The sequence below is a fragment of the Leptonotus elevatus genome, chromosome 1 (genome assembly GCF_054856555.1).
Source record: "Leptonotus elevatus isolate MCC_2025b chromosome 1, RoL_Lele_1.0, whole genome shotgun sequence".
NCBI lineage: Eukaryota > Metazoa > Chordata > Actinopteri > Syngnathiformes > Syngnathidae > Leptonotus > Leptonotus elevatus.
The window spans coordinates 53,386,566-53,458,654 of NC_141239.1; the positions used below are offsets into that span (position 1 = coordinate 53,386,566).

Below are 72,089 nucleotides of genomic sequence, written 5' to 3' on the forward strand. Positions count from 1 at the left end.
TTATTTTTTATTTTTATATATATATATTTTTTAATACATATATATATATATATATATATTTTTATTTTATTTTGTATGTGGGTGAGAATGTGTATGTGCGTGCGTGCGTGCGTGTATTTGTTAGCTCACCAAAAACATATTAGAAAAAATCCCATACCGTTCACCTAAACCGAACACCGCCGTCAGGAGACCCGAGGGGACCAAAGAAAACCAAGGAAGGTGAAATCCATCACCGACCAGACATCACCCACCGGGCCACCCACCAGAATTCTTCCCCAACCCCAGAAACATCTAAATTCCAACAAATCAAAAAAAAAAAAAAAATCAGGGAGACCTCAAGAGACCGAAGGAGTGACTGAGGAAAGGAAGGAAGGACAGACGAAGCCGAGTGAGATCCACAGACACCAGCCTCCACCGATTCAATGACCTGAGGAGGAAGCAGATTATGTCTGAGTTTCGATAGATGCTGGTGTGGTGGATCTGGCATGCATGAAAATCTCCACCAAAGAGGGGAGCCGTCGACCCCTGCCAGGACAGAGCAAGCGCAACACCTCAGGGCCCCCCAGGCCGGAGAGCAAACCCAGGAGTAGGAGCACCCCCCACCCCAACACGGCCCGCGCCCCCGACCCAACGCAGCAGGACGGGGCATTGCAGGCCCGCCAGGCACCCCACCGGCCCCCAACCCCCGCACCCTCCACGATATGGAGCTGTGACGAAACCAGGAAGCACGGACGCCGGGGGAACAAACAAACCTAACATGGACGAATGGACGCTGTTCTTACAGAATTAGTCACCGTTTCCTTGTTGAATGTTGAACAGCGAGAGGCGCTTCGTGTATTTTTATCTGGTAAAGATGTTTGTGCTTGTTTCCCCCCGTTTGACGAGAATGAAGACGACATTTGTATTTGTGGCCGTGATTGGTAAAAAAAAAACATGCACAATGCCACATTGTCCAATCAGACCAGTAATAATAATAATAATGATAATGATAATAATAATGCATCGGATTAATATAGCGCTTTTCTAGACACTTAAAGACGCTTTACAGAGGAATGGCTACATTATTCATGCACTCACACATTCACACTGGTGGCGGTAAACTACTTAAGTTGCCACAGCTGCCCTGGGGCAGGCTGATGGAAGCATGGCTGCCAGTGTGCGCCTACGGCCCCTCCGACCACCACCAAACATTCGCACCTTCCATACACCAGTGTGAGTAGCAATGGAGGCAAAAGGCCGACCTTCTGGTTGCTGAATGACTGTCTCTACACCCTGAGCCACGGCCGCCACCAGTGGCAAGTGGTGACCTTTGTGTGAGTGGGCATGATGGAGTGATAAACATGCAAGTGCCCGCTAGGGCGTGAGCTGAAAAATGTTGGGGTATTTTTATAATTAATTTTAATATTAGATATTATTTAACTATTATTTTAAACCACTGTGTAGGTATAAAATGTAAGTGGAAATATTCAGGACTGATGCAGGTTGATGCACACACACTGTAATGTAACCAGCCGTGGTGAGTGAAATGCCCACAAATTTGCCAATACGTTGGAATTTACAATATATACGGAACTGGCTCGTGCCCACAACCCGGAGGAGGAAAAAATTACATTGTAGCGGAGCCACAAGCGATTTCAACCAACAATCAACAGTTTGCTAACATGTGAACAGCCAGTTAGCCATTTATGTTTCTCGTACGTCCTGGCTTGAAAGTGACAGTGAAAGTCGAAATTCTTCCCCATTTTCGTGATGACTACCGGTACTTCAGGAGTAGGACGACCACTTGAAATGACATTCTTCTTTTCCTCAAAACTTCTCTGGGAAAACAGCACTCATTGTGACTTGGCGATGAACTGAAGCACTGACTGTTTGCCGCAGAACAAGTCAAGTAAGCCAATTATGCGCATGCACGTTGTCAGATAGGCTGCTTTACTGCCAGCTTTTTTGCATGGCAAATGGCGCACGTACAGAAACAACCTCTCGGAACTAACACAACCTGATTTGTCATTGCGCATGCACGAAACAAGCTGTCGGCTTTTCAGCTCTCCGCAAGGAAAACAGGACAAATTACACAGGAATTTAAGACCAAAACAATAGAACTAAGGTATTTAATAATAGAGGACACTGACAGATAAATATTTTCAATGATTTCGTGGCGGCTGTGGATCAGGGTGTAGAGATGGTCGTTCAGTAACCAGAAGGTCGGCTGTTCGATCTCCACTCTCCCCAAGTCATGTGTTGTTGGGTCATTGGGCAAGGCACTTCACACACATTACCTCCAGTGCTACTCACACTGGTGTATGGAAGGTGCGAATGTTCGGTGGTGGTCAGAGGGGCCGTAGGGGTACACTGGCAGCCATGCTTGCGTCAGCCTGCCCCAGGGCAGCTGTGGCTACTTAAGTAGTTTACCGCCACCACAGTGTGAATGTGTGAGTGCATGAATAATGTATCCATTCCATTGTAAAGCGTCTTTAAGTGTCTAGAAAAGCGCTATTTAAATCTGATGCATTATTATGATTTTAATGAAGGGCTTGGGCATGCATTGCATTAATAGCTTATTATGACCGCTTTCCACTGGTACAGAGAGTCCCGCCTTTCCCGAGCAAATCACAGTGGAGCAGTCCCAGATTGATATTGGGGAGAACTCCCTTGATTGAATCACAATATCAATCTGGTTATTGCCAGGTCACTCCAGGCACTCTTTTGTCGTGACTCACTGACTTCCCTGGCTTCCGTGAGAGGAGGACTGGAATTACCGTAATGACTGTACTTTTTCTGTAAAGTACAGGGGCTTAACTTTCAAACACCATTGGATTTTTTCAGATAGCATAAACTGTGCCAGAATTACGGTAATCCAAAGTGCACCTACGGAAATGTTCTGCCGGCGGCACGCTTGGTAACAAAGAGTTCCACAGTAGCGCAGGGGACATTCTTAGACTACAGAATTAGGGAAATCAAATTAGTTTTTGGCATTCTTCCTAAAAAACGGGACAAATTATGTCCTGGGAGAGATTTTCCTTTTCCCAGGACAGCTGGTAAAAAAAAAAAGAGAGAACAATTCTGGGAAAAACGGGACGGGTGGCAACTCTACGATATACCCCATTGGCCTTTTTCGGGAGGAAGGTGTTTTGTTTAATTCATGCCAAACTGGGAACCCAGTCACCATTGTGGCACACTTGCTAGAATGTGAAGTGGTTACATTGTAAAACAGCGATGGATGGTGCTCAGAGGATTATTAAATTTGGGTTCACGGAAGATGTTGTTGAAGCTGGCCTGGTAACGCCTTGGGATCCCGCTGGAGGAGTTGGATGAAGTGGCTGAGGAGAGGGAAGTCTGAGTTTCCCTGCTAAAGCTGCTGCCCCCGCGGCCCAGGTAGAAAATAGATGGATGTTCTTTATTATTTTTGTATGTTTCACGGTCCGTACTGTTTTACTTATTTTCTTTTTTCTTTTTCTTTTTCTTTTTCTTTTTCTTTTTCTTTTTCTTTTTCTTTTTCTTTTTCTTTTTTCTTTTCTTTTAAAGAGCTCAGTATTGTTCATTCGGTAATGTCATCATCATTGCTCTTTTTTTTCTCTTTTTTTTGTATGTATGTGAGTATGTGTGCGTGTATGTGTATGTGCGTGTGTGTGTGTATTCGTTAGTTCACCAAAAACCTATTAAAAAAAATCCCATATCGTTCACCTAAACCGAACACCGCCGTCAGGAGACCCGAGGACGGACCAAAGAAAACAAAGGAAAGTGAAATCCAGCACCGACCAGACACCATCCACCGGGCCACCAACCAGAGTTCTTCACCAACCCCAGAAACATCTAAATTTCAACAAATCAAGCAAGCGCAACACCTGGCCCCACCCCCACCAACCGGCAGCCCCCCAGCCCCCGACCTCCAGAACCCAGGGATCCCCCGCACTCAGACATCGCCGCCGAAGAGGGGCCGGACAGCGGAGCGGAGAGGGCAGCCGCGCCCACCCCACCCCCCGCCGCGTGGAGGGACGGAACACCGGGGGCAGAAGGGGAGATGGGGCCACCGGAGGACGGGCGGCATCCCCGAACCCCAGGCCCAGCGGGGAAAGGCCCCGGTCATCACTCCAGCGTTCTTAGTGAAAACTAACCCTGTTACTGAGTTTGCCAGCTCGCCGACTGGCGAACTCTACCCCTAAACCTTGAATGTGACCCCACCCAGTGTATATACAAGCGTGTGTGTGTGGTGGATTAAAATTGGGAGCGGGTGAACCGGAGCAGAGGGAAATTATATCCCCACGCTCCGATCCACCCGCCTCCTAGGCATGTCAGTGAGTGTATGCGGTGCATTAAAAAAAAAAAAATAGGGGGGGGGGGGCCGGCGGTTCGGGGACACGGACAGGGGACCGCAGCACTGCTCTATACTGCGGTCTGCTCCAACCGATGCCCCCCCCCCCCCTCCACACACACAGTTGTGTGGTGCATTAAAATTGGAGTGGAGTTGTAGGGCGAAGATGGTGTTTCCACCGTACCCCCCCCCCCCCAAATTGTGTTATGTGCCCTATATGTCTATAAAAGTGTATTGTGTATAAGTGTATAAGTTCCAGCCAACAGTTAGTATCTCTGTTGGGTTGTGCCCATAAAATGATATATTGTAGCTGGTTAGCTATATAGTAGTGCATACAATTTGGTGCCTCTAGACCTCCTTTGGATTTACTTTTCTGAAGAGTAGATAGACTAATCTTTGCTTTTTTTTTATTCCAGTAAAATTTTGTAACGGCTGAGTCCAACAACTGGAACCAATTAGCCGTAGGTTTAAATGGAATCATTGAGAAAAAATACTTTATTTTGGGTAAAACTTTCATTTTAATGGTGGCTATTCGTCCTATTAGAGAAATAGGAAGATTATTCCAGCGCTCCAAGTCACTATAAATGCTATCCATAAGTGGAGTAAAGTTTAAATGAATTAAATCAGTTAATTTAGGTGAGATTTTTATGACTAAGTATTTTAAATTACCTATAGGAAATTAGTAGTGTGGGTCCTGGCTTGCAGGGTTTCATGAATTTTCTGTAATAGGTGATTTTGTCCAGTTAATAGAATAATCTGATAAATGTGAGAATTTAGTTATTAAGCTAAATACTTCCCCTAACGAAATAGCAAGACTTTTCTAAATAAAGTAAGATATCATCGGCATATAGATAAATTTTGTGTTCTGTTACCCCAGAGTTAATTCCTTGAATCCTTCTTTCCTGGCGTATGGCTAATGCAAGCGGTTCAATAAATATTGCAAATAATAAAGGGGACAGTGGGCATCCCTGTCTTGTGCCTCTCTGTAGAGTAAAACTCTGAGATATAATCCCATTAGTAGTAACTGTAGCTTTAGAAGAATCATATAATACTGACACCCAGTGAATAAATGACTTCCCAAAGCCAAATTTATTTAAAACAGCAAAGAGGAAGGACCAGTTAACTTTGTCTGCATCCAATGATATAATAACTGCCTTTTTATCATGCCGCTGTGACATGCTAATAAGGTTAAAGAGCCTCCTAATATTATTAGTAGAGTGACGACCTTTAATAAAGCCTGCTTGGTCGCTATGAATGATTGTCGAGATTGCTGTTCCTCGTCTAGATTCGAAAGCCTTAGTGATAATTTTAATAGTGTTAATTAGTGAGCTCGGACGGTAACTTGATGGAAGGGTGGGGTCTTTTTCTGGCTTAAATAAAAGTTTAATTGCTGCTGTATTCATGTGTGGGCGTATGTAACCATTAGTTTTAATTTCTGTTACTACTTTTAAGAATAGTGGAGCAAGCATTAACCAGAAGTGCTTAAAAAATATAGCCGGATAACCATCCGGGCCAGGTGCTTTGCCATTAGGCATACTATCTAGAGCACTGTACAACTCGTTTATAGTAAGTGGCGCATCTAACATATCTTTATATTCAGTAGTTAACTGAGGTATATTTAAGCTACTGAGGAATGCCTCAATATGCTCTGGGTTAGGCTTGTTAGTTTCTGAGTATAGGTTGCGATAATAGTTATAAATGTTTTTATTAATTTCTTCTGGTGATTGTGTGCATTCACCAGTTGTCCCTTTAATAGCCGTTATAAGAGATTTTTCCCGATTGCGTTGAAGTTGGTTTGCAAGAAATTTACCTGATTTGTTAGTATATTCAAAGTTGTTGTATCTCAATTGTTGTATTATAAACTCTGTCTTTTTAGTTAGCATATCGTCTAACCGTATTTTGTAAATCAGTCCATATTTGGTTATTTGGGTTTTTTGCGTACTCATCCGTCAGTTGTTTAATTTTATCTTCCAAGTCTTTTTCTAATTTTTGATCCTGTTTCTTTTTATAAGATGAATATGATATAATTTTACCTCTAATTACTGCTTTCCCAGCTTCCCAGAGAAGAGATGGAGATATGTCTGGCGAGTCATTTATTTCCAAAAAGTCTGCCCACTCTTTTCTTATAATTTTGTCAAACTCTGCGTCGTTTAGCAGTGAGATGTTAAAACGCCATGTCGGTGGTGATTTAAAGGTATAATTAACTTGTAGGGAAAGGGAGACTGGTGCATGGTCGCTAATAATAATAGGATGTATTTTTGTAACAGTTTTATCAGCAATAGAGTTATTTATAAGAAAAAAATAAATTGTTGAAAAAGACCGGTGCACAGCGGAAAATAAGGTAAATTCCTTCTTATTTGGGTTTATAAGTCTCCAGCTGTCAACGAGGCCAAAATCATCCATATATTCCCCTATTACTTTATTAGATTGCAATCGCCTTATACATGTTGTATTATTAGAACGATCTATTAATGGGTTTAAGACTGTGTTATTTTTGCAATAACTATAGACTACATTTCCATTTCGTAACTATTAATAATCTTGCATTAATACATGTATTTGAAATTCTTAATTGAGTTACAGTTTCAATTCACAATCAAAATTATTCCACAAGTTGACTCCTTTCACTGACATACATCTCTGTTTCACATTTGTTCTGGTTTTTATTTTTCTAAACATCGATGTTCCTCTCAGCTCATAATTGCTAACTCTTTGTTGGAAGAACTTCTGAATACAGCAAGGAAACATTTTGTTATTTATTTTAAACATAAATTGAGCGGTTTTAAAGTCCACCAGATCGAGACAAATTTAAGTATATGTGATTTTATAAATAGATTATTAGTAGGTGCACGATAATCAGCAAGGTTAATTATTCTAATTGCTCTCTTCTTTAAAATCAAGACTGTGTATGTTATTGATTTATATGGCTGTCACCAAACCTCCACACAATAACTCATGTATGGAACTAAGAAAGAACTAAACAACAAGTGTAGAGCATTTTGCTTAAAGATTTTCTTTACTTTATGTAGTATTCCTATAGCTTTGGATAATTTGGTTTGAATATATTGAACATGCGACTTCCAGCACAGTTTATGATCAACAACAACGGCTAAAAAAATATATTTTCATATACTTTTTTAACTCAACATTATTGATCGTAATTTGTACTGGATTATTGGTCTGACGGTATCCAAATAATATAGATTTTGTTTTATCTACATTTAATGATAACTGTCATGTTTTGGGTTCTGTTTTCCTTGTGTGTCTCCCTTGGTCTTGTTTAAGTGTGATCCTGCCCTTCCTCGTGTGATCCAATCAGTGCCCTCAGCCACTTGTGTCTTGCCCCAGGTGTGTCTTGTTGTGTCGTTAGTCTGTGTATTTAGTCTGCTGTCTCCCCTCTGTCTGGGTCGGGTCATTGTTGTATTTCCCCCTGTGATGCTGCCCGTTTTTGCCTTGAATTTTCCCCCCATGTCTTGCTGCCCGTTTTGCCTTGTTTTCTCCATGTTATGTTTTTCCGTGCAATTTAGATCTCGCCTTTTGTTTAGTAAAAATTAAAATCCCCTTTTTGATTGAGCCTCTGCCTCCTCGCCCTGTCTTCCCGCCTTTGGGTCCTCAAGCTCCCCCTTCTTGACAATAACTTATTACTGTCAAACCATTGTTTCAAAGTATTTAATTCCACTGTGTTCAGAAGCTCTGTTAGGTCTTTCCCAGAGCAAAGCAAAGTTGTGTCCTCCGCAAATAGTACATATTTAAATGATTCTGATACTGTACATATATCATTTATATATAAAATAAATAATATGGGCCCAAGGATTGACCCCTGGGGAACTCCACATATTACTTTCATAAATTCCGATTTTACTTCATGTAACTGCACATATTGTTTTCTATTTGCAAGATAATCAGTTATCCATGACAAGGCTTTCCCTCTAATTCCATATCTTTCCAATTTTCTTATAAGCAATTTATGGTCAATGAAGGTCAATGAAGACTCCAATTATATAATCTTTATTATCAATAGCATTTGCAATTTGCTCTGTCAGATTAATCAATGCCATGGTAGTTGACCTATTGCGTTTGAATCCATATTGTTGTTCATTAAAATGAATTAATCTAGTCACAAAAAGTTGTTCAAGATATTTTGAGGCAGAAGTGATATTGGTCTATAATTTGATATAGATATCTCCACTCTTGGGTATTGGAATAACATTGGCTATTTTCATTGCATTGTTAGGAATGACTGATGAATATATGTAAGTGGTTTAGCTATATACATTCAAGCTATATATATATATATATATATATATATATATATATATATATATATATATATATATATTTTACTAGTACCATATCAATATCACAACAATCACTGGACCTTTTACTATTAAACTTGCAAACCAAATCTACCAATTCTTTCTCACTGACTTTGGTTAAAAAAAATGGCGTGAGGATTTTTCTTGATATTATCTGTCAACTCCATCTCTTTGTAGAGGATCAATCTTTGCCAAGTCAGATCCAACATTTACAAAATATTCATAGAATTAATTTGCAGTTTTTCTAGATATGGTTAGAATATGTTATTTTTGATAAAATGGTTAGGGTACTCTGGTTTTCCCATCCGCTTTTTAATAACCAAATTACTCACTTTCCACATGCCCTGAATATGATTTTTTTAATGTTTCCAATAGATGATTATAATAATTATTTTTAGTGGCTAATTATGTTTATCAATTTATTCTTATATTTCTTATATTTAGTTTCAGCTTCTTTTGTTCTCATTTTTAAATACGTTCCATGTAAGAGATTTTTTTTTTTACAGGCATTTTCAAGCCCTCTAGTCATCCAGGGCTTATATTCATGTCTATTATTTGCACGATATGTTCTTACAGGGCAGTCGAAGTCATAGAGGGTATTAAAGATTTTCAAAAATTCCTGATATGATTCATTGGGATCATATTTGGAATACACTTCCCACCAGCGTTGCTTTTTTAAGTCATCTTTAAGACCCTCTATGGCTACAGGTGTTTTAAGCCTTATATATTATTTATTATATTTATAACTACCAGTATTAATAATTAGTTTATCCCTAAATAAATTCTGAAAAATTGCAAATACTGGGAGATGGTCACTTATGTCAGTTAGGATTATTCCACTGACAATTTTAGTCCCTAATTCATGAGTGAAAATGTTATCAATTAATGTTGCACTATTTCTCGCTATCCTTGTTGGTTTTAAAATAGTAGGGTATAAACCGAGACTATACATTGTATCAATACATTTCATGTTACCTTTTAGTTCATTGGGGTTCAATATATCCACATTGAAATCTCCACAAATAAAGACTTTTTTCATGTAATTGATTTGCTCATACATATCTACCATCATATCATTAAATATATCAAGACAGGAACCAGTTTTCTATACATGCAGCTAGCAATCATATTTCTAGAATTATCCATTACAATTTCTACAGTAACTGATTAAAAATAGCGACTCCTCCTCCCATTTTCTGTTCTCTATTGGTTGTAAACAAAGCATATCCATCCAATTAAATTTCTCCTTCTTCTTCATCGTCAAGCCAAGTCTCTAAGAAAGCAATAATATTAAATTGTGTATGTTTACCCAGATAAACCTTTAATTGCTATAAAGTTATTGTGGAGATTTCTACTGTTGAAATGTATAATTGATAATGAGTTGTCACGCCTAGTTTGTTTTACAGGCTGAGTAGTAGGTGACATCACAGCCGGGGCGAGGCTGTCAGGATTCCCTACCAGTCTGCGGCAGACATGAGACAGAGAAAGGCAGAGCACACAAGCCAGGATGAAGAAGGCTGACAAGGTGGACGAAGGCAGCGGTCGTGGAAAGTCAGAAATTAAGAAAGAGAAAGTTCAGGTATGTGACCTGACCACCTCAACAAATCACTGTCACTTAATTATTTTTCTGTAGTGTTATAAAGTGATGTTTGACAGTCATTTAGCCAGCATTGTGATGACGACGTCATTTCAGTTAAATTTTTAGATTAAGGATTTTGCCACGTCAACATTGAGCATTGTTACACATTGCTTGAAAGCAGCAAGATTTCAATAGCTTTTCGAAGTAGAGCAGTAGTCTTATTCCAGTAGTAAACATACACAAGAGAGGTCAACTTTCCATCATGTCACTTTCCCATCAGATAGCATGTGCAACATTACATTAACTCATAAAATATAATACATATTCTCCATAACACTAATTATGCTTAGGAAAAATAAAAATCCACATTTTTGTGTGTGTAGCGATTTACCACATCTACTTGACCTTCAACCTTGTGCAGGTGGAGGATTTTTCAATGTTATTTTTGGCATCCTCCGTTTTTTATAAGAGCACAAAATATTCATGCCTATTATACTTTTTAAACGATACATTTATAAATGTATTTTATTTAAATTTTGTAGTGATCAATATTCTATCAGATTATTATTATATTTAAAAAAATTCAAAACCTGAAACTAATCAATTGCAGTACACAATTAACAGAAATAGGGTAAGAAAATTAAGAACAATTCTTTCCCCCATGCATTTTTGGGGGTCATTTTTTTCTATAACAAGTAGTAAGTAGCATTATCTCAAATCAATGTATGATTTATTTTGGAGTTTTATACAATACAACATATTTTATTCCCACGAATGTAAAAGTGATATGGAGTTCCAGCCTGAAATAAATACAGTTTGGAAAAGCAAAAGGAGCACAGCAAAAGTGGGTGGGCAAACAGGTTGAACCAGTCCTCAATGAGAGTCCCAATGACTTACTTCTGCTTCACAACTTCTTTATTAATCACACTCGCAGGCACTTTGGTTGGGTTGCACTCATGCCTCAACTTGAATGGCATTGAACTTTTTTCCTGCTTGTCCTGACGTCCACTAAACTCTTTTCTTTTTAACAGCTTGAACTTGAACAGCTGATAACTCATCTTACGACTTACTTCCCTTTCTTGCCTGTTTGTTTGTGCAATGTGCCCTCCCCTCACTTATTTTATTATGTTTGTCTGGTCTCGGGGTCTCCAATTTCATGTTAGACAATCATGTGAAATACTGTCTACATCAGTGGAATTCCAATACAGACCACTCAACTGGCCTTTAGCAATGAATTACAATGTATTGAATTATTATCATGGACTCAAAATTTAATTTCACACACGGTATATATTGTCAAGTCAAAAAATGAAACCATTGAATTATACACTCACTACACAGTGAAATATTTCATTTAAAAAAGAAGATCAAAGCTTACTGCTAACAAAAACTTTGGACATTTGGACATTACATAAGCAACACTCAAACCAATTTTTAGTCTCATGTGTTTAATGACTCTATAAAAAATAAGTTTTACTTTTTGAATTAAACTGATATAACTCAACCTGTTATGATGTCATTTAATTAATTTAATTTCTAATATGTTCTGTTGATGATGTGGAATTAATTGTACAGTAGTTGTAGTTTGTTGTCTTCGTCAATGGCACAACTCCTTTGCCAATGCTGATTAAACCGAAAAACAAACAAACAAACAAAAACTATTAATGTACTAATCATGCAGTTTCCATCATGGTCGATCAAGGAAATTTCGTTAAATGCTTGTAGCGATTGCACGTTGTGAGAACAACAACAACAACTATAGTAAAGTATGCTAACTGTATGCAATAAGGTGGCCGTTAATAACGTGGAAATTATTTGCTATATGACTAGGATCTAGCAGAATGATTTGATCCTGATTTATTTGGCGGTGAATGACTCGTTTTTTATTTGGATTGCATTGCGTCTTTCCAGGAAACCAGTCCATATGTACATTGCAGAATTTCACATTCATGACCCTCATGACCTGATCTTTTGTTCATGGGTGTGTCTCTTGAAAAACAAAATTAACCTTCAATCAAATTACAGTGGGCAACTGTCACAGTCTCTTTGCAGTGTTTGTTGTTTTTGCTTGCTTGATGTTTATTTATGATCCTCTGTGCGTCAGCCATAAAATTATTTGTGCCTTTTCTCCTTTATTTATTGGTTTCATCTGATCTTATCAATGCTGCCCTTCTTTTCCCGTGTGTAATCACTCCCGTCCTGCCTTTGTGTTCCACCCATTTGTGCTATCGATGTGGTTCATTTGTTGTGTATTCTACACGGTGTTTTAAGTGGGAAAAAAGTGCCGGTGTCAATATATATATATGTATATATAAAATTCTTCATCGTTTGACCAGTAGTGCATTTATTGTTGACAACAAGTGAATCAGAAGCACCAACATTATACCTGGCTGCTCTTCACTTGTAAGACTGAGTCGTACTGTGTGATCATCAGTATCAGTCATGTGTAATTTTGGAAAAAAATAGCATTGTTCCGATACCAGTTTTTGGGCCCCGATACCGATTCCGATACCCAGCTTTGCCATATCGGCCGATGCCCATACCATACCAAATAAAATAAAACAAAATTCAACATGGAAAAGCTGTCCTGCCATTGGTTCAGAGCATTCAAGAGCCAATAGGATATGTTAGCTCGGCATGCAGTGAACATGTTCCACATCAGTGCAAAACACAAGCTGCTGCATCCAAAATCCTATATTAGCGTCAGAATTAATTGTATCGACATGTTACTTGTTAGTACTCACCGATAACACTGTTTTAATGCAGTATCGGAGCCTCTGCCGATACCAGTATCGGTATCGGAACAACACTAGAAAAAATACAGGACTATTGCTTGGGATCAATTCTGGCCACTCATGTTCAGTAACTACGTTGTTACTGACAAATTATGTTATTATTTTTGTTGAAAACACTTAACAGTGCGCGTTTTACCCTACGATCCGTGTATGGGGTAATGAGAGCCTAGCAAAGAAAGAACTTCACATCAATCATTCGGAGTATATTATCCAAGAATCGTGCCTTGCAGAAGTTAGGCTTACATTTGACAGCATTTTTTTTTTTGATGGGCTTTAACTTTCATATTGTTGATGATTCTGACAACATGATGCAGACGAATCTTTTGAGTAGCACTCGGGAAGAATTGAAAATGTATATTCACATTTTTACCAATGAAATGTGTATTTAGAGCTTCTCCCACATTTATTGGTCATTTTTGCAGTAGAAGCAGAACATTCGTGAAAACGCAGTAGAAAAATCAATGTATTAAACTTACTGTAGGTGCAAAAAGTGCACTGTAGGCAACACAAGATTTGCTTTGGCCGTTCAGGTTTCATATATATATATATATATATATATATATATATATATATATTCCGTATAATGGCATCCCTACGGGGGTGCAATTGTTTACTGTATACAGTGCTGCTCAAAAGTTTGTGAACCTCTTGAGCAATTTGGACTTTCCAATTGTTTCAACCTGATTTTGTTGCTTAATCTGAACCATTACATTTTATATGAAATAACAGGTGTAGGTTTAGCATTTCAATGCATTGTTCTTTTTTTTTGTAATCGTGTAGTCAAAACTTAATTAAAAATAGTTTTTCGTTAATTCATGTAGGTACAAAAGTAAGTGAACCCTGAGCTGCATTGCTTAAAACAAGCAGTCAAGTAAGATCAGGTAGGACAAATTGGTAGCTCAACTAACCACTGAAATGGACCAATAAAATGAGAGGTTTAGCAAAGAAATTGTGCATCACTGACTGAAACGGAGACAAAACCACATCACTTTGTTTTGTTTTATTCATTTTTTCCTTTTGGACACATTATTACAGGTTACATCGATCACATAATATAATTTGCAACATTGACATCCGAAAGAAGGGCTGACGGGTAGAAGCAATGGCTTATTAGTATCCCGTCCCCATCAATTCTTACTATACTCATCATATACATTGATTATGATAGTCATTGATTCATATTGTTATCAATCCCAGACTTAAGTCTGCACACTCCTCGCTGAGTTCATCTTGAGTAATGTCCGTGTATAAATTGCAGCTAGTACCAATCATTTGGAGCCGATTTACGGTTCCCGGACGCCACCAATAGGCCCACCAGGCGAGCAGCCAAGGCGACCGCATGCTTCTTCACCAGTAGCGCCTTCGCCGACCTTGGATCAGCTTTCACACATGTTGTGGCTTCCAGAAGAGTAGATTGGCTGCCATTCTGCCCATTGCGTCCACAGCAACGTTCACTCCTTACAGGAACAGCAATACATGTTATCAATGCAGGTGTATAAACAAAAGTTAAGCTTGGCAGTGTCAGCAAGTAATCATATGCTATACTTGCATTATTCAAATCGTAACAGCTCCAGTTTTGGGTTGATTAGTAATATGTTACAATAATTGTATTTGGGTAAAACATAATCCACAATTTAATGATGTGAGTTACTGATAGCAGTTATTGTCTCTCAAACTCCGCCAATTCTTCCACTCTTTTCACAATCCGCATTTTCTTCTTAGAAGATGAGTCTTCTTTTGTTTGGATGAAGATCCGAAAGTCTTTTGTTCATGTGTTGTCGATAAATCCATTCCTTATCAATTGTCACGCCCTTCTGACAATGTTAGCATTTAGTTTTGTGAGATATTCATTGACGTAGACATGTTTACCTTTAAGCTTGTAGGTGTCTCTCAAAAAAGCAATCTTTTTCTTTCTGTCAACAAACCTGATCAGAACTGCCGGTGGTCGTGTCCCCCAAGCTGGAAGCGAAAAGCACATCTGAATGTGCGCTGGATCCACAATTAATCCCAAATCTCTAAATTGAGTTGTTACTTGCTGTTCCACAGGCTCGTTCGCTGAAGCTTGGTCAGAATCAACTGCACTTGTGCCGGCCGCAGCTCTTGCCCGAGGGCCACGGCACGGTTTAATTTTTATAACTGTAACTATCACATTGTTGATTCGAAGATTATTTTCCAAATCATCCACTTTTTGTTCCAAAGTGACAATGCGTCGATCTTTTTCTTGTGTCTCTTTTGACTGCTGAATTTCCTGCAGAAGTTGCTCGATGCTCTTTTTCATTTCAAGTATTTCGTTGACCATTTCTTTGAGTTTTGCAAGAGAAGATTTTATCTCTTCAATTTCGTCAGCTCTTTTTCCGCCAGGCATATTACAACAATGTAATAAAAAATCCCAATGTCAACAAAATAGTTGGAAGTCACGAGCGAGTTCAGGAGCAAGTACAGATGCGTCCTTCCTTGACAGATGCATCCTTGATTCTCCCTGCTTTAGTCTTACCTAGGTAAACCCATACAGGTCAGTCATGCTGAGAGGAAGAGAAATCTCAGGGGACCTCAGGAAGTGAGTAGTGACAGCACATCTGTCTGGGGAAAGCTATAAAATCATCAAAAAAAAATTGCTTCATCATTCCACTGTGAAGCAGATCATCTGCAACTAGAGAACACTGAAAATTACTACAATCCAGCCTAGAAGTGGACAACCTTCTAAAATATCAGCAAGAACCACAAGTAAAATGATAATTTAGGTAAAAAGCAAACTCGAACATCACATTGAGGGATTTGCAGACCTATTTTGCTGCATCTGGGACACATGTGCATGCTTCAACAATCAGAAGAAAAGTCAATTGACAAGACTTTCATGGAAGAATTGCTAGGTAGAAGCCTCTGCTCACAAAAAAGATCAAAGCTGGACATCTCAACTTTACCAGAGAGTACCTGGACAAACCTGAAGCTTTTTTGGAAGTCCTTTCTGTGGACAGATGAGTCCAAAATTGAACTGTTTGGTCACAACTAAAACTGTCATGTTTGGTGAAAAGTCAACACTACATACCAGAAAAAGAACCTTCAGCTACAGTGAAGCAGGTTGGTGAGAATGTTAAATTCTGGGCTGATTTTTCATCCTCAGGAGCTGGACAACTCCACATAATCCAGGGAATCATGAATTCTGAGTAATATTGTAAAATCCTGGAACATAACCTGAAGCTGTCTTTTGTGAAGTTACAGCCTGGTAGAAGATGGATCATGCAACATGACAATAATCCAAAGCATTCCAGCAATACAACCAAGGAATGTCCGAAGAACAACAAGATTCATGTTCTGGATGTGCCCAGTCAAAATCCTGCCTTAAATTCTTTCAAAATACTGTGGCAGGACCTGAAGCGGGCACTTTATGCTAGATGCCCATTTAACCTCTCCCAATTGGCTGTATTTTGCAAGGATGAGTGGCAAAAATTCTCCAAAGTAGATATGAAAGACTGATAAGTCACTAAATAAAGTGTTTGGATGAAGTTATCATTGCAAAAGGAGATGCAATGTCTGATTAAGTGAGAGGTTCACATAATTTTGCACCCATGAAATCTGAGTTTTGCTTAGACTTAACTTTTGTTCAAAAATGAATGACAATTTTATATTTATTTTTGTTCAAGTCCATTATTTTCAATGTCAGCATCGTAGATTTGGGTAAGACTAAACATTTAATAAGTTTATTTTAATATTTTATACAAAAAGTCTGACCATGCCTGCAGGTTTCACAAACTTTGCAAGCACATCTATCAGTTGAATTTGGAACTACTACTACTACTACTATTAATATCAAATTCAAATAAAACAAAAATCTTTTACCCTGTTTTTTTAATGGGAAAATACAAGATGATAGGCACAGTTGGAGTAAATTTTTTTATAAATAATAAAAACTCAGGGCACTTTGTACTCATTTGGGCATTGGTGGAGCATGCATGATGTAGAAAACGCTTTAATATTACCTTTGTGAACGGCACAATGCACCTTCAAGGATATTTTATATCGTAACCCTATGTTTTAAGCTACTTATGGGGCTTTTAAAGAACATATACAGGTGCCCTTCATTATTAGCTAATAATGAAAGATGTTTGACTGTAAACATGCTTGTTTTGTCCCCACAACACACAATGTTAAACCAATGTAGCCTACGGCATCTGAAAAATTAGCTGCCAAGACAAGATGAAGGTCTAGGTATATTTCATGTCTTCATTTTGGCTACAACATGGATATACTTTCCAGATGATGATTATGGAAATAGCTAATGTATACATTATTATTACATACCCTTTTTGCATTTTGTGAATTTCACTGGTACACATTCATAAATATTAATATTCATAAGTTGTAAGTTGATAATATACAAATATGCATGTCCGTAAAGCTTTTACTGTGTTTATACTCATAAATGTATCTTGAACAAGATTTATTATTATTTATCATTATTTTGGACTTGCTCCTTGATCAAGATCATTCTTCTGCTCAGAGTTGGATCCCCAAGCTCATCAAGAAGCGAGAGTGCACCACCTTTGTTGAAGATGTTACCAGGTAAATATCTGTTGCTATAAATGCATCGGGCCAAAATGTTGTACCTCCAAAATCATAATTTTTCAAGAGACCCCAAAGACATGTTTTTTTTTCAACAATGAACGTTGCAACAAAAAGAAAAACCCATTTTTCAACACTTAACATTGGTAAATTTTTCGTAAAAATGTCATTGACCAAAAGTATCTATCTATCTATCTATCTATCTATATATTTATTTTGCAAATTGTGACTTATGAGGTTTTGGCCTGATGCCAGCGATTACAGTACACACGCACGCACATAAATAAAAGTTTAAAAAATATATATCTCTAAAAATACGAGAGGAAAAAAATCAGCAAACATGCAAATCCGTATGTGACGAACTGCAAGTATGCGGCAGTGAACTTGTATTTTTTTCTGAAAATATGTGGTCTGACAAATCAGTTTGAAGTCAAGTTAATTGTATTTGTACAGTATAGCCCTGAAATCGCAAACATGTCTGAAAGAGCTTCACAAGCCCACAGTTGACAAAAATTAGCAACAACCTCTGATCTAAACCCCCAATTAAGCAAGAAAACAAAAAAAAGGAGGGAATCCGCTTTCCAGGATGATCCTGCTGCAATGACAAGAGGGCAACATTTAACAGATACTAAGATGCTAAACAATGATAACTAAAACAGCATTAGAGTCCATTAAATTAAATGAAGCGTCGCAGGTAGATGCCTCCCAGGACCTAGGCCAGTCAAGTCAGTCAGTGCAGAATCCTTCATGGCAACTAGTTCGAATAAGAGGTTCATGTCAAATTTGGTCACAGTCGGCTAGTGCAGAATCCATACAGCAAGAGCCTCAGATTCAGTCAGCGCTTCAGAAGGAGAGGAAGAGGGAAGAGAAGAGAAGTGAAGTACAGGCCTATGAGTAGTTAAACTAAATGCCAGAATGTAAAAATAAGTGTTAAATCGGGATTTAAACATAACATAATGATCAATACAGTTTCAATGTGATGGTGTTATGTTTGGTGTGGTTGGTGACCCAAGTGCAGGGAAGCAGTGGTGAGGAGGCAGAAGTTCTTTTAATTAAACAAAAAAAAGGTGGAAAACCCAGTACTGACCAGCAAACAAAACAACAAAGTTTAAAACTACAAGGCATGACATCAAAATACACAGTGGCATCAATAATAGACTGAGGAGGACTGAACAAAAGACAGGAGACTACGGCCATGTCGTCCACACGAAAGCCAGTTTAAATGTATCCTCACAAGCTTCTTACCGTTTTAGGCCGTTTGTCCACACGATGGCTCGGTTTCGGAGCTTGAAACCGATCACTTTTGAAACTGGGCTCCAGAGTGGATAGATTTCAAAACGCGCCCCCTACGCGTCCGCCTGGACACCATATGCAGGATACTCCTCCAGTGATGACGTAATGGTCGCAGCTCAACGACGACGTAGACGACCGATTCGATGAACGAATCTTTTGAGCGGTCCTTTTTAATGAACTGATTCTAAAGATTCAGTTTGCTTAAAAGAACTGTCATGCCCATCGCTAATAAATGCAAAGTCATGTTTGTTCTGTAGATTGCAATAGGTTAGAAAAAAAAGTGTTCGTCTTCATCGCTGAATCTTCTTCTATGCTTCGTCACTTTCCGTTAACTCCCTGTGGCTGCGCTACAGCGCCACTCCAGACTTGGCATATACATTACAGTTGTTAATTGTCCTCAACGTCTTCTTTTAGACACACGCAAGTCTTGAAATGCTTCTGTGTGTGGGAGATTTGTTTGAGGAACGAACGGCTTTACTTTTGTCTGGACGGAGCCTCAATACACCAACACTAATTGACATGATTAGACACACCTGGGCAAGGTACAAGTGGTTGAGGACACTGATTGGATGACACACGAAGAAGGGCAAGCAAACACAGGTGGACCACATAAACCTTGATGAGACAAGGGAAGGATACAGGGACAACATAACAAAACACAGATCACACAGACAAAAAATCAACAAGAACACTCAAAACCAAACAAAAATTCAACCCCACAGAACCTAAACATGACAGATAGGAATAATTCTTTCCTCGTGGTCACTTTTCATAGACGCACCTGTGAATAGTTTATAGAACAAACTCAATAGATAGACAAAATGTGTGTTTTTGTGAGTTTTTTTTTTAACAATTATGTTTGGCACTATCATAACATTTTGGAATGCGATTATTAATGGCCAACCCTAATTCTGATTGTCAGTCAAATTATATAATTTAGTTTTATTTATTTATTTAGTTTTAATGCTATAATATACATGATGTACGTTTAAACATAATATATGATTTAATGTCATGAGCATGATGACCAGAAATATGACATGACAACATGACCAGACATATGACACTTGCATCCATCCATTTTTTATGTCACTTATCCTCTGTGGGGTCTCACGATAAGACATAAGGACAATTTAGAATTTCCACAACTTGCATGTTTTTTAGAATGTGGTTGGAAACTGGGGTACCTGGAGAAAACCCACACAACACAGAACATGTAAACTCCTCGTAGGAAGGCTTTGACCACTGGTGTATGAGTGTGTGTGTGTGTGTGTGTGTGGGGGGGGGGGGGTGTGTGCGTGCGTGTGAATGGGTGAATGTGAGACTTTGCAAAGCGCTTTGAGCACTATATGGTGAAGATAAAGCGCTATAAAAAGCAGTCCATTTACCAAGGCTTCAAACCAATGTGTTGTGATAAGAAGATAAGAGTCATTCACTGTGCTGCATTATATTATGTTATATTATATTGTGTGTCAAAATTAGTGTGTTAACTTTAAATTAATTTAAAGTTTGAAACGCCTCTAATTTTTATTTATTTATTTTTCTCTTTCTTTTTTTGAGAGAGCTCAGTATTGTTCAATCGGTAATTTTACCGATTCTGCATGTCATCATCATTGCTCTCTCTCTCTTTTTTATTTATTTATTTTATTTATTTTGTATGTGCGTGAGTTTGTATTTTTGGAGCAAATATGATATAAACATATTACCTGAGAAAAGATGGTGGAGATGTGAAATTCCTTTCTGCTCCCACACACCTAAATAAAACGATTGGTTAAGTTGAAAGTCGGGGTTATGCCATAGGAGAGAAAGCCCGCAGGGCTCCACTTGGGCTTTTATAATTTCTAGTGCCACCAGGCAGTGAGGGTGGCAGAAATCATTGGGTTTTTAAAACAATTGTGTCGCTTAATCGATGTTGTAATAAAGAGTAAATCTAGAAGTCTGAAGTTATTACAATCCTTCTGTTCTAGTTCCAGCCAACAGTTAGTATCTCTGTTGGGATGTGCCCATAGAATGATATATTGTAGCTGATTAGCTATATAGTAGTGCATACAATTTGGTGCCTCTAGACCTCCTTTGGATTTACTTTTCTGAAGAGTAGATAGACTAATCTTTGCTTTTTTTAAATTCCAGTAAAATTTTGTAACAGCTGAGTCCAACAACTGGAACCAATTAGACGGTTTAAATGGAATCATTGAGAAAAATGTGTTTATTTTGGGTAAAACTTTCATTTTAATGGTGGCTATTCGTCCTATTAGAGAAATAGGGAAATTATTCCAGCGCTCCAAGTCACTATAAATGCTATCCAGAAGTGGAGTAAAGTTTAAATTAATTAAATTAATTTAGGTGAGATTTTTATGCCTAAGTATTTTAAATTACCCATAGGAAATGAGTAGTGTGGGTCCTTGCTTGCAGGGTTCCATGAATTTTCTGTAATAGGTAGTAGTGTTGATTTTGTCCAGTTAATAGAATAATCTGATGAATGTGAGAATTTAGTTATTATGTTAAATACTTCCCCTAACAAAATAGCAGGCTTTTCTAAATAAAGTAAAATATCATCGGCATATAGATAAATTTTGTGTTCTGTTAGAGTGAATTCCTTGAATCCTTCTATCCTGGCGTATAGCTAATGCAAGCGGCTCAATAAATATTGCAAATAATAAAGGGGACAGTGGGCATCCCTGTCTTGTGCCTCTCTGTAGAGTAAAACTCTGAGATATAATCCCATTAGTAGTAACTGTAGCTTTAGGAGAATCATATAATACTGACACCCAGTGAATAAATGACTTCACAAAGCCAAATTTATTTAAAACAGCAAAGAGGAAGGACCAGTTAACTTTGTCGAAAGCTTAATATGCATAATAACTGCCTTTTTATCATGCCGCTGTGACATGCTAATACGGTGAAAGAGCCTCCTAATATTATTAGTAGAGTGACGGCCTTTAATAAAGCCTGTTTGGTCGCTATGAATGATTGTCGAGATGACTGTTTCTAGTCTAAATGCAAAAGCCTTACCGATAATTTTAATATCAGTGTTTATTAGTGAAATCGGATGGTAATTTGATGGAAGGGGGGGGTCTTTTTCTGGCTTTAATAAAAGTTGAATTGCTGCAGTATTCATGTGTGGGCGTATGTAACCATTAGTTTTAATTTATGTTACTACTTTTAAGAATAATGGAGCAATCATTAACCAGAAGTGCTTAAAAAATATAGCCGGATAACCATCCCGGCCAGGTGCTCTGCCATTAGGCATACTATCTAGAGCACTGTACAGCTCGTTTATAGTAAGTGGCGCATCTAACATATATTTATATTCAGTAGTTAACTGAGGTATATTTAAACTACAGAGGAATGCCTCAATATGCTCAGGGTTAGGCTTGTTAGTTTCTGAGTACAGGTTGCGATAATAGTTTTAAAAAATGTGATTAATTTCTTCTGGTGATTGTGTACATTCACCAGTTGTCCCTTTAATAGCCGTTATAAGAGATTTTTCCCGATTGCGTTGAAGTTGGTTTGCAAGAAATTTACCTGATTTGTTATTATATTCAAAGATGTTGTATCTCAATTGTTGTATTATAAACTGTCTTTTTAGATAACATATCGTCTAACTGTATTTTTGTATTTTGTAAGTCAGTCTATATTTGGTTATTTGGGTTTATTGCGTACTCATCCGTCAGTCAATTTTATTTTCCAAGTCGTTTTCAATTTTTTTATCCCGTTTCTTTTTATAAGATGAATATGATATAATTTTACCTCTAATTACCGCTTTCCCAGCTTCCCAGAGAATTGATGGAGATAAGTCACACATTTTTTTAACGTGCAATTAATGACCGCCCCTTACTTGGAAAGCCTGTACTGGGGGAATTCCAGTCACAACAAAGCAGACACATCCATGTCAAAATTTAGCAGTAATACATTTAATAATTATGCATATATTTGTGGAGACTGGGGTCAAATTGTATTTTACAACTTTAAAAATGTGCAGAATTTCACAAGTTACTTCATGTTAAAGGTTAGATAGCTCTTAATATGAAAAGAAAAATGCACTGAGTGGCCCCCAATGTCTTACAAATGCAATTATGCCATCTAGTGGCAGAAAAATAACCTAAACAAATCAATCACACTCGTTTTATACAATACAGCACATCTTTTTAATTTTAACTCAATTTCATGAATTATGAAATTACTGTATCAATGACTAAAAGATGCAGCCATATTTCTATTAGTTTAACATATTTTTCCACCACAATAGTATGAAACTTACAAAAAATATTTTATTGTACATTTAGAACAGTTATAAAATTTGCGATTAATCGTGAGTTAACTATTTAAGTCATGCGATTAATTACGAATAAAAATGTTAATTGCCTGACACCCCTAATTATATTTGGGCCACACAGTGGAGAGTTGTTGGGGTTTCATTGAAGACTATAATTGTCCTTAGGTATGAATGTGCATGCCTTGTCTATATGTGCCCTGAGATTGGCTAGCAGCTATCAAGTGTATCCTACCTCTCGCCCATAATCATCTGTGATAGGCACCAGTTCACCTGCAAAAAAAAATTTAATAAATTTTTTTTGCATTGAAACGTGTGCTTTAACCCTTGGGCAAACATACACACTCACACACACATTCATTAATCTGTAAAACACACTTTAAGAGACATGTTTAATACCTTAGGCTTTGAATATTTTTTTTTGTAAGTTTAAACATGAACCCAATTTGACTTGGTTGGTTGATAAGGTTTTTGCATCATTTGTAATATTAACAACCACAAAATAACAGCCTATTTGTGTTTGTTTGTGTGTGTACTGTGTGACAGTAATAGAGTACTATGTCAGTGCGGTCACGTGCGGAACCTACACAACGTGTTGGACGCAAGGGACTCCGGAGGGGATGGGATTGCCACCGAGTGGGACAGTAAGCAGCACACTACCGAGTGTACCACCGATGCCTTTGGAGAGTTGGAGTTTGCCGGCGCTGGGCGGAGACACAGCTATGTGAGTAGCAGCGACTACAAAGCCAGACTTGCTCTCGCTGATAGACCAGCCCACTGAGTCGGAGACTGGCTGCGTAGGAATGTCAACTCACATGGTTGAGGCTAACCTTTAATAAACAGGAACTATTGTTATTGTTTGCACTATTCACAAGCCAGCAAGCTGGTACTCCAAGTATGTTGCCTCATTCATGCATTTGCACAGTTATGATATGGTGTCAACGTGCAACTATTCACCATTGCCGGCATCACTCATCACTGTGGTGTGACTCGCATTATAAAGGGTGTGGTTGCGTTTGGGAGACACATTTAATGTGGCCTATTATAAATTGCAGTTATTACAAACAGTCACTCGGATTTTTTAAATTTGACATCGGGTGGGCCAGACCAGTGAAATCATGACAATAAATGTAATTAAAAAGTCAGTGTTTTTCCCTTTGTTTTAGTGTAAAGCAACACAATTATAAATAAAATCTTCATATTTTATGAACTATCCTTTTACAATACATATGTTGTGCATTATAATTGATCACAGTGATTGTGTGTAAAGGCACAAATTTTTAAGTCATAGGTATTTGGAACTACCAAAAATATAAAATTGCACTTTAAAAATCAACTAATAACATTTTTTTCCACTACGTTTTCTATACATGCATAGTAATTCTCAAAACCTAAACGGTTATTTTGGGGTGTTGGCTGAGTGCAGGGAGGCAGAGGAATGAAGTCAAAATGTTTTTAATTAAATCAAAACTCGGGGTAGAACCCGGAACAGGCGGCAAACAAGAAAACAACAAAGTCCATAATCCAAAATAAAGCAAAATTAGGCAAGAGGATGACAAGACAAGGATGACAAGGATGACAAGACAAGGATGACAAGACAAGGATGACAAGACAAGGATGACAAGACAAGGATGACAAGACAAGGATGACAAGACAAGGCGTAACAACAAGACGTCACAACTGTGTTCATCAGACAACGGACTGACAGGAAACAGGAGGCTAAATACACAAACACTGATTAACATAATGAGAACACACCTGGGCAAGACACAAGTGGCCGAGGGCACTGATTGGTTGACACACGAGGAAAACAGAACACTGAACAGATCATGACAGAAACTAAAGTAACTTGAGGACAAAATCAAACAAAAAACTAACTAAACCCAACCCATGACAAAAACAAACAACAAAACTAAGGATGCACGATAATGCTATTTTCAACCGATACCGATAAACCAATAATTTAGAAAGTGCTGATGTGGATAACCGATAAATAAGCCAATAATTGTTTGCAAAATTAACTTGAATACAAATATACTTTTGAGTCCTACTATAAGGCTAACATGTACAAATACATTGAAACATTGTGCAAAGCACCATAAAGCTGAATGTTATTGATATCTCTGCTTCAAAGACAACCAGTAACTCATCTTGAGTTTGCCAAAACAAAACAGCCATGTTTTAAAAATGCAACACAAAATTGCAAGGGTAACATTTTGGGGAGACACAGTTAAGAAAGTCCACACTGGCGACTGCCATGTTGCCATGATGCATCTTCTGTCACACACAAGGTCCGTTGTGCGCATTATGACGTCACAAATATACAACACTACCATAGGAGAAGGGGAGGGGTTGAGGAGTTAAGCGCAACTTGAGCCACAACCACAACAGATGGACCAACTGTTTCTTCGGACTTCTGTATTATCGGGTCTATCTGTGTGATGACAAATTGATTGATAATTGCCGATAATTATCTGCAGATTTCTTTATTATCTGTTTGACGTCAAATTGGTTGATAATTGCCGATATTTATCGGCCACCGATATTATCGTGCATCCCTAAACAAAACTAACCATAACCCAACCCAAACCATGACATAAACAGACTCCAGAGCTGTACAAACTATAGTGCGAACCATTTTAGAAGTATGAGAAAGAAAATAATCCCCAACCCTTTAAATGTATGAACTTTTTTGGATTAAATGTAGATAAAAACACTAACCCTAATGGCTGGCGACCAGTCTTCGGTGTACCCTGCCTCTCGCCAGAAGTCAGCTGGGTTAGGCTACATCACACACGTGAGCCTCATAACGGATGGATAAAAACTACAAAGACGTATATTTTATTGAATTTGCATTAACAATAGGATTTCACCTATTCAGTCTCTTCTGTCATGAAATTGTTGACAAATATTTAGTGTATAGTACTCTCCCTGCAGTTTTCATCTTGACTAGTCTAAAGGAGTCCAAATACTTTTATATTTGAGTACAGCTGATGTTGAGGCAGACTCCTCAAAAATGGTCTTGAGACTCAATTTCAAGGACAGTGAGTCATGTTTATTCTTACTCAGGATTGTTGAGGCCCATTTTGATAGCAATTTACTACTTTTTATTACGGCTTCACTATGATAATCAAATACTCCATGCAGTTTTGACATGAAACCAAAATGAAAAAATGTAACATTTCTAATAGTTATTTGTTCCCATCAAGATATCTTCCAGTCACAGGCCATCACCACAGTTGTTGATCTCTTTTTTCCTGTCTAGTTTCTGCGGCTGTCATGTGACACACAACCTCAGACCATCTACACCCTGATGACAACATACTGGGCTTTGCCCTCACCCAATTTGCTGGTGTCCGTGGTGGGGGGTGAAGGCTGCGAGAACGTTAAAACGTGGGTGAGAGAGGTCCTGAGGAACGGTCTGGTTCGGGCTGCACAGAGCACAGGTAAGAAAAGTTCAGTAGAAACCACTGCGCATGCACAATGCACATGATCTTTTTTGGCATTAACATGATAGTACGCTTGCTTTCTGACTCCAGAATGTCCTCAAAGGTATTATTTATACATCAAATCTATCAACTAAAGAATAGACTCTTCTTTCACCAGGAAAAAAAAAGTTTGAGTACCTTGTCCTGCTTTTAACTAATCATCAGAAGAACATTGTTAAATATTTCAAAGTTCAGCTACTTGTCACATAATCCGGAATTATTATTTTTGTCTCAACAAACATATCAAGCAGAACACTGACTTTGCCGCTAATATTTTTCCTTTTATGACAATTATAACGTCCTCCTTCACCCACTGTAATTAGTAGGCAAACAGCTCAAGTTCAAGAACACCATCAGACCCTTCATCAACCCCTCTCCATGAAAACATGTTAAAAACGAGAAAACTCGTCCTTGGCACAGAACGTTTTGATTCCAAAGAGTGACTATAGACTTTAATGGAATTTAATGAATTAAGCTTGCAAACTATACTGTGGGTGGTCAACAATGAGGTTGGCTGAGCCATGGCCTCCATGATTGTGACCTGAAATGGAACTACAGTATAGCCAGTTAGGAAATGACCTGAAGCTCACGCTGTTGCCGATTGCAGATAGACTCCTAAAATACTCTCTTGTCTAGACAAATAGTCATTAAGTGACACGACTTGTCATTCTGTTGTCACGCCCTCGTAGCACATACATAATGGATGTGTTTGTCAATGATGTGCTGTGCCCTGCTAAGTGCAGTGTGAAAAGGCCTTGACACGCGGCTGTGCCCACACGTGAACATTTTTCATGGCAAATCAAATCAAACCAGGCAGTCTAAAGCCTGAGCCTGAACAAGTAGCAAAAAAGTTTTGCTGGGCTGGCAGCATTTCAGAACTGTAGGCGTGTGAACATAAGCAATGCTGGTTGAGCTAATTAAGTGACTGTGGCTGCCAGGTAGAAAAGGGTAAGCAAATGAAAAAATAGGCATGGTGAAATTGACGGAGAAATGGGTGTGGTAACGTTTTGGAACGTATAAAAACTTGTTCATCACTAATGTGCAACAACATGTATAATGGATACAATTTGACAATGATAAGCAACAAACATGCCTTTAATGAGAGAGGATACGAATAGTTTGGAACCTGTTGGTATTTTCTTTTTTAACATTAACTGACTTCTGGAAGCATTTACACTGGATTTTACTTAGAGGTTTCATCAGCAAATTGTTTTTTTTCTTTTCTGATATTTGTTTGTGAAATAACTTGAAAACTACTATATGTATCGTCTCTCTTCAACTTCAAAATTAAGAGCAGACATAAAATGGGAAAAGGTATAAGGGTAATGGATACTTTTGCAAGCCACTGTACAGTAAGTATATAACAAGTATATAACAATAATCATAGTAATCCCTTGAGATACCATTTGACTGTCTTGTCTTTTTTCATAATTGTAAATTTTAAGATACAGTGGAAGCTCAAGTTACGAACGACCTGTTTTACGAACTTTCCGAGTTACCAGCGAAATTTTGGTGGAAAATATGCCTCTAGTTACAAACAGGTATTGTTTTATGAACCTTCTCAGCATGGGTGAGCGGACGGATCATACTGTGCGTCTTGCGCTATTCAAGTTAGTTTAACCATCATTGGCTCTGTGCATAACTCATTGCCACAGTTGGGCAGATTTTTTTTTTTAACTCTTAATCAGGCTAATTAAAGGCTGTAAACGTCCGAGGTAGTTGTCGTGTTGTGCCGTTAACATTGGGTGTGTGTGTGTGTGTGTGGTCTTTATCACCAAAGCAGTTGCCTAGATTTCTGATGAATGTGGTAAAACCATTTGACGGTATGTATGATACTATGTTATTTACTGTATTGGAGTATCTCTTAAATTGGAAAAGGAAAAAAAGACATAAAACTCTTCCAGTTGAGGAGCTGTTGTTCTCACCTTTTCACGTAAAGTTAAAGCACTATAAGTACTTGTTGGTTCAGTGTGGGATTTCTTCATAGTAATTAAGTATTTTCACTTATTTTTATGTTGTACTGTATTTATTTTCAACCACACTCCAATTAAAATTAGGGGAAAAAATTATATATATATATATATACATTAGGGGTGTGCCAAAAAATCAATTCTCATAAGAATCGCAATTCTCATTTAGTACAATTCAGAATCGATTTTAAATGTCCCAAAATTGATTTTATTTAAATTATTTAATACTGTCTTGCCTTTGACTGTGTGTGCCTTTATTTGGAGCGCTGTTCATGTTGTACCCGGTTTGGCCACTGAGGGGCAGTGTGGTTCCACATGGTCTAATACACTGTTAAGTTGTAGCCACATTAGAGAGTAAAAGGAAAAAGTCACGATCAAGTTATTCCAATAAAAGTTTTTTTTTCCAGGGTGGAGCCGTTCTTTTGAGTGATAAAAGTGCCGCGAGTAGCACGCTAATTAGCATTAGCGAGTCAGACTGGAGTCGATCATTACAATTCCTTGCACATCTATAGATTGAAGCATAAATCATTGTCAATCAAATCATTTTGAATCAAAAATAGTTCCTAATCGAAAATAGATTGTGAATCGAATCGCAGGCCCAAAAATCGGAATCGAATCATGAGAAATTCAAAGATTCCCACCCCTAATATCTATCATAAAATGTAATTTGGGGGCTGGAACGGATTAATTGAATTTCCATTCATTTCAATGTGAAAAGTTACCTCAATTTAAGAACGTTTTGTTATCCAGGGGCCTGGATCTTGACGGGGGGTCTCCGGGAAGGCGTAGCCCGCTGCGTAGGTGAGGCGGTGAGGGACCATGATGCTGCAGCTCCAGCTCTCTCTAAGAAGAAAGTCATAGCCGTGGGCCTTGCACCCTGGGGCGTCGTGCACAACAGGCAGCAGCTTGTAAATGCACAGGTATGCCTTATAATTGTGCAAAATAATGGGCTTGTTCTATCCTGCAGGCACCTGGAGTTCAAATGGTCTCTTCCTTGAAATTATTATAAAAAATATATATTTTGAAAGAAATGTCTCATGTGATTGCACATCAAGTGTGAGACTAAACGTTGACCCTCCAGATTCTAAATATCCTCTCTTGCGTACTTGAAGGGAAGCTTCCCTGCTTGCTACTATGTCCAGAACACATCACATGACACCTGCTGCCTGGACAGCAACTGCCAGGCTTTCCTGCTGGTGGATGATGGCAGCACTGGTAGAAGAGGAGGAGAGACAGCCTTCCGTGGCAATCTGGAGGATTATATTTCACATCAGCGCACTGGCATTTGGGGTAAGGCACCCATTTGAATGAATGGGATTTATGCTGGACTTGTTTGCAAACAAAAAACTCTTAACTTGAGCCAATGATTCCCAACCACTGTGCCATGACAGATTTTCAGGAAATACAGGAAATAATTAAATTACATCAATTGGTACAAACATGATTTATTCACTACAAACAATGTATATTTGTTCATCTATCTATGCCAGCCATGTGGAGTAACAGGCAGTGGATATAAATGTTATTCCACTTGAATGTCAAGTGCCTGGGCTTAACTCAAACATTAGTATCAGTCCATAAAAGACCCACAAAATAATTTACATTTTAACATGTAAAAAGCTATGGTCTACAGCATAAAGCATTTGAATAGGGTTCTCTTCCATTCAAGTAATATAATTGATGAAACAACGAAAATTAGCAAAAACAAAAAAATGCAGACGTTAAAGTCACGCGCCTATTTATAGATGTGATGTGGCAGTGGAAATCCATATTTCCAGAAAAATCATTACGGTTTATATATTTTCATGTGTTGTGTGTTCATGCAGGGGTCCAGTACCACACATGATTAATACAATTGTTCAATAAATACATAAAAACGCTGAAACATTAAAGATGAATTTTTAATTCGGTTATTTTCAGTTTAATCAGCAAATCAATATAAATTAAGAAAAAAAAGTTAACTAAAAAGTTGCGTCCAATATCACTGAATTTAGTATAGTTTTATTTATACACCTTAATGTTTCTCATTGTTAAACAAATAGTCTATTAACATACACATCCATGTACTGTAATAATGTAAACTTCAAATTACAAGGCAATGTAATTGTGAGCAAATCCAATTCACAAATGATGATTAAAGTGGTGATTATTGTTTATTAAAAATAACAAAATTGTCCTATTGAGGAAATTGTCACACTCCTTATGCTGTTCCACTAGCGCCCTGTTGGTGGTCTCAACGTGTATGAAGTTGTGCATGTGAGAATGCCAGAATGTCGCAATTGTCACTTGCAGACATCACAATCCTTATAATGCTCAATGGGAGAAACAGTTCAAATCTCCTGTCCCATTCTATCCTCTCTCTCTCTCTCAACTTCACTTTATCACTGGCTTCCATCTCTCTTGACAGGTAGTGGCAGTATTGAAATCCCGGTGATATGTATGCTCATCTCAGGAGATGCCAGCATGCTAGAGGTGTGAACACCACACGCACGCACACGCACACACCCCCACACACACACGCACACACACACACACACACCAAAATCCAAAGGCTTTTTTAGTATTTGCTCCATAAGCATTGTCGTCATCTCGCTGATCTTAAGGATAGTTTAACAGTCTTTGCATTGTAATTAAAAAAACAAAAAAACAATTCCAAGTTGGGAGGGTGTGTACAACTTAACTGGTTTCAACTGGATAAGTGCGCCAGAGTGCAGATAGATAGGCCAAGCCAGGACAGCTCACAGTGACACAACAATCTAGCTCTAGTCACCTCACTACTCATTAAGAGTTCTAATCTAACATCATCAAAAAATCCAAAGAATCTGGAGAAATTTCTGCACGGAAGCGACAAGGCCGAAAGCCAATATTGAATGCTTGTGACCTTCGACCCTCAGGCAGTACCGACTGGCATAATTGTGTTAACGATCAGCAACACATCAGAAAACCATTGTAAGTTAACACAGTTTTAGCTGAATCTAGAAATTGAACTTAAAACTCTACCGTGCAAAGTGAAAGCAGGGTTCCCACGGGGTCTAAAAAAGTATTTAAAAAATCTAAAATTCTGAAACTTTAATTTTAGGCCTTAAATGTCTTAAAAACACCCATAATTTCATCCCAAGTCTAAAATTATAATGACCAAAGTCTTAAAATTAACATCCGCTCCTATTTGTCCATTCGGAGAAAAGAAACGTGTGCGCTGTCTGCGCTTTTTGACAGGCGAAAATGTCATATGTTAGGGTGACCATATTCCCATTTCCCCCCAAAAAAGAGGACACTTGCCCCGGCCTTGAAATTGTGGTACCAGTCGCAGTTACAGTGTACTTCACCTCCTATTAGTCACGCAATGCCAACCGGACATTTTCATGAATTTATAAAACCCCGGACGCCGGAAACAGGACGTAAGAAAATGCCCTACAAACAATTCAAGTCTTGAAACGTTTTCCAGGAACGTTAGTAACGTTTTCTAAAGGTTATGTTTGGCTGCAATTTGGGCGCTCCATGGTTGCAATGGAAAGTTTTTTTTTACATCTCTGGAACGTTACATGCTGTTCTCTAAGTGTTACTTTTTGGTTTGGTTACACACAAGCTTCTACTAACGTTCTTTTTACATTTGATTTCAGTTATTTTTGGTTCCCCTAATGTTTTCATATTTTTATTTTAAAATGTTTCTTGGTATTACAAATTACTTTGAATAATTGATTACAAATGTATTTATGAGTCTTGACATAAGATGAATAATGAATACACAAGCAACTTTGAAAAATAAAATATTATTAAATAATTTGCTGCCACAATACAAAAAAGAAAAAATGTGGAAGACTTTTGCACACTGCAATAACAGTAGGCGAGAGGAGATGGAGGGAGGTCTGGTCGAGATGGGGTCAGGGCAGAGGTTTTGCCCAGACTGCCCTCATTCGTTCGCAGCTGATCTAAACAGACCAAGAAACAAAAGTTTGAACATAACTAGTATGACAAATCACTCCATTTTTTTTCAGACCACCTCAAACAACTTATCAATACATTGTTCCCTCACTACTTTGCAGTTCAGTTATTGCGGATTCACTCTCACGTTTAATTTGTAACCCGGTTTCTGGTAAGCCACTTTAAGATTAAAAAGAAAAACTTGACCATAATTATTAAGCCAAAGTTTCATTTACTGTCTGTGTATGTCTATTGGTTCGCAGGACATTTTCAACCTCAGGATATGTTACACGTCCATCCACCCAATGTCCTCTCTGTGTACATTTGTCACACCCATTGTATCCTGTGCACAGTTTGGTTGCTTTGACCATTGCTTTGACTGGTGCATCACATAAAACACAACGCATCACAACAGTTTCCCCTTGAATTCAATTTTTAAGAAGATCTTGCATTTCTCTAACCACATCATTGAGAAACTTCAAATCTGTCGGTTTGGAAGGACCAGATGTTAATGTTACAGGGAAAACGTGTTGGAGTGAGGTGAATGGCACACAAGACAGGCCACAGAGTGATATTGCTACTTTTGAATAGTGGAAGGCCGTCAATGTTCAGAGACAACTCCAGTGTGTTCAGATTTCTCAGTGCCTTCTCTGGGTAGTGGCTGAGTTGTTCTTCAACAGCTCTCCTTAACACTAGGTGGACATACTTCATTCCTGATAGTGTAGTTGACCTGATTTTTTGGGGAGTTCATAAAAGTATTCTGGATGTTGAAGGTAATGCTGGATGACCATTCCCCTTTAGTCCTACAAGAAGGTCATCAAGAGCAGAGTGTGGAATATGGTGTTTTATGGCCCACTGTTGTAAAAAGTTACTGAATGAGCATTCAGGGTTGTTGTCCATGTGGCAGGGGTTATTTGTATTATCCACATCTCTAGATCTGATGCAGAACCAACACTGCTGTCCTCTTCAGAGCTGATGACTGAACTTGTTGACACTGCCTGCTCTCTGGTCTCTTCTGTCGGTAGTAGCTGCTCCTGATGCCACCTAACTTGTGCAGCCTCAGCTTGCATCTCTGCTTGTAGTCCCTTTCACTTTTAGGATCACTCGCCGCACGCGCCTCCACCTGTTTGTGTAGGCCTGTCTTGCTAATCTCTGTGAACTCATTGTGAGCAAATACATACCTGTTGCAATGAAAAATCAAAAGAATGTCACGGATTGCAGTAGTTGACCACTTGTGTCTGAGGAAAGTGCTGTCGAATGGCTATGCAGCATTTTCCAGGGATATAATAGTTTAAGATTATTTTTTTTTAATTAGTAGCGCTAGGAAGAATTTTAAGCCACATCTGCAGTCCTTCATTGTAGGGCTGCACAATATATTGAAAAAATAACTACATCTATGCATATCGCAAAGACATGCAATAAGTTTCATATGGAATTTTATGCTTTTATCTGAATTTGACCAGTCGGACAACTAAAATGTGCACCACCAATAGTTATGGAGAAGTATTTACAATTAATTAACTAAGAATACATTGAGTTAGCTTATTTTGCTGCATGAAAAAATGTAATTCTTTCATTAGATAATAAAAATTCTTTAGGTACATGTTAAATATCGCAATAATATCGATATCGCTATATTCAGCAACTATATCGCATGTTTTTCCAATATCATGCAGCCCTACTTCATTATGCCTCGTAAGAAGAAAAGGGGAGAGAAGAGGTTAAAAGCAATCAAGGAACAGTGAAAACAGACTTACATTTGCAGCAAACATTTTTATTATGTCGATTGACCTCATGAAAATACATTTTCTGTTAAGAATGGTAGATTGCCAAGTCGATGTGTGCAGAGTTTGAATTTTGAGTAACATGGGACGAAGCACAGCTGAATTACTGTATAAGGATTGTGCTGCGCCCGTTTGTCACAAGGGACGTCATGGTGAAGTCACGCCGAGTGTGCGAATAGGGCAGACATTTTACATTGCCCTAGTAATGAAATGTACACGTGGCGTTTCTCTCAGACTTAACGATACAACCGTACAACACACAATGTGGCATTTTCGCTGTGGAGACAGATAATGTGAAAATGCCACAGATAAACCAATGTTAGAGGCGTGTAGTGAGTGGACACACGGTTGCTGCCGTTGGCTTTTCTTCTCTCTATGGCGAGTAAGCGGTCACACTGGCGGCCATTTTACATGAACAGAGTGATTTCTACATGGCGTTTTGCCGTTACTTACTGCCTCTACTGACCGTGTAACTGTCACACTGTGTGGCGTACTGTTGTACCAACAAGTCTGGGAAAAGTGCTAAGTATACATATCATTGCTAAGAATGCTACCACGTGGTTTGTCCTAATTGCGACAAACTGCGAGCATGTAAAGAAAGTGTTTTCAGGTCCAAATGACTTTCGTCCGGGTAACCAAAACTCTAAATACATTTAAAAACAACCCCAAATGTAATTGCAAAGGCAAACACAAAGGACATTTTCACTACTGTTTGTATCCAAATTACATAAAAAATACCTCTAAGCCCGACTGCAGTGGAAACACAAATTGCACTTAAAAAAAAGCAGATGGTGTGTTTTTCCTTACCTTTTCGGAAATGTAGACAAGAAAAAGTAATTCCAATGGGAACAACGACGAGCTGTAACTTGTTGAGCTTCTTCTGCTGACAACAAAGACGACTGCTAATGCCGCTGCGGCCGCTTCCCTAATAAGCAGTTGAAATCTGCGTAAGCAGATTTGAGTTAATGAGAAGCGATCGTCCTGCGTTACACACGATGATGACAGGCAAACTGGCCAATCAGTGATGGAGGGTTGAATTTCAAACTGGAGCTGTGAATTCACAGCTAGTCGTTACATTCTCAATTTGAACGAGAATGTTATCTTCCGTATTACTTGAACATTTTTGTAATTTTTAAATGTAGCTAAATGTTTCGTCCACTTACAAAATTTTTTTTGCAAAAAACTACGCATCGCCATGTATAGTAAGGCGTTACAAAGAACAGCAGTGTGGAAAGACATACGGTGTTGACAGTAAAAATAAAATCTACATTTTTTTTTAAGACAAGAACTCTCCTTTCTTTGGGAGCGAAAATGAACAACCCCCTTTTTTTTTTTACACTGCTCGTCACGTCGTCCCAACCGCGGGATACGAATGGTTGAGGGTGAGGGCAGTACACTCATCGGCTGATTAGCACAGTTGGTTAGATGCTTGTCTCTGACCAAAGCTACCCCGGTTTGATACTTGTCTACTCCAATTGCATTTATATTTAGTTTTGGTCAGTTTATTTCAGATAATTTACATGGCCAATAGCAGGCGCTAAAATAAAATATGCAACAGTCTTATTGGGGGCATGTAAAAACTACCAATGTGGACTTTTTCTAGGGAAGTGTGTTTTGTAAGACTGAATGTAATTGGCAATGGAATTGTAAAATTCCCTTGCTGTTCTTTTCTCTTATGTTTTACTGTGTGTGTGTTTTACACAAGCACAAATGTTTATCGACCATCGAGAGTTTTGTATACTGCTTTGTGTGAATAAAGGTGTGTGTGTGTGTGTGAGAGAGAGAGAGAGAGAGAGAGAGAGAGAGAGAGAGAGAGAGAGAGAGAGAGAGAGAGAGAGAGAGAGAGAGAGAGAGAGAGAGAGAGAGAGAGAGAGAGCAGGAGAGAGTGAGAGAATTCCTTGGAAGGCTCCCTCTGCTGGTCATAAACTAACATAATAGTTGATTCAGTCCATGCGCCAAAGCAAAATTATGGATATACTATCATGAGCGTGCACATAACACCTCCCATAGCAGCGTTAGCCTTTAATTTGTATACACATGATTTTAGATACGTATACAAATACTTAAGAATAGCACAGTAACACAAAAAAATACAAATAATGTAATACAAAATATATCTGCACTACTGTAATGTAAATCAGATGGTCAACCAAACATATCGTTGTATGGCGGTTATCATGCGACAACATGCTAATGTTCCGGTATAACTCAGAGGGAACGGTCCCTTGACGTTAGTTAGGGGTTTTGTTGCAACCAACCTTTAGATAACCATAACACAAAAGAGGACGTTTGGTCACCCTATCATATAAATAATAAAGCTGTTCGCACAGTTGGAATATGAATGTACTTTTATTTTGTAGGTTTCGCAGGAAGTGTTAATTTAATCTTCATGTCGTGTGCGAGGGGACAAGCGTTGAAATTTAGCGTTGCCAGTGTCCAAAGCTAACTTGGCTGGAAGCTCATTTGAAAGGTTCCGCGTTGGTAAACATCGACAGGCCTGAAAATTACGCACCTTTTGGCAAAATATGCCGTTTAGAAACCAAAATATGTGACTTACATGAATCGTGAAGAAGCGATGAGAAAGTGGGAACTTATGGTGACGCTAACGAAAGTCAAGTGTAAACCCTCCTGTCACAAACCACCTACAGTTTTGCTATTTTAAACACCACAATAACAACAAAAACTGCTAAACTTTAATTGGGATAGATGTGTGGGTTTTTTGCGCTTGACGTCAGGCGTCATCGTATAGTTTCATAATTACTATGTGCGTGAATGCGTGCGCGTATCTGTGAAGGTACCGCTGCAAATATTACTTATGTCAATATCTGTCTGTCTATGTGAGGTGAGCAGTGTGACAATCTTTTTAACTTTTTCCCCATGCAATTGTTTGAATCGATCAATTCGCATTCATCCAGCTTTTTCTGTCTTTTTATACATATAAAGTATAAAAATTGTGCATTTCAATTTATGCATGGATTTTTGCTATTTGTCCTATAAAAGGAAAGTCCTATAAAAGGGAAATAAAGGAACTTGGACTGCCCCACATAGGCCATGTCAGAGTAATAATAATTAAAAAACAACAAAAACGTAGCAAAGCATTAGGTCAAGGGCCCACCGGAATGATACCCAGTATGCTTTATAGCCAGTCCAACCCTGTTCTGATTTGTAATTTCCTATCTGTGCCTCTCTGGAGAGTTATACTGACTTATGTACTCACCCAGATACAAATGTCTTATTTATTTTGTTTATGTGTTCTTTGTGCAGAGATTGGATACATCTCTGAAAAGATCTACGCCCTGGCTGGTTCTTGCTGGAACTGGACCAGCTGCAGATTTTATCAGTGAACTTCTATCGCATCTTGCCAGCGAGATTGTGGAGTATCTATCAGACATCCGTGATCTAGTTCGCGACAAGGTCAAAAGATACTTCCAAGGAGAAGCTGACCTGGAAAAACTGGTGGACAGTGTGAGTTACACGGCACTCGTATTTCTCTACTGGTTAGTATAGAACAGTAAGAAACTTCTCTAAAATCGACATGAGAAATATTGGCATTTGCATACTTATATACATATTAAATATAAAATATTTAAAAAGAGACCTTTTTACCATTTTTTACAGGAAGTCTGGAGTCCAACCGCTCTGTGACACATCACAATTGGGCAGAATTAAGAACAGCTCACTTGCAGACAAATTTTCAGATATAGACAGTTAATGAAAGATTACTTGGTTGCTTCATTTCAAACTCAACTATTTGTATCTAATCAATTAAAATGTACAGTAAATCCTTTGTAATATTTTTCCATTTAAGAGACTTGACTTATTTGAAAGATGACTGCAATGGAACATTGGTAACTCTTTTCCTTCCACTCCTGTTATGGATCCAGGCTCTGAGTATTTATCACAACAGAGAGCTCATCACTGTTTTCCATGGGGAGCAAGAAGGACTATATGATTTTGATACTGTCCTCCTCAAAGCCCTTGTTAGAGGTATGTACATGTATTAATGGAATACACAAACTTCATTTTGGGATATTAAAAACAAAAGTTACTTATGGGGACACTAGCAAATGGTTTTTTTTTTTTATAAGAGTATTGTACATACAAACCATTCATGGCAGTTTGGATGCAGCGGGTTATTCTTCCAGTTATGCAAGATGCCCCCACCGAGTTTTCCTTTTTTTTGTAAATGATTAGAAAATAAGCATATGGCTATTTAGTCATACCACATAATGTCTACAATCAACATTATGTTATTAACATATACACAAAATTCATGGTCTGCAATAATGAATATTTTAAAGTAGAGAGAGACCGATATCTTTTTTTTCAGGGCCAATACCGATACTGATTCTGACTTGTCAATGAGACTGATAACCGATATTTGGAGCCGATATTTAATTTCAGTAAAATTGTTTTAGAATACAAATTCCAACTTTTAACTTTGTTGGAATGTTTATTGACAACTTTTCAGATTTGTAAAATGTTGATTTTTTATTTTAGACAATCGTCATCTATGTTTTAAAATGTTAACACAAACTTCAGGTCTCTCCCGTGGTCATCAGTAGCCTTTTACCAACATTTTAAAATAACTGAAATGTTAAACTTTCGTGTATTTTTGTTTTACTTTCAAACAAAAACAAAAGCTGGAGAGAGCTTCTCAGGTCAACAGCGAATCTTATAAAGTGAACTGAAAATCTAAATAAAGACTTCCCTGAGATCAACACAATTTTTAATGGATCCTTTATCAGCCGTCAGATAAAAAAAGAAAAAGAAAAAAAGACAAATACGCTATTTGTCAAAATGCCAAATATCGGCCGATAATTGGTCTATCCCTAATTTAAAGTACTAGATAATAAGGATGCACCAAAATGATTTTTTTTTTGCCGAAGCCAAAAACGAGAAATGCTTGGCCGAAAACCGAAACGGCGGAAAAAAATTATGCCAATTTGTAATTATCATTGCATTTATTATAATTAATTACAATTATAATATTATTATAAAACATTTAAGCCTATGTAGCACGGGCATTTTAACAAAGCACAATATAAATTGAAATGCATCCACACAGCAGACATCAGAGACATGTTGGCGAATGGTACATTAAACACCTAACGCGGGGTGAGCAACTGAGCATTTTCTGGCGGTGCAATTGCACTTTATAGTCAATGTACAGTACTTCGCACCGGCCCGCACGGATGCGTGCGGTGCGGATGACGCATCTATTTGTATCGGGACAAGGTGAGGCGCACATAAAATCGGCACATTCACACATTTACCAACTTATAAAAATAAATAAATGTCTTCGCACCAGCCAATCGGCATTGGGAAACGTTGGGAAAAGTCACACACGGCGTCCTGTACACGTTTGCCGCCAACCGGAGATAGTGGCAAGTGTTTACTTGTTTAAAACTGTTGATAGCAATCACGCTAACATTAGCTAAAGTATTTAGCACAGCCACCAGAATGCAAGTGAAAAAGAGGAAGCGCTCGAGGGGCTCTCATCAAAGAAAAAAAGGAAGGCGCTGCAGGAGAAAGAGTGTCTCACCTGTAGTGCAGTACTCGGCAGCGCTCTCTTTTTAAACAGTTTACCAAGCGACCCCCTCCTTCTCCGGTGTGCACAATGAAACTGCCGGTAGCCAGGTACTCACAAACGCCAGCGAGAAGCGATGCAGACACTCACCCCCGCGTTGGGTGTTTAATTCAAACAGACGCTTCCTTGCAGCGTTTTTTTTTTTTTGCTTGCGTCACCACATCCTCTTTCGGCCATATTCTTTCGGCTTTAATTTTATTTCGGCCAAATGCCGAAAATGCATATTTTTGCCATTTGGGTCGAAAATTTTCGGTGGTCGAAGTTTCGGTGCATCACTACTAGATAATGGAATTGTTACTAAATAAATAAATTTCTATCAATAGCAATACATACAAAAGAAATCACACACAACATAGGCCTACATACAAATAAGATATCCTAGTTTGTTCATCCCCAGAGGAAAAATTCATGAAGCACTCCTGCAGCGCCTCTTCTGTATCTGTGGATACAGTCCTTATGTTGAATAGTCCGCCTGCTGTTCCACCAGCAGCCTGTTGGAGGTCTCAAGGTTTAATGCAAGAATCACCAATGTGGTGCCCATTGGTACCAGGCAGCACTCAAAGACAACATGAGTATCTTAATACTGTATAGCTGACCAGTGATGGGACATTGTGAATTTTTAGGAACGTTGCATAAGTGATCATTTGAACATGAACACTGGCAGACATAGACATAGAATTAGAGTGTGACACTTATCTTTTGCATAATTATTGTGAGAAGTCATTAACTTAATCAGTGTCTTCACAAAAAATAATGTCATTCTTCATTAATAAAAATAATAAGAATATATGATAAAAGATACATTTTGATCAAATAAAAGTTGAGTGTTCTGTTTTATCAGTTAGCCGCAGGAGCTGAAGGTTGAATGTAAACAAACAACTGCAGTTAGTTAGTTTTTTTGATGGTACATTGATGCTAATGTGTCAGGCTGCTGACTCTCAGGTCAGGAAGTGAAGTACAATACAAATTATTACTGTATTTAATGTACAAACCCCAATTTCAATGAAGTTGTGGATGGTGTGTAAAGCATAAATTTACAATGATTTGAATATAATTTTCAACCTATATTCCATAGAATTCACTATAAAGACAAGATATTTAATACCTTTAATACCCAATCATGACAACCACCAGTTTCCAATTAACCTTTTCACATGTGGAATATTTCAAACAGGAATTTTATTTATTTATTTATTTATTTATTTATTTATTAACAATGACTTGTCTCAGCTTTTTTTATAACGTATTGGAGGCATCAAATTTAAAATGGGACATTAAAAAAATTATTTATAAAAAATAAAATAACGTTCATTAATTATGTTTTACACAAAATCCCAACTTCATTGGAATTGGGGTTTGTGTCAGTATGCATGCGTATTGAAATGACAGAAAATGCCATTAAACAAGCACAGCAAACACACGGCAACTCGTAATGCACTTTGCATATTTTGATTATATTATCCAAACCAAGAAGCATCTCAGAATGTTCACTGTGACATACGCGGTTTTACAAGGTAGCAAGGTGGTGGCAGCTGCCACCTTCACCAACTGCCTCCCTTACTGTTGGCAATTAATCTATCAATACTACAGTAAATTCAAAATGGTATTAGAAATGTTCCTGATAGTCTCTATTGTGTGTACAAACATTTTAATCACCAATTTAGAATTCACTCTCAATACTCTTTTAATGAGAAAATGGTTGCATCCTACGGTGCCACCAATTAAGAAAAAAACATCAAGTGTATGTTTCCTTTACAATCCCAGGCTGACTACAGAGAGTGGGATAAGCTATAGTTTATTTGTGGTTGCTCTATGTTTAATATGTTCAAATGGTCTGTCAAGTGTGACAGACAGGCCTGCCCCATTATTTGAGGACTGCTTTAAGCACATAGTTTGTTTGGCATTTTTACATCCCCAGTGTTCCTTTCGACAACACAATGTCCAGCGATAGTTTTTTCTCAGCAGTCCTAGCATGACATTTAGCTCTAGATGTTTGACATTGGTGTCTGTGTGTGTTTTTGTGTCAAGCTACTAAACGTCTGTCCAGTGATGCCAGTGAGTACACTGAAGAGTTGAAACTGGCTGTGGCCTGGAACAGAGTGGACATCGCCAAAGCGGAACTCTTCACTGGAAAGATACAGTGGACGGTCAGAGTGATTCTATCTACTGGAACTCGATTGCTCTGTGGAACAACTTAGTACTGCTAGACATACTTATTATATTGATATTGGATAATATTGATGGTTTGGAAGAATATTGTCCAGATATTTGGGAAATGCATAGGGAGAAATGCAGTCCACGCACATGACAGAGCCACATTATGAGTTTTCTCTGAGAATGGATTAAAAAAACAACAACAACATTTCAGTTTTGATTTTGAGTGAGGCTCAAGAGCATGATTGAAGACGATCCTAGATTGGTCAATCACAGGCCACACTATTCCTAATGACATCACACCAATTGGCAATTTAGACTCTTCAAGTAAGCTAGCATGCATGAAGAAACCTGAGTCCCCAAAGTTTGTCCAATAAAGCAAAGGAAGAACATCTAAGTTCCATACAGAGAAGTCCCATCCAAGAATCAAACCCTTTGACAGTGAGGTAGACATGCAAGCCACATGCAACATTATGCTACCCAGATTTAAGGGTTTGCTTTACTTTTTGGGTAATGTTGTTGTGCCATCTCTGCTGACAAAGTGATTGTATTTTCAGTATAAGGACCTGGACGACTCCATGACAGATGCTTTGATCAATGACAAGCCTCAGTTTGTGCGCCTCTTCTGTGAGAACGGTCTGAACATCCTGGACTACCTGACGTACGAGCGCTTGGAGAGCTTGTATCGCTCGCTCCCAGACAGCACTGTCGTCTACACTCTGCTCCAGAGACATTTGAATCACCGCCTGAGCCTGTCCGGATCCCTGCCCTGTCTCAACACAGCCAAAATGGGCCAACTAAATAGCACGCAAAATGCAATGCCTGGGCCTGCTTTAGCCCAAGAAATTAGCCTGTTTGAGGTGAATCCACCAAAATAGACATCTAAAATCATCTTTTGCATGTGTTTCACTGCTTACCAATCATCATTTTATGAGATCATGATCATAATAATGTTTTTTGTTGTTGATGCCGCAGGTATCACGAGTGCTGTGGGATCTGCTGGAAGATGTCTGTCAGCATTTCTATTATAGCCCCCTGGGTCTGGACTCCAAATCCAGCCTTCGGACGACCCTCAGAGTCCGTAACCAGCGCTCCTCTTCACTAAAAGTTTTCATCTATACTTAGAGGGGGTCGTTTTTTTCAAAAATCAACACTGTACACTAAAATGTCAGTTGTTTTTTTTCTCTCTCAGCAAGTCATCAATTTGCTGCAGGGGAAATGTGCATACCGTGACCAACACTGCCAGTCTCCCTGGGCAGCACTCTTCATCTGGGCTGTCCTGCAGAACCGTAGTGAAATGGCAATTTACTTCTGGGAGATGGTGAGGCTCCCAAAGAAAAAATATGTGCAAATAAATATTGTACATTATCATAAATATGATCAAACCCCTTTTGCTTTTGGACCAAATAATTTGCATCTAGTCACATATGTACTGGGAGTCAAGTGATCTTTGATGTCGTTTGCTGACCATGATGCGGCTTGTATCTTTGTTCTTGGTCAGGCAGGGGAGTCGGTGCTGAGTGCGCTGGGTGGGTGCAAGCTGCTGAGGGAAATTTCTAAACTCGAAAGTGAGACTGAGAGCAAGGTGGCCATGACAGAACTGGCGCAGAAATTTGAGGATCTTGCACACGGTGAGTCAGAATATAAATACAGTGTGTTCCAAATGAAACATGGTGTGGTCAGATGATTATTTCCCACATTCACAAGGCTTGGGAAGGGCCAATTTGGCTTATCAAAATCACCCTGATGAAACTCATATCAAAATCTCTGAATGAGTCTGAATGAAGGATAGACGAGTACGAGGAGCAACTTTATCGGACAAAAAGCAAAATCTCTGAATGAGTCTGAATGAAGGATAGACAAGTACGAGGAGCAACTTTATCGGACAAAAAGCAAAACAATATCAACTATTGGATGCTGTTTCATTCATTTCAAGCCTCGTGTTGTGTTACAAAGAGCAGGTTTGTTCACCTGTTTACTAGTTCTCTATCAGGCATGGCACCAGGCTTTCTTCTCTTCTGGGGTTAAAGACGGGTTTTGTGGCAGTGCTGAAAAAAAAGAAGATTTTCATGACTTGACTAAATTCTTCCATGGCTAAATGCTACCCTCTCTCCGTGGTGTCCCCGACGTTGAAATTGCCGGTATGTCAAAAAACAAAAAACAAAACAAAACATTGCTTGATCATGCGCCCAGTTCGTTCTGGCACTTAATTGTCCCTGTGAGCAGTTCAGCGTGTACAGTAGCCTACTTTGGATAAATTAAACATTTCTATGCAAGTAAACTATATTTAGCATAGCTGATCAAGCAAATGACAATATAGTGGTAGTAGCTGCAAAAGGCGCATTGCAAGCGATGATAGTGGTCTCCATGAAAACGAAGGTTGCCAATATCAAACCGGTATATTTCAAAATAAAAACCGTTGGCGAACTTGTTTTTTTTCCATATGGAAAGAGATGGATCAAATGATGATAAAAAGTGTGTTGTGTTGAGAAGCTAGCTAACTACATAGCTTGACATGTGTCTGACATTTAAAAGACAAAAAAAAACAAGCTCGAAATAAATTAAACATGACAAAATAACACTATTTAAACTGTATAAAATGTATTTACCCATGGTAAATCCCCAAAATAATGTCCAAAAAGCGTATGTATTAAAAATAAATGAAAGGCAAGTGTGGCTATTGTTTACAAGTACAGTAGCTGTCTATAAACACTGTTGTTATCGCATGAACCACCGTGATCTTGTGGTCTCGCGGGTGCAGATTTTCAGAAACGTAGAACTCACGCACCCCACTCGGTGTGAATTGCAGTCCGTACGGATGCCGCTCCCTGTCCGTACCGTAGTCGTGTGAACCAGGTGTTAGTCCATTTGACCGCAATATCACTTCATGATACAATACTGCTTTAATGGCTTTGCAGCTTATTTCAAGTTATGTTTTTTTGTTGTTGTTGTTTTTGCGCGTTATAATTCAACTGGTAGGCTATATGCAGTCATGCTGTGCCCAGACCCACCCCTGCTAACCGAGCTTGGGCTAGGCAATATATCGCACCTTGGTTGGCCATGGATCATTCACACTAGTCCCAGAAAAAAAAAGGAACTTCTTGAATCGTCTGAAGCTTGCTCATAACTTAAATTTTTATTCTAATACAAAGCTAAAAACTTGCTAGCCACTGCGCGCAAAGGATAAAGAATTACAACATAAAACACATCCACTTGTTACACTTTGGTTGAAATCACTCGGTTTTTTGTTTTGTTTTTTAAGCACTGTTTCATGCAAATAATCACTGCTCATCCTTCCCCGCTATACTTTGGGACCAATGCCGAGTATGGCTTTCATAACCGTGATGACGAGAAGCAATACCTATTTTGAATGTTCCCATTCAGTTCTTTGTTCACCAAGGTAAAGGCTCTAGTGCATCATAGGTTCTCACTGAAATTTCACCCCAAAACACAATATCCCAAACTTTTTGTGAACAGTGTACAATGTACTGTATCAAGCTACCAGGTTAGCAGCATCTTGACTTCAGATTAGTAGGAAAAAAACTGGTCATTATAGCCAACTCTGTCCTGGTTCGTCTCCGGTGGAGGTGTGTGGCGTATACACCCCCCACCATTGAGCACCTCTTTTAGCAACAGGCTAAAAGAGTCTATATCACGTAACACATCATATTTAATTGTTATACTTTTTGTCGGCTGTTCAGATGTATTTGGAGAGTGTTACCAGAGCAGTGAGAGACGCTCCTTCAACCTCCTGATAAAAAAGTCTCCAGTGTGGCTTGAAAGTACATGTCTGCAGATGGCAACTGCGGCTGATGCTCGCCAGTTCTTCAGCCATGATGGAGTTCAGGTTGAGTCTTACCTTAGCACTTTATTTTGTTTTTTATATATATATAATCACTGCACTGCATGTGTTTGTCAGCCTTAGATTTTGACTACATGTAATATTAAATTGAACAGCACACAGAAAACAGCAGTGTTGATTTATAGCTTGGAATAACATCACCTATATGTTTTTTGGGGGCAATACCGATTATTAGTAGCCAAGGAGGCCGATAACCAATATTTGGAGCTAATAATCATTTTTAAAAACAAAAAAAAGGGGGGCAAAAAATATTGCCGTAAAAATTGTTTAAGTACAAATGCCAATCTTGACTTGTAATGTCTTAAAACACGTTTATTTAAAAAAAAATCAGACTTTTTAAAATGTAGATTTTTTTATTTTTTTATCTTAGACAATAGACTTCATTTTAAATTTCTGACAAAAGGTTCAGGGACCTTTTGTTATCAAGGTTATCAGTACGTCTTAAAAAGTTAAATGGAAACTTAAACAAGTAAATACTATAGCTCTCTATAGTTTTCTACAGTAATTTTTTTCCCCAAAATTTAAAAATACCTAAAATCTTAAACTTTCACATTTCTTTGTTTTAATGTCGAACAAAGACAAAAAGTTCAGAAGGTTCCCAGGGTCAGCAGCATCTCTTATAAAGTTAACTGAAAATGTAAATAAATAAATTCCCTGAGATTAAGATGGTTTTAGATTTACCTTTTATCGTCCGTCAGATATATTTTTTTAAAGGCCGATACCAATATTTATCAAAATGCACAATATCTGTTTTAGTATTTTGTTTTATAGTAATTTTAGTAGTGTATCATTATTTTGCATCGTGTTTGGTAAAGCTTCTGCTCTCGTCTGTAGGCATTGCTGTCTCAGATCTGGTGGGGCAGCATGGACAGAGAAACCGAGGTCTGGAAATTGTTGATGTGCTTCTTCATGCCCCCCCTCATCTACACAAATTTAATCAATTTCAGGTCGGTGTTGCACTCTCAGCATTCTCCAGTTTGGTTGTATTGTTTGTGAGGGAAATTCAGCCTGGTGTGTATATACAGGAAATATAAAGAGGAAGTGGTTACCCCTGTAAAGGTCCACAACATAGAGTCTGACAACTTAGAAGCAAATGATGCTATGGCCCTCTCCCTGGAAGACATTCTACACAAGTAAATACAATACAATTGTTCTAAAACAGAATTAGGCTTGCACCACTGTTTTCCAAACTGTCTTCTTTGTTGTGCACTTAATAGTGATGGTGATGCTGAGGAGGTCAAGGCTCTCAAAGAAAATCTGAAAGGTGGGTTTTGATCAAATATTGTGTGATTAATTTAGCAAATATGACTCAGGTCACATTTTCTACAGTAACTAAACACTTTTCCTCCTCTGGTTGCTCAATACATAATACAGTGGCCAATGAAATTGAATACATCTCCACTTGATGCTGTCTAACTAATTTACCGTGGGTTCGGTTCAAAATCAGCAAACACAGTGCATTTTATTTGGTAGACATGCGGCTGTTTGAAATTGGTTAATATTGTCAAATGTCATTGTCAATCAACTGTGATAGGCCATTTAAGCATCTATGAGTACCTTGAAAAGCCTTATACAAGATAAAGGTATTATTATAATATATATAGCAGTGACTGCATGCCTTTGTTACTAAGGGTGTCACCATTTAATACCAAAAGTTGCAAAACTTTAATCCACAAATAGAAACAATAACACTGTAACTATATTACACATTGTCTGTACAAAAATAAACACATTAAAGACTCATAACCCAGACTCAAGGATTACTAGTAACGGCAACAAAGCATGATGGTAAAGCCTCCTACGATTACCGTTGCTGTCAAGTTAGCATCAGTCAGCTCAGTAGTGCATTAGGTTTCAAAATAAGAACACTAACAGGAAGTACAGTGTTAGCTGCTTTGTTAAGTTAAGTGTAAAATGTCTTATCCCGTTTAATGTACATTTGCTTATTGGTCGCTTTTTGTCCTTTTGCCCATTTTATGTTCACATACTTGTTCAAATAAATGCTGATATTTTACATTGATACACTAATAACTGTAAAATTGTGTACGTTCAGTGATGTCTCTGCATTTGGGCCAGTGACGCCTGGCTCCACCAGATGACGCTGTTGAGCATTATGCAGGCTCATAATTGGTCTTCTTTATAAGCTAATAATTTATCAAATTGTATTTTATCTATCTTTGTAAGGTAATTTCGCTATAAACATGTATGTACAATACAAAGCCAAGTTCAATGGTCAAAATGTCTAAACAGGACTGAAATAGGGCCAGCCCATATGAGCGCCTGTCGAAGTGGATGAGCCACTCAAATCATAGTGCGCATGTCCAAAGCTGCTCTCCATAGACAGCCATGGGGCCACATTAACTGGGCCCATCATCCAATTAAAATACAGGAAGGGGGTCACGTGACGTCAAGACCCAATCAACACACGCTCAGTTTTGGCAGATGGCATTATACAGCAGTAAACTAGATTGGCTTTCATCGCCAGCAAAAAGACTACAGTATACTTAATACCAAACCAACAATATGAATGAAGCGTATTCGTTGATGACATCATTGCTCAAAAGAGAGCGGCAGCGCTGAAGAAACAGAGGGGGGAAGTTCCTTTTGGAGCAAACAAGATTTATGAAATTAGTCATTTTAAAATAAAAAAAGGTGCAAATATATACATTTAAACAACTCAAAATGAGTATTAATACTCTTTTATTTTTGTTTACGATTATGCCAATTTTGTAATTGTGGTGTGTAATTGAAATTGTAATTCGATTAATTGCACAGCCCTATTTTAAACCATTTGAAGGTTTTATTCATGAATACATGGTACTTCATTTATAGTGCTTTTCCACTGGATTGTGATCTTGAATTGAATTGTGTAGGCTTTGCTGCTTGTGGATGTAAAGTGCCGACTGTTGTGCCCCACTCAACTTTTTGTGCCAGAGACGCCACTGTGTATGTTCATTAAAAGGTGAACTAAAGTGGGTGTTGATAGAGTAGTTTTAAGTGAGCGGATGTATAGCCCTATTGACGTGAAGCTTGGTGCGATTCCGAGACACTTGCCTAGATGTTTGTTCACTTGCCTTCCACTGCTGTCATAGAGACTTTATAGATTGTCTGCAGCCACAGGAGCAGACAGTGATTTACACTAATGTTTTTTTGCTGGGAGGCAAGTGTTATTCTAGTTTCCATCTGGTATTTATCCTTATTTTACTGCTTTTATCTTTTCGTTTCAGCCTCTCCACCCTCCAAAATTAGAAGACCATTCATAGTGTCACGGTGGAGACAGTTTTGGTTTACTCCTGTCATCTCATTCCTGGGCAACGTGCTGATGTACTTCGTGTTCCTCCTCTTGTTTGCTTACGTCCTATTGGTGGATTTCAAGTCTCCGTCTCAAGGTGGCCCATCCAAACTGGAATTTGTGCTGTACTTTTGGGTTTTTACCTTAATATGTGAAGAGATTCGACAGGTCAGTGGTTAAGAGACAAGCTTTCCCACTCACGGGGGTCATCATTAAAAATGCAAGCTATTTCAGACAAGTAAACATGACTCATCCTCAAAGCAAAGCTAAACTCTCTTGCTCTTCGGTTGACAGGGCTTCTTCATGCCCAACAACTTTGTGCTCCAGAGGATGAAGAGGTACATCCAGGATATATGGAATCAGTGTGACCTCACAGCCATTATAATCTTCATTTGTGCTCTGTGCTGCAGGTGATCAACTATATAAGTTTATATCCTTGTAACAGTGGAACGCCTGAAGTTGAACTCTCATGTAGTTTTATTATTCAATAAAAATGTCAACAGAGACTGCATAAAAGTCTGCTGGGCATGTTTTTATGTATGAGTTACTTGACTTTTTTCTGGCTAAACTTTAAAATGGACATTTTATCCTGTACAAGTGTAGAAAAATACAATAAACTAGAAATATAAATAATACTTTTATAGGGACAGCCAATCACAGGGCACATATAGACAAACGACCATTCACACCTGAACTATTTAGAATCTCCCATTCACCTACAAAACACGTTTTTGATGGGCAGCCACGTGACAATGATACTTGAAGTATTCAGCCTGTAGCGATACGTTTGCAACATTTTCAATGGTAAAAATGCAAATCATTCTAAATACCGGTATATAAAAATGGGTTAACAAGTGACCCACAAGGAATGTTTTTGTCAGTGGTTCCATGATGCTTGTGTCTGACTTCCCCGTTTTGTCTTTCAGAATGTTTTCATGGTCATTTGAGTTTGGGCGAACTCTGATGGCCATTGATTATTTAGTCTTCTCACTGCGTCTGATCCATATATTTGCTGTCCACAAACAGCTTGGGCCCAAGATTATCATTGTTGGCAAAATGGTAAAATGTCAAAATACAAAAAAACACATTAACGAAATTTCAAAGGATTAAAATACAATGTAATCACAATCTACTTTCCACAGATGAAAGACATTTTCTTCTTCCTTTTTTTCCTGGCTGTGTGGATCATGGCTTATGGAGTAGCCAACCAGGCACTTCTCTACTCATATGATCCCCGACCTGAATGGATATTTCGACGTGTCTTTCACAAACCCTACATGCACATTTATGGACTACTTCCTATGGAAGAAGTGGATGGTGAGTGTCTCAGTCAAGTGGTCCCCAACCTTTTTTGTGCCATGCAGAGGCGTAGCCTGCTATCAGGCGAGGCAGGCAATTACTTGGGGGCCCCAGAAGGCCAACAGATTTGACACAAACCACATATCTTTCACATTAGCAGTGCAATGACAATTGACCATCACAAATTCCCTGAAAGGGGCCCCTTGAGCAAAACTCGTCCCTCCCCCAGCTGTTGCTCCTCCTCAGTGGTCGGAAATAAGCATTAAGTGATTCACTCCGACAGTTCAGAACCTCAGAGTCCTGAGTGAATCAAAAACAGAATAGGCAATAGGCACTCCAACCATGGTCACATGCAAGGGTTGTGGTCTGGCGGGGGATATATTAATGCTGACATTCCCCATTTTTGTACCATAGCTAATTTTCAAGTTGGTAAGTTATGATTTTTTTTGGAGGGGGGGGGGGGGGGGGTAGTTTGCGGTTTAGTGGCATTATAGGTCTGGGGCTTTTCCTAAAGTGGTGGTTTTGGGCCTGTCCAGCTATCACAAGTCAAGGTAACCCTCTTCGCCGACTTGAGCGAAGTTGCGACAGCATTTTTTTAACTTTGGTGTAGAACATAGGTGTCAAACTCCGGTCCTGGGGGACCGCAGTCCTGCAGGTTTTGGATGTTTCCGTTCTTCAACACAGCTGATATATGATCAGCTCATCAGCAAGCTCTGCATAAGCCTGATAATGATCCTGCTGATTGGAATCAGCTTGTGTTGGAAGAGGGAAACCTCCAAAACCTGCAGGATTACGGCCCTCGAGGACCGAAGTTTGACACCTATGGTGTAGAGCGTAGGTATGGCCAACTCACTTAAATGTTTGCATGTCTGCAACACGTATCGTGACTCGAGCAAATCAGGCTTTGGAAACCGTCTTTTTCGACCACACAATACGGCCTTAAATCTTTGCAAATAAACTTTGCTATGGCATCAGTAATTTTCTGAGTCCGCACGTAGCTTGAAAGTATCTTGCAGGAAAATGCATTGTCTAGTTGCATTCGAATTGGCTCCGATGCCTTTGCTAGCAAGTCAGGGTGATGTGTGGAGAGGTGGTTACAGAGATTGGTAGTATTGCTGCCGTATTTAGCCTCTAAGTTGCAATGCTCACACACAGCTTTAATCTTGTCCAGATCATCTTCCTTACAGCTCAAAGTCGCTCTAAATCCAAAATGTCTCCAAAGTTCTGCTTTCAATCACAGGAGATTTCAGACCATTACTTTCCGCCACTTTTTGTGTTACGAGACCGCTTGCAGAGCAAAAGTCATGCCACTCAAGTCACGTGAGAGTTTGGAGTTCTTCTTCTACTATTAAATTACTGGCGGATCACATCTCCACGGTGTATACCGCAACCTACTATGAGGGGGTGTATGAGAGTTGGGTCACGGTTGTAAATGCCAAAAAGCCTTAAAAAGATCCACCCATAACTTAATGAATTGATATTCGATAAATAAAAATTGAATTGATATGAATCAAAATATCGATATTTTAAACCAAGCCCTACTGTACGGCTAGGTTGAGAATGACGGTCATCTGGGAGGGACTCTGAGTCGAGCCGCAGCTCCTCCACATTGAGAGGAAGGAGCTGAGGTGGCTTGAGCATCTGGTTCGGATGCCTCCTGTGTTCCGGGCATATCCCACCGGCAGGGGGCCCCGTGTAGTAGATGGTTGGTAGAAAGTTTGTATTGTATTCAATATGCTCACATGATACTTTGTACCTCTGCATCTCTTTTCCATGTAGTTGAATACTTTCATGAAATCAACTGTACCGACAACAGGACGCTAATTCAAGCAGGAGCAGAGCCCTGCATGAACACCTACGCCAACTGGCTGGTTATACTACTCCAGGCTGTCTATCTTCTGGTTACCAACATACTCTTAATCAATCTCCTCATTGCCATGTTCAGGTACACTCACAATGATTCATTTCAAACGCATCAGTAGCTTTTCTATGTGGACGATCACTGAGGTTTTAATTTATTTTTCTTTACTTCCAACAGTTACACTTTCAACAAAGTTCAGGACAACAGTGACACCTATTGGAAGTTTCAGCGCTACAGCCTAATTGTGGAATACCACTCGAGGCCTTGCCTGGCCCCACCGTTTATTATCATTTCACATCTTAATGTTTTCATCAAGAGATACATCCGCCGCATCTCCTCAGAAAAGAGGAAACACTTTGGTGAGGACAGCACAAAACACGTCATAAAAAAACCCAACTCAAATAGCAATAACTACCTTGCGCTAGTATTTAGACGTGGTCCGAGCAGGCTGAACTTTACATTGACTATTTGCCACCAAATTGTCATTCCGCTGGACTTATCTTCAAGGACACATCCTCACTACGCCAGAACCCCCAGCGTGGCGCAGTGTTCTTCTAAATTGGCAAACAGGCACAATGAGCGGTGCTTGTTCAGGATCTGCTCACTAATCAGGATACACCAGCATTTTCTGTCGACAAAATTAGAGCCCAAAAACTTACTACATTCCCCTGCTACGTTCCATTGGTTTACTGTTCCATTCTGCTCTCAGTTTTGGAGCTGGATGGTGTAAAGTCAAGCCGACTCAGCATGTGGGAGGCCATCCAGAAAGAGGACCTCCTCTCTGCTCAGAGTAAGCGGCAAAGAGAGAGTGACACAGAGCGGCTTAAACGTACATCTGTCAAGTAAGTACTTCACTTTATACTCCTAAACTGGATATATATAAATATACAATTTACAAATTCATGATTCATTATCATGAAATTGATTACTTAAAACTATATTTCAAACTCATTACAAAACAACTTTTCCCAGTTGCAACGGGCCTTATTCACTAACCATGCATATGCACCAAACGTCACATTTGGCACTCAAATCTGTGATTCATCAATATCGTTGTACTTGAATTTGTGCGCATTCTGTAAATTTAGAACAGACTTAGACCATGAAGCTAAAGTCGTAATGTTAACAGTAAAAACTTAAATCAAATTTGCTAATAAGATGCCTAATGTCCTAAATCAGGAATCACCACTCAAGGTCCTCATAAGCAGCCTGCGTGCCTGTTCTAAAAAAATAAAAATAAAAAATAAATACATTTAAAAAAAGGACAAAAAAAAGGTTACTATTGTTTGGACATTGTGATTTTCTCTAAATGTTGTAGAAGTGATCATTTGAAAACGTAAACACTACAGAGATTTATAGAAATAAGGTGTTGCATATTCATATTTAGTACCTGTTTGTGCTGTCTGTGTGTAGGGTGGACAATGTGCTGAAGCAGGTGTCAGAGAGTCGTGACCACGACCGGCGTTTACAGATCCTGGAGAGAGAGGTCAGCCATACATTAATCATGTTACAAATGCAAGAGCAATATATCATTCATACCACTTACCTAATACTTACTTCTATCAGGTAGTTTTTGTACTTGTCCTCCTTATCCTTTGCTTGACAAATTCATATATAACCTAGCACTTGATTTAAAGATGTAATTAATTGATTTAGATAAACTTACTTACTAAAAGTTCAGATTCACAGCCCCAAAAAAAAAGTATATGTATTTTTTTATTTTGTTGAGTTCTATAGTTGTGCTAATTCCCATCATTTGATCCATTGGCATTCTAAGTTGATACAATGGATGGATGTTTAGTTTCTCTCTCTCTCTCTCTCTCTCTCTCTCTGTCTCTCTCTTATTCTATCTCTCTCTTATTCTCTCTCTCTCTTGCTCTCCCTCTCTCTCACTGATTCTCTTTCTCTCATTCTATTTCTGTCTCTCCCCTCCCTCACCTAGATGGACTTCTGCTGCAACGCCCTCTCCTGGATGATGGAAGCTATGTCTCAGAATAATTTGGTTGCAACCAACCGCGCCCCTCCACTCCTAAGAGGTAAAGTCAACTCCCAGATTGAAGAACTTTTACACTTTCTTCAGTAATACATATTCACAATACTGTACCATCATTGTGGAGATTGTGATTATCTACTGATGAGGTGTCTATTTGACTTTTTCCAATCTTTGTAGATCTGTCGCCAAGATGAAGCACCTGAAAATGGTTCTCGCACGCACGCACGCACGCACGCACGCACGCACGCACGCACGCACGCACGCACGCACATCCATTCACACACTTTACTCAGGGGCAAAGTGTGTTTTATTGTTGTTGTTTTAACTTGCTTTCAATTTTACTTGTTTCACTCTTGTACATTAAATTCATTTTTTTCTTAATTTCAACTCAGACAAATGTAATGTGCGCATTTTCAAATAATTTTAAAATTATTTGTAGTGTGGAAAATAAAGCACTTATCCTGATGATTCTTGATGAACTTATGAGGGGGAAAAAAACTTTTCCAGAATCTGCCTGAGCGTTTGTTTTTGCCAACAAAACAATGAATGAAATGTTATGTTTTCGCCATTCAAAATGTTGACTGTGATTGTGATCCATGTGTGTGTGCGTTTTGTGCTGTTCATCAGTGCACGTAGATGAGTAACAGTTGTAAGCTTTGGGTTACTTTCTGTTAATATTATCAGTGTTCGAATTGATTGAAATTTGACCTCAAGCAATCTGGGCCGCGGGCATTTTCTGTCATGGTGAACTCTCTCCACACCTGAACTCCTTAAAAAAAAAAAAAGAATCTCTGCTTAAATGAACCTGCTTTTTGAACCTCAAATCCGAGCAAACTTCTCCACGGCTCAAACCAAAAACCGGACCAGCTGTAAGTGCAACTTTGCATAAATTAAAGAATCATTGTTGAGTTGGTCATTTTTTTTGCTCGTGACTGCCATCTTTGGCCTAAAGTGTAACTGCAGCCTCTGTGTTAAGCTTGTGCATGGTGCCACTCCACCCTACCCCCACCCAAGAAACTGTGGCATGTGCTAGCTCCGAACACTCCACACTGAAAGGAAGATACAAGCTGATAGGCACAGTTGGAGTAAAAAAAAAGTCAGGGCACTTTGTACACATTTGGGTATTGGTGGAGCATGCATGATGTAGAAAAAGCTTTAATATTACCTTTTTGAACGGTACAATGCACCATTAAGCAAATTGGTGCTTCCAATTGGTTTGAGTGGTTAGTTGGAGTTTTGTCTTTTTAAGGTGTCAAGTAGATTATAAAATAAATGTACACAAAACCCGTTTGTGTACTGTGTGTGTGTTTTAACCGCTAAGCTGAAAAATGAACTCACAAACTATTAAAATGTAGCAGCCTTTATTTTAATGACCAATTTACCAAGTTTATCATCTGTTACTAAGATAAAACTATCTAAAAACCAATGTGGTCCTCTGAAAGGCGAGCTCAACATTTATTCAAATATTAACTTATTTACTGAAGCAACCCTCTTTGCTCCCGGCTGTTTTACTGGATTTTGACAGATTTTGCAAGGCCCACAGAATACTGTGTTCTATTGCTATAAGAACATGGAACCTACTAAAAGAAAGATTAGAGTATCTTCTTTCATCAGGAAAAAAAACATTTTTGTATATTTTTCTATTTTGCAGCAATTAGCATTGGAATATAGCTAAGTTTCATCATTATTCATAAATCTGTTTAAACCAGTGGGGAAAAGAGCTTGTTGTGACATGGCCCTGGTTGGTCTCTTATACCCTGCTGCCACCTGCTGGCCGTTTTTGTAATAATAATAATGCATTGGATTTATATAGCGCTTTTCTATCTAATCAGATACTCAAAGACGCTTTACAATGGAACGGATCGGAACCGAACTTGAGCAACCCTGCTCTACCATAAAAAACGTAAAAGCACATTTTTGGGATCATGGTAATATTTAAAATATAACATATTTATATGTTTTGGGGAGCAAATGAGTTAAAAATTGAGTTTCCTTCAATTAATGAATCAATCCATGATTTACCATAATAATTAACTGACTCACTTTATGCTACAAATGTCATGAGAATGTAGTCACGTGACACACGTGGGGCAATTGGAGACTGCCTTGCACATTCTTTTAAAAAGCATCTTTCGTGACAGATTATAAAAGATTGACAGATTTCATCCAGTTGTTTTGATGTCTTGTTGAAGGTTCCGTAAAAGTTTCCTCCATGTCTGTGCCCGTGGTGACTGAGGCATTCACCACTGCACTGTGCACAACATATTTAAAATGGCAGATACAGTGATGACCACATTTGATTCTAGCAATTGTATATCATCTGGGAGTGATATTGCTCCAATCATGACAAGTTGGGAAAATGGTGTTTATAGACAAATTAAAAGAAAGGAAGAGTGCACATATTTTTGCAGGCTGTCCTTCCCACTTTCTGCATATTGCAGCCAAGAAAGGTGCCTATCAAATACCAGCAGACTGTGAAGAAGCACTTGTGGATATTTAATTTCATTTAATTTCATTTCTTATTTTTTTAAAGGGACAACACACAATAATGAACAATAAATTAAGTTGTAAATATGCATCTGTAGCCCCCTATACATAAATACATTAAAATACAAATCACAAAGCAGTACAAAGTCAAGATGAAACAGATAAAAGCATTGTAATAAGACAACAGAATGTCATAGTAAGACGACATGATAAAAACAGAACAATATAAAAAGAGTTAATGGTCGCACTTCTGACTGTCCTTCAGCCAACATTTAAGATTTTCTTTGAAGGATGAGTATGTGAGACATTCCCTAATTTTGGAAGGCAGACGGTTACAAATCCACAAATCCACATACACAACAGACAGCACATTCCTCCCAAACGCGGTGCGCCTGTGGGGAATCTCGTAGTCCCCTCTGTCACAAGCCCTGGTGCTCATGCCTCTCACTCCTTTAAAAAAAAATAATCTTTGAGTGATGTTGGAGCAAGACCATGGAGACACTTATATATAAAGCGGGCAAATCTTAAAGTCCTAAAGCTACGGAAGTTTAAAAAGTTGTGCTTTTTGAGAACACTGCAGATGTGATATGAGAGAGGTTTTTTTGTGTGTTTTTTTTGGTTGACAAAAAATTGACTTAATAAAAACAGAATGAGGCTGACTGAAATTGGAACTAAAACTGTGACTAAATTTAAAAATGGTGAATAAAATGAACACTACTCCAAAGTGGGGGAGGTCCGTATGGATGAATTAAACCTCTTCATAATCCAGGTCAGTTGAGCTGGATGCAGTTTTAGAAACTCGAAAAGTTTTTTATACAACCAGTTGCCCTTCACCCATATTGGATATCTGTGACCTAAATGAGTGAGACTCTTACAAGACATTTAGCAAATTCCTAGTTCTGCTTTTTGGAGGCCACGTGCAACATGAGTTGAGTCTTAACAGCTTTAGTAATTTGTGTTTTCTTAAGTTGTTCTTTAAATGTTTCCAGAATCCTGTTCCCGAACCGTTTAGGACATTTATCCAGAGATCAAACAGCAACAGTAGAATAACATGAGGAACATTGACCCAGAAGGGACGGGGGTTGTAAATTAGCATTTGCTAAACTCTGTATGCCCAACATCAGCTGCTAGCTCTGCTTAGTGTGTATGTCTGATTGCATTGTCCCTGTTAAATAAACTAATAAAATGAAATATAGATTGAAACATTTAGACAAAATAAACACATTGATATCTTCCTCAACCATTCTTTCTCTTTAAAAAAAATACTCAGTGATCTAAAAATATTTTTTGTGCTTTCCCTTGTACACAAACACACACTGCTGTGCTTGCCTCCTTTCCCCCCTTCTAATTATGATAATTAAACATTAAATGTATTTCTGTGTGATACACAGAATGGTTTGCTTAGTTCAGTCGTAGTACATGGTACTCTCATGATCTTGGCTCAAGGCTTGCCCCCACTTTAGCCAGTCCTTACATGGAAAGAGACGGGGCATGGGATCGTATTGAGGGAAGCAAATGAACCCTGTGGGGGGAATGCCAAATCCACTTGATGAATGGACCGATGCAGCACACTGTGCTATTTATCTCCTTCACCTCACGGCACCTTTTCTGACAGTTTATTTGTATTTTATTAAATTTTTTATAAGAGAAACATTTATTTTGATTTGTTTTCCCCAATATACATGTGCAAATCTTTCTACCTCATCAAAGATTATTCCAAGTTGCTCAGATGATGATGATTTGGATAACTATTTTTAAGTGTGAGTGGCACAAGAAATGTCTTTGGCATGTCTGTGCTCATCTCCACTTTCAACCACTTTGCAGTCTCAACACAAGCTCCTTCTCCTCGCACTTTCAAACTCAGCTGTCTCCCACTGCAGCCCGTCTATCACTTTCTTCTAGCACTGTGACATGTGGTGAGGGCCACGGCTGGTGAGGCACTGACATGAAATTCACAATTACAAGTTTATGGGCCAAACTAATTGGTGTGATAGTCTATATTTGAAACACACACGTAATATTTGGCCATAAGTAATATTGCATTTCCAGCAGCTCGGAGACAGTGAATTAGCTATTGTAATTGCTCACTTTTTCAATAGGCTAATTACTAAGTAGTGGGTGAATAATAATAATAATAATAATACTGGTAATTTTTATACAGTAAGGTCATCGTTTAAGGATGTGCCAAAAAAAGAGCAGTACACCGTTTTTCACTGACCGAATGATTGAAGCAAATTTTTAAGGTGCAGCATAGGATAGATGTCTTTTTTAGATTATTTTTCTTAAGGTTAGGTCTAATAGCATCCATGTTTTGCTTTCATTTGGAGAAATTTTTTAGAGCATATTGCAGCTGTGATAACAACATTTTGCATAGGAGAACATCGACACCTTGAAATAATCACCGTTTAATTCGTTTTTTCAGATTTTTCAGGGAACACAAAACAATTTACCATTTGCATCATAAGGAGATGATTTATGTAAAAAATATATAATTTTTGCAAAAAAATTACTTAGGCATTTATTTTAAGAGGGTGATGATGACTGGATGACATGATAACTTTGTGCTGTCATACATTGCCTTCACTGTGGCTGAGTTCACTGAGTATTGTTCCTCACCTCATGCTTTTTTATTTGTAGTTTTATGCGATCAGCAAGACAGAATGTGTAACACAAAAATGTATCTGACAATTAATATGGACCATTAGAGTGCATTGTAAAAGAGTTTTAAAACTTATATCGTCACCTCCCTAAAATAATGGTCCAAGTCAATTTTTCGTTTTTATTTATTCATTTATTAGAAAACACAAAAAAGGTGTCCAGCACCCTGAGAAGATTTAAGGCTTTTTTCTTATTGTTTTTTGTGCGTGGTCAAAATATGACTGAGGCCATTATTTTAAGAGGGATACGATATTGGAGACATGAAGAGAGACTGTAATTGGTTTGGAGACAGTGTTGGGAAAGTTCATTTTCTAGCTAAAGGACACCAGAATTACATATGCTCCGCCTTTGCTACGCAAGCAACACACAAAGCGCTGCTGTGTTTGCATCGGGGAAGCACGTATCGCATTTTGATGACATATGCACCTTGCGACTGTTTGTTAGTTGCTAAAATTGCCAAATATAATGACATTTCCCGCCTAATTCAGGCTTGTTCACAGTGTATTTTTATCCGGGTTTCGTCATTGTAGTCTATAAAAAGAGAAAACCTTGCACCCTTGAAAAAAATGAACTGCGTTCAAAACTCTTCATTGGACTATATATAGCCATCATATCAGGAAATCCATTTATATATATATATATATATATTTGAGTTGATACAGTCATACTATGGCTTGTGTAAATATGAATAGCGACTCTGTGGTGTGAGTCTGAGCTGTAAAAGATGGATGGATAGATAGATAGATAAATAGATGGATAGATAGATAGATAAATTGTGCTTTTGAAAGCAACATTCCCCATGGTAGCTCATTTTACCCACATGCACGCACTAATAATGAGGATGACGATGCGTGACATCGACTGCAAAATGAACTTTTATTCTAGTCACAAGTTTAGCCCTGTATATATTGTGTATGTAGACAGACAGATAGATAGATAGATAGCTTTCATCCTGGTCTAAGACTTGACAGAGGCTTTTTGATACTGTGCTGCTCGCACACCAACGCTGCCCGGGAGGCTCACATTACACTGACTGTGGGGTTGTGTGGTTTTAAATAGTACAGTTGTCAACTCCCCCTTGCACAAATCCATCTATTTTGAGGATGCTGTGTAGGGGGAGGGACAGAGCAGTAGATGGTCCCCAGATCAGTGTCTGAGCTTGGCGTAAATGCCTTGACTGCATCAACATTATGGTGATACTGGAAGCAGGCAGTTATTAAATTGTTAATAAAGTCATCTAGTAGCTTAGGAAGTATAGCCCAGCACTTTGAGGCATAGCTGGCAATCACACCTTGTGTCAATTAATGCTCATTACAATACATTACACCTTGAATGAGTTGTGAATGCTTGTTGAGGACCTAGAACTGCATCAAGACTGGGTAAGAGGGTCAAAGGTATCCAACCACGGGTGTACCCAGCAGATGTCACGGCACTGTGTATTGTGGGATATATGAAGCCAGTCATGAATATGTGCCAATATACCTTTTGTTGCTGAGTGCAGTGCTATGTAAGTGAGTAAGGGTCTGGGCTATGGACTAAGATCCAAAAGAGTTGGTGCTAAATTGTATGATCATAACGATAATAAAATTGATATCAATGCATTCAATGAATTATTTAATTGGGTGTTGTCAAATGTATGAGTTAAATACAATAACATCCACACACATGTCCATGTAGCTCAGATCTGTCTGTCTGGGCTGGACTTGGGACACGATACCAGCAGACATATTATGTAGATGATTTTCTGCCACTAAATTGTCAGATGCGGTGTTTGCAGGTCCAAGAACACACCCTCGCCACGCTGGAACATCCAACTTGGCACAGAACTGTCAGCTGCTGTAAATTCCCAAACAGGCACAGTGAGGTTTGCGCATGCATGAAAACCAGGATACACCAGCACTTCTGCTGTGCAAGTACATCTCCAAAAATAGATCCCTTTATGTTATAGTACAAAAGAGGATTAGGGCCAGTGAAGAGGGGGGGGGGAAAGGTTGGTAGGATTCTGACTTTATTCCCAGCATTCTGACTTTAAAATCAGAATTCTCACCTTATTCTCAGAATTCTGACTTTAAAGTGAGAATTCTGACTTTATTCTCAGAATTCTGACTTTCTGACTTCCTCCCACAATTCATAGCTCTACATCACAAAGTCAGAATTCTCACTTCAAAGTCAGAATTCTGAGATAAAAGTGAGAGTTCTCACTTTAAAGTCAGAATTAATTAAAATGATTGTCAGAATTCTGAGATGAAGTTCAGAATTCTGAGATTAAAATGATAAAGTCAGAATTCTGAGATTAAAGACAGAATTCTCACTTCAAAGTCAGAATTCTGAGATTAAAATCAGAATTTTGTTTTTAATCTCAGAATTCTGACTTTAAAGTGATAATCCTGCCAACCCTTATTTTCCAATAAACCCAGCGACCAACAGGGCGTTTACAGGGCGCATTTCATTTGGGGACACAATACATGCATGACTTTCACAGTTTAGGACTATAGATGTATCTCTTTGGTCCGAACAAAAAGTAGATTTGATGATGATAATGGAAAGCCAGTGAGCTTCACCTGTTCTTTATACTCCCCTTCCTTTTAATAAATCCCTCTACCCTGAGCAACTTATGGATGCAAGCCTGCCCACCAACATTTGCCCCTGTCAGTCAGTCTTAACCACCCCCCGCCAGTCCTTTCTTATCATCTTACCCCATGGGTCGGTCTCACGCTTTTTCAGTCTACTTCTGGCAGGGTCTCCAACACTGACCTGTCACTGACGGCTCTCATAAAAGTGCTGACTGAAAACTGAGATTCAAATCCAGGACTATTTGCAGTCAAAGGACTGTTGTGTGGAAACTGGGAACACGTACCTGGAACTCATCTTGGAATATTTTCCATTTACAGGAGCTTGCTAATTGGATGCCCTACGAGCTAGTGTAATTTCTTCACTGTGTAACGGGTACTTGAGAGCGGTTTTGAGTTTCTGAGGGTGTGTGTGTGTTCGCAGGCCTGAACAAGAGTTGCGAACTTCTGCCGTGAATTCAGGTTTATTTCTTGTTAGCTGGCCCAGTCTTGTCTTTGGACATGGCATCCTTAAGAAGCCTGATTCTCGCGCTGCTGATGGCGCTGCTCTGCTCCTTCCACACCCCGCTGGCTCCTGTGGCTAAAGCGCAGGATCTGCCATTCCACTCTGAGCAAGGCCTGGTGGCCGACGACGACGATGATGATGACGATGAGGATGGAGATGATGACGACGATGATGATGATGACGACGATGATGATGATGATGACGACGACGATGATGATGATGATGATGATGATGATGATGATGACGACGATGATGACGACGATGACGACGATGACGACGATGACGACGATGACGACGATGACGACGACGATGACGACGACGATGAAGACGACGATGACGACGACGATGACGATGACGACGACGACGATGACGACGATGACGACGATGATGACGACGATGATGATGACGACGATGATGATGACGACGATGACGACGATGATGACGACGACGATGACGACGATGATGATGACGACGATGATGATGATGATGACGATGATGACGACGACGATGATGACGACGACGATGATGATGACGACGATGATGATGACGACGATGATGATCATGAAGGTCAGTTCATGCGTATGTTCACGTAAAATAGCTTTTTCATGTTATGTCAGACCACTTCCTTCTTCCTGGATTTATTTTTATTTTGGCCACTATTTTTACAAACAAATTCTGAGTTAACAAATAACTAAGGGTAATTTTTTTTTTTTTTTTTACATCATGTTATTTTAATGAGGCCTCCTAGCACATTCCAAAGGCATGCATGTTAAGTTCATTGAAGATTCGAAATTGTCCATTGTGAATGTGAGTGTGGATTGTTGTTTGTCGACATATGATAACCCACCTCTCGCCTATTGACAATTCCGAACATCCGGGCATTTGTGATATTTGCCCAACGCAGTGTAAATGCTTCCTTTATACTGTGAAAACAAACAGCGTATTGTATTGCTTTTGCCTGTGACTATCATACAAACCAGGCAGATTGTTATAGTAGCCAAGCGACCTTTCATCACATTTTGAAATCAAGATAATCCTCACAAATCAAATTACAAGGATCCATAGTCCAATGCTTTTCAAATGGATGGAGAGAGTCATGTCACCGAGTTGACTGCCATTTTGACTTAAGCTCGGAATTGTCAATAGTCAGGTAGGATAGGCTCCAGCTCACCTTTGACTCTAATGAGGACAAGTACATGGTACAGTAAATGGATGGATAGATGGACATTTCTAACATAAGTCGTGTAGCAGTTTCTCATATTCCAAGCAACTCCTTTGTCTTATATCAGGGTTTGCCAAACTTGGTTGCTAGAGAATGTTTCTTTGGTAAAACACTGGTCTTGATATTTTTTTCTCTAACGTTTGAAGTTGTACTTGTAACCCATTAATGCTTGTTGTGTACTTAATTAGTGTTAGAGCATGTGAGTGGAATCAGTACTTCCCCAGGAGGAACATTTGTACTCATGTCAAGGGGTACGCTATGCTAGCATTAGCACTGTTTGACTATTTCAGACAGAAACGCCTATAGTAGCTTGTCCTTGGATCTACTTATTCAAAGAAGCATCAGATAGATTCAACTTGTTTGGGCAAAGCATTTGCCAGAAATAGACACACTAGCCCTTAGTTCCTGTAAGCTATTAGCCCTTGTGCTTGTTGGTAACTTCCTTAGTGTGTGTATTTTCCTGTGTGCTTGCTATGTTCATTAGTGTGATGGATTAAATGCTGAGGATACATTTGATGAATATGCCTGTAAAAAGTGTGAATTCATAATAATAGCGAGATCTGGAGATTATCCCAGGTGTCTTTGGACAAGAGGTGGGGTACACAATGGCCCAACTGGTTGATAGCCAATCTTAGGGCACATGTCGTTGCCACTGACCAACAATAGCATGCTGTTTGTTCCAAGTCAGTCAGTTTGAAACTGAAAAACAAAATAAAGCCCAATTTGGTTTCCCCATACTCTTAACTCATTCACTCCCAGCAATTTTCACTGAAGCAACCCCCTTCACTCCCGGCTGTTTTACTGAATTTTGATAGATTTTGCAAGGCCCACAGAATATTGTGTTCTATTCCTCAAAAGCATGGAACCTATCAAAAGAAAGATAAGAGTCTCTTTCATCAGGAAAAAAAGTATATTTGTATCTGTTTTTGCTTTGAAGCAAATTAGCATTAGAATTTTGCTAAGTTTCAGCAATATTCACTGTCCTGGTGAAAAGACCAAAAAAAGAGCTTGTTGCAACATGGCCCTGGCTGATCTCTTATACTCTGCTGCCACCTGCTGGCTGGTTGTTGTTGTTGTTTTTTCCATGTCAGAAGCTACAGCAAAGCCTTCTGTATGCTCTTGCATTTAAAAAAAAGTTTTAAAAAATGTGTAAATAAGTTTTTGGGAGTGAAGGACAAAGTATTAAAAAAACACGTTTGCACGTTTGCACGTTTGCACGTTTTGGGGTTTGAGAATGAGTTAAGTACCGGTAGTAGTAGTAGTAGTAGGAAGCTAGTGCATGAGATGAAAAGAGAGAGGGGGAGGATAAACCTTGCTCCTCCCATCTTGCTAATGTCATATCAACCTGATCATCTCTGTCAGTTGTCTTTAGAATTCATATCATTTCGTCAAAGTCCCTCCTCCACCCCTTTCTAGCTTGCCAATGTTCCTTCCTGCCTCTTACACTTTGTTCTTTTCCCTACTTAATTTTAGAGTTATGAGCACTTTGGGGGAATTGAACTGGCCCACCTGAAGCCCATCTGTCTGAAGTTCCTCGTACAGTACACTAGATATGAACTTGGGGACTGCAGGAGTAATTGTATGAGAGAGAGAGAGATTGCAAGCACAAAAAGACAATTTTACATCTGAGCCTGTTTTGGATAACAGCCATTGATTTTCTCTTCGAGTCTTTTGAACATGTTTCAAAGGAAAGAATGCTTCCTTTTCTGGGAACATCCTTTTTTTCTTTTCTTTTGAAATTTGGATTTTCCTGCATTTTTGTCCTGTTCATGTGAGTCTACAGAGAAAGAGAGACTGATTGAGGGTTGAAATGTCCTACTCAATATACTGAGAGGGAGATTTAAGCTTGAGGGGAGGTGCAGGAGGGCCACTTTGGAAATTAATATATTAAAAAAATTAATAAAAATGTTTTTAAGTTACAAAAATTTGAGATTTTACACGTTACGACTCAACATTGGATTCTATAACCCTTTAAATTATAAACTGGCTGGCTTAATAGGAGATAAGTTTCTCTCTTTCTTCAGTATCTCTCTCTTTCTCTGTAGAACATCTGTGCCACTGCTGAACAAATAGGCTTTTCCCCCCCCCAAAACAATGAAATAACACCAAATTGTGACATTTCAATGCATATGTGGAACTTTTTTAAAGTTTTTTTTTTTTATACATGTAACAATAATATTAAGCAATTTTTAATGCAGTAGCTTTGTGACCTCTAAATGTTCGTTTGGCACTGTAATAATTTTACAATGATTGTGGACTAATTTCAATTTTTAAGGGCATGTTTTCCCATTAATTATTGTATTGATTAAATGAATTGCTGCCCAGCCTTCAGGGAGAGAGTATTTGGGAAAAGAGAGAAATATCTAAGAGCTTTGTTAAATGTCAACTTTTCAAGAGATGAAATGGTTTTATGCTTTTTTTTCTTCTTTTTTTTCTTTCTTATTGACAAAGCAGTTTTGTGTTGACTGTGAACATGTGTTGTACAAAGAGAAATCATCACTGTCCATATGTCTTTAAACCTACTTTAAATCATTAAATAAATAAATTGTACACAAATGTAAAATATGACTAAAAGCAGCATATTTCTAGCATTCAACGCATTACAGCCTGTAATAATGTGTTTAATCTGAATATTGCTTCAACAGAACTGATTTTTTTTAAGAATTGTGAAACTGTGAGTTTGAATCGTGCCTTCTTAAATTACATGCATGCACAGATCTTATTACAATCAAGGGAGTCGCTGAGGAAATTCAAGGTGAGTTGTACCCGCTGCAAATGGAATTCAGCACCAAGTGTACTGTAAAAAGAAAAGAAAAAAGGACACCATTAGTACAAGATATGGCTCACATTGCTGCATGTTTACAAGCTCACTTATAGACACACTTTTACGCGTTTACAATATGTATGAGCCAACTGTGGTAAAATTAATACAGTACACAAATAGAAAAGGCAATAGATATCAAACAAACAATTTACACATATAATTCTGACCACTTTTATCAGATAATTATAATGTAACACGACTTACAATACTGACTTAGTTTAAAGAGATATATTTTATGTGTAGTGAGGAAAGCTTATGATGTTTGTTGATCACTTTAGATTGTGTATGTTGACCATATTTACAGATGATGATGACGACGACGATGATGATGATGAAGACGATGATGATGATGACGACGATGATGATGATGACGACGATGATGATGATGACGACGATGATGACGACGACGATGACGACGAAGATGACGACGATGATGACGACGATGATGACGATGACAACAACAAAGATGATGACGACGACGACGATGATGATGATGATGACGATGATGATGACGACGATGACGATGGAAAATATCACAAAGGCTCTGTCTGTGCATACTGCGAATTCTGTGAGGCAAGTCCGCCTCAGACTTTATACACTAATGAACGAATTGTGGCAACATTTAATAAAGCAGTTGACACTGAATAACAATGACTTCAAAATCAAATTTCCGCTAAAATGTCAAAATCCCCACCTTATTTGCATTACTTGTTCTGCAAATGTATCCACTTTCAGACTCTATAGGTTCTGTTATATGATATGTGACACTTTTGGCTCGTGATCTCCTTTCAGCACTGTGACAGCTGTGATAAATGTCCTTGTGAAGAAGGAGACAAGTCGGAACACTGTGATGACTGCAAGGTGAGACATTCAACGAAGCTTACAATCAGTATGTTCTCAGCCTTGTTATTATTTATTGTACTGTAAATACAAAAGCCTTGAAAACGGCAATAAGACAAATTGAGTGGAAATAATCAAATGACAATTCAGCAGCAAGTCACACTTATAGAGTGTCCTCATATCATTCACACCAGCATTTTCCTACACTAGATGCAAACTACAAATTAATGCAGAATCAGAATTGTCGGATTCGTGTGTAAACACGTGTTTTACGTAATACGTTTTTACGTAATGTGTGGGTGGTGCACAGTGTTTTATAACGTGTACTGTGCAAGAGCGACATCCGAGCGTGTGTATGGGAATGTCTAGCCAGCTAATGAGCATTAAATTAAACAGTTAAGCAACCAGTCAATAAAGCTCAGCTCGGTAGTGTTTCAATGCCTTTTCTGTTACTTTGCCGTTTGCCTCTGACGTTGTCTTAGCACAAAGGGAGTTTGCTAACGCTCTTAGCGCTAGCTAGCTGCAGCTAGTTGGTACGATGGATCACCGATAGATATGAAATGTTACCAAAATTGGGTGGAAAAAAGCATCCTGGGTTCTGCCATTCGCAAGTGTGTACGGCGAGGGTTCCTGGAGGTTATGATCAATATACTTTTTTTTTTTTTGGGGACTATGACGTGTTTTGGCATAAGTACAATTAGTTAACCATTAAAGTTAACAAGTGTTTGGTGACGCTGCTGGCGAGTGTTAGAGTAGACAATATTAAGTATTGTACTCTTTGCGTGTTCAATTAACTGAATGGTGAGATTCTGTTGAAGGAGTTCCTTTGCAAAGGTTTTAATTAACCAGAAGCTTCTGGTCGCACATTTAAAGTCACCCAAGCAGTGCTTCGTTCAAATGTGGCTCTTTCTCTCCAGCTCACATCGTTATTTATTCACAAAAAGGGTTCAAAAAAAGGTCAGCCCACAACACACCTGGTTACAACTGAATACAAGAGAATCCGTTCCCATGGGTATAAATCAGATTAAAAGAATACAATAATAATAAGCCTGACTCCCTTGGTGACACAGCAAAATCCCCGGAACCTCCCTTTAGATTACGAAATGAATAGACAGACCCGTTGCTCTTTCTCATGAAAGTAACACAGATAAGAATATAGGTCTATTCATACAGCCATACTGAGTTAATATAATTATAAACGGCTAAAATATAATTTAAAACTGAAAAACAATGTTAATAACTTAACAATCCCTCATTTGAGCTCATAAGAGCTCAACACATTAAAACATTTTTTTTCAATGGTTGTGTGGTAAAAATAATTATCCTTAAAACATCCCTTTAGCAGAAGAGGAGGTAGTTTAGCAATCATATGACATTAAAAAACAATTTGATACATTTAAAAGATTTTTAGTGAAATAAGCATAGCATATGTGAGGCTTAACATAAAATGTTGTTCATTAAAAAGTGTCGCAATGTATCGGCAGACGAATATGTGTTCTTTGAAGCCATCTTGTGATGAAGTTCTTTGAAGGTCTTTTTTTTTTTTTTTTTTTTTTTTAATGAAAAGAGTGTCGCAATAGTTCGTCTCTTCTTTAAGAATTTGGGGTAGACTACCCAAATTCTTCGATTTGTCACCTGGGATTATTCTGCCCAAAATGTGACTGATCAAAGGAATGATTGCCCAAGAAAAGGCACTTGCTCTTGATCCGTTGACTGATGTCCTCAAACGGCAGCTCCGGAACGGCCGCTCCAAAACGATCACTGGGTCAGCTGACGTGGCTCCAGGTCGGAGGTGATAAGATTGATGCTCCAGTTGTGGAATTTCTCTCTCCTTTCAACCTGAGAGCATCAGTTGATGAGATGGCCGAGCCTGGCACGTCTCCTTTCCAGTTGTGGAATTTCTCCTCATCAACCCCCTGGGGCCGTTCTCCTGAGTGCAGAAACTTTTCATTTTTAGTTTCTCATAAACTCACATAAATTTTATTTGGGGGAAAAAACCCTGATAGTTTTTGTTAGTTGGGATTAATAAATGTTATTTGATTAAGATCCGTAGGTCCTGTGCTGTTGGAACAGGAAAATATCTATTTTTGTGACATTAAAATAGAGCCCAGCCTTTGATTGAGTTGAATGACATTCGCTCATTCATTAATATAAGACAGAGCTTGTAAATATTTATCTTTCAAATAGGTTTTGTTCAATAATAGGTAATTTTTTTACCATGACTTAATTTGTTCTAAATTTGCATAACTGTGCCTTTCATATCTCTTATTCTCTTCCCAGAATCCCATGACCGGCCGAATCCTGGCATGCTGGGAAAAACTCACATATATTCATATTATCTATACTCTTTTGCAAACACTGGGCTCCAAACATTACATTTTTCAAATTTGATTCTGAGATAAAAGATATAATATAATATAATTACCTTCATTCGGCGAATATGCATTATTGTCCTTGCTTGCTTCAGACTTACTTTGCGATCGATTTCCTCTGATAGATTTCTTCATATTCAAACTGTGAATTATCATTTTCAAACTCATCCTGTCAATTGGAGTGTAGGCCGATACCCCACAACCTTTTTAATTTCGTTTTCAAGTTTGATTTAAATTTTCTAACTCGTCTACATTGGTTAAATTCTTAAACATAAACTCCCTCATTTGACAAAGATCCACTGATTTTTTCAAACATGTCAAGATAAAGGGAGGACAAAATAGAGACCTCATGACTCAAAAGACGTCATAAATAACTCAACCCTCTAAATCAGGCTATGAGATAAACAAAAGAGCTACAAAACACTATAAAACTAAACATAAGCAGATACAACTTAAGACACTAATATATGATGACTTTGGGGCCATAAAAATAGAGGTAACCATATTACTCTAATTCTCCTAGAGTCCCGAAAATTATTTAAACTGCCAATCAACCTCACCTCTTTTATAGATTAGTGGGGCGGAGGATAAAATCACACAAAATTTACAAATATCTACCATTTCCTAGATTTAATCAAACTAAAAATCATCTTCAAACTGCTAATCTTTCACATATTAGCGGGGCTCATAAAAAACACAGCACACAAAATATTTCTGGGATTTATAAATCACAGTGCTGTTAAAAAAAAATCAAACTTAGCCATCAAACTCTTAGTTAGTCTTTTACTTGTTACTACTCATTTTATTCTATTATTTATTTTATACTATAGCTGCAGCTGGACGAAGTCCAAAAAAGTTCCTCACGGGGAAAATAAAAATATATCATATCATAACATATTAATAAAATTCCCATTGTACCAATTCAGAAACTGATTCTCCCAAAAATATAGGCAAAAATTTAGTAGGCTATAGATTGAAATAAATTTTCTCAATCCCTCATTTCAAATTTACATATGTCGTTTTCAATTTCCTGAAATATCTTGCTATAGATCACAGTTCCCCACTCAACACATTAAAAATGCCTTGCATATCACCATGTAGCATTTTACTGAATGGATCACATCTCATTCTGACCACCAACTTTCTTTGTCCAGACCCCCAGCAAAAGGCAGGACGGCAGCTGTTGTCAATGTTCAACCCTGGCCAGCAGGGCGGCTGCTGTGGCAGCAATGTTCAGAGCAGGCATTTAGATTTCCTCTGGATGCAAAACAGCCATAGGGGAGAAGTCACTAAAATGAGGCGTATACACAGTCACTGGGCATTGAGGAATTTGAACATCATGTTTTTCTTAGGCACAGGACGAGAAGACTGTTGCTCTGCGGCTTTAGACCTTTGATCTCTGCCACATCCATTCAGACGCTGTCTGCAATGTGGATCCGATGACACACAGTCTTTCTGAGAGCTCACCTGATCAAAAAATGCACATTCGTTGATACAATGCTTTAAAAATGCCAGACTGAGGATATGGGATCATAGCAAGACTGCTTTCTCAAAAATGTTTCGTAAAAAACACAGCCTCTTTATTCATTTCTCTTTTTTTTTTTTTCAATACCCCTTCAAATAGCTACTAGCCATACAACGTATCAGCAGCTGGGGCGCATCAGTGAAGGCCATCAAACCCTCATCTGCCTTGGAACTCAAACATCAGTTTCTGAAATGACACACTCAAAAAAAAAATATTAAAAATCCAAAAACATTCATAACTCCTTATTCTTACTTCCAGCCACAGCTATAAAGATATAGACATAATTATATCATTTGTCCCGAAAAGGGAAAGTTAACAAATTAACCATCGTCATCAATCATTAAAGTGTAAAGATTTATTAGCTCAGTCAAATACTATTACTTATTTTATATTGTTTATCATTCCTCTCTTACCATTTTGACAAAAAAAGAGTCCCATTACGAGGACACATTATGCTCACAGCGCACAGCCCAGCCCCCACCTTTTTTTCTAACCTAGAAACGGGGGAAGGGGGGGGGGGGAGGAATCTTAACATTATAAATCACACAAAATATTTTATCATATTCCCATTAATAAAACAAACGCCACTATCACAACAGTATCATCTCACACAAAACAACACCAAACTTAGTTAAAATATTAAAGAAAAACAAACAAAATCCCCATATGCACACTTCTCACTTACAAACCCCCACCTTTTTTTTTGAAGCTAGGTCACACACTCAAATGCATACGCACACTCTTCAG

At 38.5% G+C, this 72,089-nt stretch overlaps 2 protein-coding genes across 3 annotated transcripts in view; both read left to right on the forward strand.

Annotated features, from left to right (window-relative positions):
• The first annotated feature begins 10,082 nt into the window (after positions 1 to 10,082).
• trpm4a (transient receptor potential cation channel, subfamily M, member 4a) lies at positions 10,083 to 55,247 on the forward strand. Its single transcript, XM_086069779.1, has 28 exons — positions 10,083 to 10,204; positions 17,498 to 17,559; positions 23,672 to 23,849; positions 26,391 to 26,571; positions 29,334 to 29,503; positions 29,696 to 29,873; positions 30,991 to 31,055; positions 37,553 to 37,753; positions 38,173 to 38,275; positions 41,907 to 42,025; positions 42,590 to 42,892; positions 43,008 to 43,109; positions 43,225 to 43,353; positions 43,534 to 43,663; positions 45,734 to 45,879; positions 46,729 to 46,841; positions 46,920 to 47,027; positions 47,112 to 47,158; positions 49,122 to 49,354; positions 49,481 to 49,596; positions 50,113 to 50,245; positions 50,329 to 50,503; positions 52,265 to 52,430; positions 52,524 to 52,705; positions 53,056 to 53,188; positions 53,760 to 53,832; positions 54,289 to 54,382; positions 54,517 to 55,247. The coding sequence occupies exons 1-28, from the start codon at positions 10,133 to 10,135 to the stop codon at positions 54,531 to 54,533; spliced, it is 3,729 nt and encodes a 1,242-aa protein (XP_085925905.1). The 5' UTR covers positions 10,083 to 10,132; the 3' UTR covers positions 54,534 to 55,247.
• Positions 55,248 to 62,170: 6,923 nt separating this feature from the next.
• LOC147184628 (uncharacterized) overlaps positions 62,171 to 72,089 on the forward strand; it is a 13,962-nt gene continuing 4,043 nt past the window's right edge. Inside the window, exons 1-4 of one of the 2 annotated variants that reach the window (XM_086069811.1) lie at positions 62,171 to 62,407; positions 62,479 to 63,126; positions 66,910 to 67,178; positions 67,398 to 67,466. In XM_086069811.1, the coding sequence (XP_085925937.1) occupies positions 62,556 to 63,126; positions 66,910 to 67,178; positions 67,398 to 67,466 (909 nt within the window). In that variant the 5' untranslated portion in view covers positions 62,171 to 62,407; positions 62,479 to 62,555. Of the gene's footprint in view, positions 63,127 to 66,909; positions 67,179 to 67,397; positions 67,467 to 72,089 lie in introns of both variants that reach the window. The other variant, XM_086069804.1, reaches the window with a different exon arrangement.

What these genes read in the sequence shown, in the direction of transcription:
- trpm4a (XM_086069779.1), top strand. Translation starts at nt 10,133, where the DNA reads ATGAAGAAGGCTGACAAGGTGGACGAAGGCAGCGGTCGTGGAAAGTCA. An exon ending in AGCAGCTTGTAAATGCACAG is followed by an intron (nt 29,504 to 29,695) that starts GTATGCCTTATA and finishes GCGTACTTGAAG; the next exon opens with GGAAGCTTCCCTGCTTGCTA. An exon ending in TATGTGAAGAGATTCGACAG is followed by an intron (nt 49,355 to 49,480) that starts GTCAGTGGTTAA and finishes TTCGGTTGACAG; the next exon opens with GGCTTCTTCATGCCCAACAA.